Source organism: Orbicella franksi, chromosome 2 (genome assembly GCF_964199315.1).
Source record: "Orbicella franksi chromosome 2, jaOrbFran1.1, whole genome shotgun sequence".
Lineage (NCBI taxonomy): Eukaryota > Metazoa > Cnidaria > Anthozoa > Scleractinia > Merulinidae > Orbicella > Orbicella franksi.
The window spans coordinates 7,040,834-7,112,012 of NC_138146.1; the positions used below are offsets into that span (position 1 = coordinate 7,040,834).

At 38.9% G+C, this 71,179-nt stretch overlaps 7 protein-coding genes, 1 long non-coding RNA gene and 2 pseudogenes across 10 annotated transcripts in view; 4 read left to right on the forward strand and 6 right to left on the reverse strand.

The window, feature by feature from the left end:
- The window catches only part of LOC145479907 (E3 ubiquitin-protein transferase MAEA-like), an 11,608-nt gene extending 10,588 nt beyond the window's left edge, over window positions 1-1,020 (forward strand). The window contains exons 8-9 of the mRNA XM_081458383.1: window positions 1-8; window positions 889-1,020. The exon at window positions 1-8 is cut by the window's left edge and continues 182 nt beyond it. Coding sequence (XP_081314509.1) covers window positions 1-8; window positions 889-990 — 110 coding nt within the window. The 3' untranslated portion in view covers window positions 991-1,020. The remainder of the gene's footprint in view (window positions 9-888) is intronic.
- Window positions 1,021-3,113: 2,093 nt separating this feature from the next.
- On the reverse strand, window positions 3,114-16,074 carry LOC145467996 (QRFP-like peptide receptor). The gene is made up of 2 exons (XM_081451660.1): window positions 15,861-16,074; window positions 3,114-4,729 (listed from the first exon to the last, which is right to left on the reverse strand). The coding sequence occupies exon 2, from the start codon at window positions 4,703-4,705 to the stop codon at window positions 3,689-3,691; it is 1,017 nt and encodes a 338-aa protein (XP_081307786.1). The 5' UTR covers window positions 4,706-4,729; window positions 15,861-16,074; the 3' UTR covers window positions 3,114-3,688.
- Window positions 8,911-12,291, forward strand: LOC145477929 (uncharacterized; annotated as a pseudogene).
- Window positions 16,075-16,940: 866 nt separating the features above from the next.
- On the forward strand, window positions 16,941-19,706 carry LOC145479948 (uncharacterized). The gene is made up of 2 exons (XR_014048483.1): window positions 16,941-17,215; window positions 18,096-19,706. It is a non-coding gene; the product is annotated as an uncharacterized LOC145479948 (long non-coding RNA).
- Window positions 19,707-19,980: 274 nt separating this feature from the next.
- LOC145479915 (QRFP-like peptide receptor) lies at window positions 19,981-30,027 on the reverse strand. Its single transcript, XM_081458393.1, has 2 exons — window positions 28,374-30,027; window positions 19,981-22,012 (listed from the first exon to the last, which is right to left on the reverse strand). Exon 2 carries the CDS (start codon window positions 21,986-21,988, stop codon window positions 20,972-20,974), a length of 1,017 nt encoding a protein of 338 aa, XP_081314519.1. The 5' UTR covers window positions 21,989-22,012; window positions 28,374-30,027; the 3' UTR covers window positions 19,981-20,971.
- A 4,532-nt stretch (window positions 30,028-34,559) lies between these two features.
- LOC145477930 (melanocyte-stimulating hormone receptor-like) lies at window positions 34,560-36,961 on the reverse strand (annotated as a pseudogene). Its single transcript, XR_014048166.1, has 2 exons — window positions 35,760-36,961; window positions 34,560-35,654 (listed from the first exon to the last, which is right to left on the reverse strand). The product of XR_014048166.1 is annotated as a melanocyte-stimulating hormone receptor-like (transcript).
- Window positions 36,962-42,169: 5,208 nt separating this feature from the next.
- On the reverse strand, window positions 42,170-44,995 carry LOC145468005 (QRFP-like peptide receptor). The gene has a single exon (XM_081451673.1). It carries the CDS (start codon window positions 44,908-44,910, stop codon window positions 43,894-43,896), a length of 1,017 nt encoding a protein of 338 aa, XP_081307799.1. The 5' UTR covers window positions 44,911-44,995; the 3' UTR covers window positions 42,170-43,893.
- Window positions 44,996-49,467: 4,472 nt separating this feature from the next.
- Window positions 49,468-56,082, reverse strand: LOC145468015 (QRFP-like peptide receptor). Its single transcript, XM_081451684.1, has 2 exons — window positions 55,855-56,082; window positions 49,468-53,445 (listed from the first exon to the last, which is right to left on the reverse strand). Exon 2 carries the CDS (start codon window positions 53,419-53,421, stop codon window positions 52,411-52,413), a length of 1,011 nt encoding a protein of 336 aa, XP_081307810.1. The 5' UTR covers window positions 53,422-53,445; window positions 55,855-56,082; the 3' UTR covers window positions 49,468-52,410.
- A 7,859-nt stretch (window positions 56,083-63,941) lies between these two features.
- LOC145479926 (uncharacterized) lies at window positions 63,942-68,415 on the forward strand. The gene is made up of 2 exons (XM_081458404.1): window positions 63,942-64,118; window positions 66,903-68,415. Exon 2 carries the CDS (start codon window positions 66,928-66,930, stop codon window positions 67,675-67,677), a length of 750 nt encoding a protein of 249 aa, XP_081314530.1. The 5' UTR covers window positions 63,942-64,118; window positions 66,903-66,927; the 3' UTR covers window positions 67,678-68,415.
- A 123-nt stretch (window positions 68,416-68,538) lies between these two features.
- Window positions 68,539-71,179, reverse strand: part of LOC145479889 (AP-5 complex subunit beta-1-like) — a 30,285-nt gene continuing 27,644 nt past the window's right edge. The window contains exon 37 of one of the 2 annotated variants that reach the window (XM_081458365.1): window positions 68,539-69,634. In XM_081458365.1, the coding sequence (XP_081314491.1) occupies window positions 69,186-69,634 (449 nt within the window). In that variant the 3' untranslated portion in view covers window positions 68,539-69,185. Of the gene's footprint in view, window positions 69,635-69,681 lie in introns of those variants that run through there. The other variant, XM_081458366.1, reaches the window with a different exon arrangement.

The window sequence follows — 71,179 nt, forward strand, 5'->3', positions numbered from 1 at the left end:
GAGAAAATGTGAGTACAGTGGAACCCCGTTAATACGGTCACCAGCGGACCACAAAAATCTGGCCGTATTAACGGGGTGGCCGTATTAAAGGGGTTCTTGAAATAAGAATATGACTGAGTGAGCTTTTGTTCAGGCCTGAATAAAGTGGCCGTAATAAAGAGGTGGCCTTATTAACCGGGTGGTCGTAAGTCAGGTTCTACTGTATAGAGACAAATTCACCAATTGAAGCCTTTTCTTTTCATTCATAACTGCTGGCTTGTACACGTCGTGAAAGGTAATTAAAAATTGGCCAAATTCACGAAAAGTTCTTAACAAGAAAAATTTTAAAAGTTGAAAAAATCTGAGTAATTTTATTTTCACAAACATGCTATGAATTTATTGAAAACTCCTTGAACGCTCAAGACTACCTAAAAAAAAAGAAAGAAATATTTTGCCATCAGAAGATGGTGGGGACAGCAGTGGACACAGTTATTTCCTGTGGCTGAGAAAAAAAAATTAAGTCATTAGCAACCACAGTACCTTAGTAATTTTGCTCAATAGGAATTTGAGGATGATTTTCATGTCCCCCTAACCTTACCTAGACAAAGTATTTTAGATGTGATCTTGAGGAAAACAATTCCTCAAATTTTGTTTAACTGTGCTAGAGCAGTCCCTGAATGAAATGAAATGTGATCTTGAGGAAAGCAATCCCATAAGTATTGCGGAATTGTGTTCTAAACGGCCTGGGTAGAAAGAGGCTTGGACTAGGGTCTAAATTGTGAACTGTGCATTGTAAGATTCAGATTTACAAAGTCCTTTACAAAGAGAGTCGTCTCTCTACCTCTTTGTCAACCAGGATGTTTTTGTGCTATTATGTTGACCTCTGTTTTTGTTTATTTTCTATTTCAGGCGTTACGTGGTATGGCGAGTGAAAATGATGGCCATGTCACGTGCCCTAAGACTAAGGAGACTTTCCGCGTTGATCAAGCGGACAAAGTGTACGTCATGTAGGGATAAAGGAAGGATCCACTCCTGTCTTGGCTGAGGTACCTGCAGTGCCTCCAAATTGCAACTAAGTGATGTTGTTAACTTTGTTGTCTTGTGGATGGCTGGACTGCAACACTGAGAATAATTCAGCCTACATGTAGCCATCAAAATGAGGTTTAAGAGCTTTAAACAACCAAGCAAAAACATCTGGCAAACAATTACCTGTATTTCTGGTTGTACTTGTGAAAGTAGCCAGAGAGTTTCCATTTTTGAAAAATTGTTGTGTTGGCTTGCCGTGTCGCTTGGCAACCATCCCAGTGCGAAACCATGAGCACAGTCTGTTGCCCAAGACAAGTTATCTGTGAATTCTTAAAGAATTGGTTCGTGCTTAGCGTACGTATATCGAGTTACGGATGTACGTGGGTAGTTTGGAGAGCATGAAAGAAGCGTAAGAGTTGCTTGAGGCGATAGCCGAGTGCAACTCTAGCTTCTCGAGTGGTCCGGCACCAAACTTCCCAAGTTCATCCATAACTCGATATACGCACAGCTAAAAGCATGAACCAATTCTCTTATAACATGGCGACAACAACTTGGGCGCTAGAACATTTTCTGTTTGTGATTGACTACAAAATTCTCACAATGCTCGGTGAAGGAAGACAAAGGTCATTAGGATCCTAACACGCCACAATCAGTTGAGCAACGGTTCAACGAAAACGCTTCACCTGGTTTCTAAAATTGTCAACGAAAAATTCGCTTCTTCAAATAATTCTAATGAAAACGTAGGCAAACAAAGTCAAAATTCTTAATGAAAATGTAGACAGACAAAGTCAAAATACTCAGGTTTAAGTAAACATCTTAGCTTGCCGAAAAGTTAAAGGCTCAAAGTAGAGGTTGGATTGTTCATAATAATCTTCACTTTGCCGAAACTTCAACAAAAGGAAGTTGCACTAAACTCGACGTAAATTTTGTAGCTAAATTGAAACTGTACACGTCAACTTATATACTCACGGCCGTGCGTACATAGAGATTTCGTTCATGAGATCTCAATAAGAATTAGATAGGACTAGCGCGTGTGCTATCTTATATTATATAATAATTAAATGAATGCGCGCGCTATGATTGGTCAATCATCTATGGCCGTTTATTGTGCCAGTAAACTCATGGAAATTTCGCGTGTCTTCTGAATTATTATATAAAAGTAAACTGACCACAAGTTTTTAAGGTTTAGAGGCATGATAAACCATAAAAACTTGTGGTCTATTGCTTAAATAATAGTTATTTCCCAGAACACATGAAGTGAAAGACTTAGTTACGTGCTTCTGTTAACTCGAGAATATCCATTCTTGAAATACTGGGATTCCCAGAAGTAGAGTGGCCTTCTTGATAATTAAATACCCCGGTTTGAAGAAGACTGACATTGTGTGCGCAAGGTCTCGAACGTCTTGCCACTTTCTTTATTTTCATTAATGTGATTGTTAAAATTGTACAGAATAGATTTTGGTGCGAGGGTTGCAAATACAGTATGTCTTTTACATTTATATACAGTTATTACATCAACACAGGGTATTTCTTTTTTTGGTTGGAGGATTTGTCTTTGTTTTTGTTGAGAGAGAGTTGAGGGGGGGGGGGGGGGTGCAACTGAGGTACTTTCTTTGTATTTTGGTTCTCTCTCTGATCCGCCTTGTTCCGAGGTTTTTATTCCAAATTCTGTAGTAATATTTTGCTTCCTCCCTCATAAACCAGTAATCTCGACACACGGACACTCTGTAACGAGTTCATTAGAGTTTTTCTTTATCAAGAAATTACATATTTTTTTTTTTTCGTTTTCTTTACAATTAGTTTTTTTTTTTTTATATAAAAGTGTGTTATGTCCAATAAAGGACAAAAGCTTATGGCCCTTAACTGATACATCTGCGGAAATTCACTGACCATTACAAATTTAATTATCTCGTATTCAATGTGCAGAGTTAAATGTGATACGGTCTGTTATTTACCTTCAATTAAACTGCATTTACACGATTTGACAGTTCCAAATATCGCATATGTACATGAACAAGGTGTGAAAAGCCATTTAAAAGTAAAGGCTAGAAAAACTTTCTTTCTTTCCGTTTGCAGTGTTCAATAACAGAGAGAGAGAGAGAGCTAAATACTATAAAGATAACATTTGATTACACGACTAACTAAGCTCACAGGGCCAATAACTAAATTCAGCTAATCAGATTGCTCTTTTGCCAGTCCGATATTTTCTAACTATTGGACCAGGCAATATCCCGAATGATCCCATGCGACCACTCTTAAAGTTTTATGGCGTTACTCTTTTTAAAGAATGACGAGCTTTTTGTTCTTACAACTTTGTTTTCCTTTCCTTTCTTTTCTTTTTTTTTTTTTTTTTTTTTTTTGAAGACGTCAGAGGTGCGTCAACGCACAAACTGCTTTCAGTGCGCATAAGTAAACTAAAAAACTCGTTTCCTTGAAACAACCGAAAACATTTCTACAAAAGCAACCGATTACTTTCTACATCCTCGTTCATGTTTCCACTTCTTGGTAAATGAAATCCCCCGTAATGAAAATGAAAAATTCCCCAGACGTTTGACTGAGGTCAACGTTTTGAGTTGGACTGGCTGTAACCTCAAACTTGTACACGTTATAGATTTATGCCACCATGCTAATTTCCTCAAACCGAAGCAGTAAACTTAATTCGAGAGAAATTATGCGTTATTTATTAGGCCATGGGACCTCTACTCACGAACTGAATCGGCTCTGTACCGCCCGAAGTCTTGTTTGAATCTTGATCTGTAGATGTGACTTGTTTGGCGGAGCTGATTCTGCAACGCTGGTGCGTGCAAGAAAACGGTAGCAGCGCTAGCATGTGCTTCCGAAAACGCTCACTCTGCCAGCTGTATAACACAGGATTTATAGCAGAATTGAGAGTGACCAAGACGATGCTGGTCGTGTGCACGGCTGAGTAAAGCGGCTGCCTGCTGAATGAAGAGAAGACGTAGACAACGAGAACTGGGATCCAACAGATGCAGTAAATCACGCTGACCGTGACCACGAGTCGGGCGGATTTCTTGCAGTAGCGCAACTTGTTTTGTTGTGCCATGGTCGACGTAGTCGTGGGACGAAACCATAGCTTGTACACTAGCTTGGAATACAGGTAAATCATGATTGTGATCGGTAGAACGCCATAAACAATGGCACATAGGGGGCTGTGGAATTGAGCGAAATTAGCAGTGGGCCATTTGAACAGACAGAATTCGCTGACTGGATCATACCGCGCGTAAATGAAAAGAGGCATGTTCCATGAAACAGCTAGCACCCAGCCTAGAACAACAATACGCTTGAGCTTGGTAGTTGTTATCCTTTTGCGTACATCGTAAGGGAATTTAATGGCGAGGTAGCGTTCTAGCGCGATGCAGACGAGAGAGAAAGCAGAAGCCAGCGCGCCGACCCACACAAACGCCTCGCCGGTGATGAGCTGGCATACAACGTCGCCGGCTGTCCCTTTCGGTTGCGTAAATATCAGCGTGAAGATGTAGCGCGCCGCGATGAACACGGCTACAGTCATATCGGCAACGGCTAGATTCACTAGGAGGTAGTTCATGGGGGTACGCATTATCCTGTTACGAAGAACGACCGCACAGACCAGGCTGTTACCAACCAGGTCTGCGATTACCAGGAAGCAGAAAGCGGCGGTGATGCCTATCTGGGCCGCCTCAGAATACTTGTACAGTGACATCTTTGTATCTGGTTCCTTTGTCAGCTGTGGGATAATATTATAGCATGTAATAGCTGTAAGATATTATTACACTGTTAAGCTCAGCTGATATGGACCCTCCAGTGATTAAGCTACATGGATCTCGAGTAAATCGCAAGAACATTTCAAATTACACTTTTTCAATCATAATTGTAAATGAGGCGACAGTTGTTCATTTTGATGAGAGTGCTTCAAATTATACCAAAATGCGTCTGTTTTACCGGTTTTCAATTTTTTTTGTGTTTTTTTGGTCAAACAATGTATATTTTGTTTTGGTTAGGCACATTAAACTGAACATTTAAACTTTACTTACGTCATTGTTGTGAAAATTACGTGGTGTCCTTTAAGAGTGGATGCCTCTAAAAATCAAAGAAAAATAAAAAAATCGCGGACATGGTCAAAAATTCGTTTCGTCCCATTTTTTGTCTACAGGTAGCTATAGGTACAAGCTAAAGTGAAATGAGGTTAGTTTGTGTAAATATTCATTTTGACGGGAATAAACTGTTATGAATTGCATGATCGAAAATGAGTGCGTACGAGCTCGAAATTATGTAGTTTTCAGGCCGTCCTTAGATGAACTAAAATGCCACAGCAGGAATTCTCTAGTTATAAATATATACAGTTGGCCTTCCTTTACCAAGATATACTGATATTTTTTGTATCGTGTCCTTCCTGATGAAACCACGGGTTAATTACCAGAGGACGTCTTCGCCATTTTTAGTTCACGTCAAACCCGGCCTAATATATTGTGGCAAAAATGCATGTGGTAGTGTCTCAAAATTTCCAGCAATACTATCACGAGGGCTTATAAGGTAGGTCTTCAAATTTATCGTTTCATTTTTCTGGTATCTTCTACTGTTTCAATATACCAACCAACCAAACTTCGGTAAAATTGTAAATGGCGCCATATTGAAATGAACAACATCAACATTGCAGTGACACAAGCAAAGCATTGTTTGAGTCGCAGCCGCACTTAGCTTGTTATGTTTGCTTTGACATCAATAGTTCCTTACCTTAGAAATCTTTTATAGGCCCTTATTATGCCGCTTGGAAGATACTTTCGAACCACTGTCCTCTGCAAGTTGGTGTAAAGGGGGCCGACCGGCGCACTCATTGAAGCCACTGAGCCGGTGATGAGTAAACTTTAAAAGTTACTTGTTGTCGTCATTTTCTATAGCGTGTCGCAACCCAGTTTCGTTTAGTCTACTTTGATCCTAATTTTGGCTTTTTTGACGTCCCATACACAAAAGATCCTGTATAACACGGCAAGCACCGCTAGCGATTTGCACAGGTTCCTGTCTGCGTGTCGGACTGCGTGACATGTGATAATCTGTCACGTAACGGGATCAACTAACAATACATTCTGCCTCACGAATAAAATCTAAACAAATATACTGCCGTCATGAACAAAAAAGAAACAACAAAGAAACAGACTTTACAAAATGTCACAAATTTAAAACGTACAGTGAAAACTTTATGGAACGAAAATAACGATTCAATTTTCCCACGGGAAACAAATGTAACCAGTTAACGAAAGTAAACAAAAAGCAAAAGTGTAATAATCGTCGCTGAAAGTAATAAAGATAACGGTTGCTTAAACTCCAGCAGAAAAAAAATGTGTTGTGCTTTCCTTGATATTGTTGGTGGCGTTTGTAGTGCAGAGGAACGCACAAGGCATCCGTCCACTCAGACAGTATCGCTGTCATCGCGCAGCAAGGATATCAGAAGCCACAAGCGTTTTCTACAGTTTTCAGGTGTTGAGACAGAGATTGAACTTATCTTAGCAAGAAGCGGGATTTTCGTGAAGCCCGTCAATTTTTCGGAAATGACTGTTTGCCCGTTACATCGATCAAGCCTTCGAATCGGATGGAGAAGAGCTAGTAGATTATGTTCTGTGCCTCAGGATGTCTCCGGTCACAAAAAGGAATCTGAAAAAGTACCCGCAGCAGAAAGGGGAATTAGTTTGCAGCACTCAATACAAATTTTTGAGCTTACGAAAAACCTCGTACCCGTCGGATCAGGTAAGTGGTTACAATGTTTATTCTCACTTTATGCAAGGATAAACATCCGTATAGCTTCTCGTTTCACGCAGGGTACTTGGCGTGAATCACAGACTTCATATCCTTACTTCAAATCACTTCACAGCCGCGTAAAATAACGCCAAGTTTAACAGCAAAATTATTTTCATGTCTCACGAGTTTTCAGGATTTTTGCAAATACTTTTACTTCGGAATCTTGTTCAAACACTGGCATTTACTCAACATTTTCACCTTCTTCAAGACTTATTCAAAAGGGGAACACTCGAAATGAAATATTTTACAGATATTAGAATTCCTTCCAACAGTGCTCGGAAAAAAGGAAAGGAACGTAAAAGACTGACTTGTGACAAGGCAAAATACAGATTGCGTAATCAATTTGAGGTTTGTGGGGCTTTTTTCCTGGGCTAGGTTTGTTCTTTTGCCACATTCAGAGCTATTTGTTCAAGGGGGATGTGTAAAGTAGAAAAGAGTAAATTAATCCTTTCTCTCCAAATATTAAAGGAATTTGTGTACGATGTCGACAGTCCCTGGCAAAAACTAAAAATCGGTTAGAATCGCAGAACTTGGGTGCCACAGGAGGTGTGGAAAACATCACAGAAGGTCTATGTGGTCTAAGCTTGGTGAGTTTCTTCAAAGTGTTTATGGAAAATTTCCATCCAATATAGTTAATGAAAGTGAAAAACCTTAACGCATTCTCTGAATTCTTCCTTCTCCGCCCTTTTCAGGGGTTCAACCCACGCGGGAGAAGGGCGTGTCCAGGATAACTTGCATGCACATCCTCAAAACGCCGCCATTGCCGCCCGTCAACGACTGGGCAAGACCATACATGGCACAAGAATTGGAAAAACGTATCCTGCCCGGATAGCCAATCACATCCCAGAATATAGCCAAATAATAAAGGTTTTAAATTAATATATGACTTTTCAACTTTTTTTCTAAATGTTCCAAATGGAAAATAATACTGAGTAGTAACTGGATAAAGATATCAGGATAGGTTACCAGTCAATTAAATTAATTATCGAATATTGCTTTCCAGCTCGTATGCGACTTGCGCTTTTATACACGACACCCCGTGCTTGCACACGGTTGATCTCATTTCGAAGCCATCCAAAGCAATGTGTTCACTTTTTTGTCAGGTTGATGAACAAGCGAGTGACTTTGATATTCCTGCCATTACTTGTCCGGTAACTGTTGGTGATGAATCTCTGCCAGAAGGTTCCACATCCAGACGGCAAAGCCTTTTTTTCCGCAAGAAGATTTCGAAGAGAGTGATGAAGGCTCCAGTCTAGACAACGAGCCCCAGGTGCAGCTTAATCGCTTCTTACAGCTTCGAGACGTCAGTCTAGTACGTCACACGTTATCAGTGACGTGGAATACAGCACACGAGCGTACTAAACGCAGATACCTACGGAAAACTCAACAATGTATATCTGCAATGCTTGATGTCCTGGCACCTGAAAATTCGCAAGAACTGTGGACGGAGCTTTGTGATCGTCATGCTGTAAGCAGAGGGAGTCAGGTTGTGGTCGAAGGCAGAAGTGAAAAAGAGACGGAGCTTCTTAGTGCATTTGCTGAGAGCTACTTGAACGCGCAACATTGGAGCACCAGACAACAAATACTCTCTTTGATGGCAGATAAGTTACCCCTTAAGGACATGAGAGAGTTTATTCCAACCATTACTAGCTATCGCTACAACATTGCCCGACGCCACAGGCTGTTACACGGAAGAGCTGCTCCTCTTCCAAACCAGGAGAAAAAGAGAATGAGGATTGAACCTGTAAAATAAGAACATTTTGTTTCTTTCATAACGAGTCCACACGTAATTCAAGATGTTCCTTTTGGGGAAAAACTTCTGAAAATGTCAACTGGTGAGATCATAAAAACACTCAATGTGATCAGAACAATGATACCAGAGCGCATTGTCCAGCAGTATCAACAATACTGCTGTGAAACCAACTTTGAGCCTATGAGTAAGAGAACCATACAGAGAGTTTTGGCCGTGTGTTCTTCATCTGTTCGCAAGTCTCTGCAAGGACTTGATAACGTATCAGCACAACGGGCGGAAGCATTTGATCATTTAGAGAAACTCGTAGAGAAGCTTGTTGACTGTGGCAAGACTCTGCAGTGGGCGAGGGAAATCAAGCAGCAACTTCGTTTGTCGAAGCAATACCTAAAGGGCGACTACAAGGTGGGTGCATATTTTATAATTATGGGTTACCTTTGCGGAAGTGATGTAGTAGACTTCTTACTATGATACACGGCTACCTTTCTCTTTCTCTCCAACTCTTTTTTATGCCTAATTCATGAAACAAGAGGTTGCAATTCACTGTAATACGCTTACACACATGTATACAACGCTGAGAATCGGTTAAGTAATCTTTTTGAAATGTCGATGCGCATGCGTTGCTTTGCAAATATGCACTGAATCACGCGGTTGTCATTCTACTTTTTTTTAGGTACATGCAGTGGAGGCCTCAGAGGTTCCCGATCATTGTCGAATTTATGCGCTAAGTGATCCAAGCAATGCAGAATTTCGGGGCTCCTGCGACCACTTCCACAATGAGTCATGTGTGTAGTGTTATGAGTTAGAGTCATGCGTACCATAGAAGATGAGTGTTCAATTGCGCTCTCGTCAGCAGAAGATCAAGCTGACATGCTGCATACTATCAAACAGGCAAGGGATGATATCATTAGCTGGAAAGCCCATCAGCTACGTTCAGTCCACCAAGCTGAGGCAAAGCATTCAGTTTTAGCCAAACTCGACAGCCGATGGGTGCTGTTAGTCTAGGACTGGGCAATGAAATATATGCCCCGAAAATATCGAAAGGCACAGTCAGATTGGTTTGCGAAGCGAGGATTGCCATGGCACATTAGCGTTGCCATAAGACGGTCAGAGGGTTCTGAGCACTTTGAATCGCAAACACTTGTTCACGTATTTCAAAGCTGCGCCCAAGACAGTGTGACTGTGGCTTCGATAATGCTTGACTGCCTCACTACCCTGAAAAAGGAAATTCCAGACCTGGAAATAGCTTATTACAAGCAAGATAACGCTGGCTGTTATCACAGCGGAAATTCAATCATCTCAGTTAAGCTGGCCGGTGATGCCGTAGTAGTGGCTGTTCTAAGAAACGACTTCTCGGACCCTGAAGGTGGAAAGAGGGTATTTGATCGCAAAGCAGCAACAATCAAAGGAGACGTTGGAAGGTACGTAAACGAAGGCAATGATGTCATGAACGCTTTACAGCTCAAAACAGCCATTGAATCTGGCCAAATCTGAACCACAGGAGTGAACGTAAGCTATGTTGCTGCCAAGCCGTCAAGTACCTTTAATATCAAATGGGATGGCATAAGCTTACTCAACAATTTTGAGTACAATGAAACTGGCGTACGAGTGTGGAGAGCATTCAATGTGGGTTCCGGTAAAGTGGTGCCATGGGCAAAGTTCGAAGGAGTCATGAAGCAGCCCGAAAAATTGGAAATCCTAGAACCCCTATCGCTGAATGTAAGTGGCGCACCGCCGTTCAAGATTGTGAGACCGACATATCAAGAAAAGCTTTGTCAAAGCAAATTTCTCAACTGAAAACGAAAACCAAGATCGAAGCAGTATTGGTCAAAATAAGCCAGATGACATGCTTTTCCCGTGTCCAGAGGAAGGATGTGTAAAAGCATGCAGTCGCTTTGCAAACCTCCAGACACACCTAGATACTGGAAAACACCAAATGATGCTCGAACAGGAAACTCTCTATGATAGAGCTAAAAGAGAATATTCTTCCAAGCTGACGGAGGGATGCAGTCGAATTCCAAGCGTTCAAGTTACTGTCCAAGCAAAGAGTGACGCCTTGCCGCCTCTTCCAATGGGTTGGGCCCTGAAGACAATTAAGAAAAAGGTGCGTTTTACAAAGAAACAGACCGAATTCTTAACTGACCAATTTCAAAAAGGGGAGCAAAGTGGACGGAAAAGCGATCCACAGGAAGTCTCGAAAGCAATGAGCTTAGCAAGAGACCAAGCGGGGGAACGCCGATTTCAACCTGATGAAGTCCTTACGTCGCAGCAGATTAGTGGCTTCTTTAGCCTTCTTTCAGCAAAGAAGCGGTTAGAAGTTACAGCCGCTTGTAACGAAGCAAAAGCTAGTGAAGTCTCAGAAGTGGCCATGGAGAGTGCCGACGAGGACGAAATTTCCGCCGAAGCTGAGAGTCATCTATCTGCTGTGTGTGCGAATGTGATGAGAGATGTGGCTATTCAGCATCCGATTGTATCTTTCGATCTTAACGTCTCCGAACTTGTACAAAAACGTACACTCACAACTTTAAGAGTGGATAGGCTAAGAGACATGTGCATCGACCTTGGGCTGGATATTTCTGACATTTCACCTCAGAAGAGGAAAAAGCCATACATCGCACGACTCACACAATTAGTCCAGGAGTGTACCTGCACTTCCAAGTAACTGAGCACTGTACGTTTCACGAATAACTGATCCGCTGATTATAAAAGGCGGTGCGTATATAATTTTTAAGAGGGCGTTGCGTGACAGCAGAGTTCTACATATCGCATTTCAGTCACTCGAGCTCGCCACCGCTTGTGGCATCTCCTCCAATTTGTGTTGACGATTTTCAGTATAGTCGAAACTGGCGAGTGCAGAAGGCGCAGAAGGGATGCAAATGCTCGAATTCATGTTCACTGGATGCGAAGCAAACGTAAACTAACGGCTGTGTGGCAAATTTAACCTGTTGTGTGCAATTCAATTGTTCAACCTGTTGTGTGCAGAATTACGCAGAATTATGGCGCGATTCACAGGGTAGGAAAAGTCGAAATTTGTTTCTCCTGTCACAGTATATGAAAATCAAGTGTAGTTATAGACATTTTAATGTTTCTAGTCATTTCAACGGCCAGTGAAGATATAACTGACCAAAACAGTTATTTGTGTACAACGCGTTTAATTTTGTAATTATACATCTCATTATGGCGTCATAGTATTTAACCGAATTACGGCCGGTGGTCATCTTTTGATTGTCAAAGGTCCCAAAGAAATAAAACCCAAATCGTAAAGAACTATCTTTCAAGGCTTCTTCGTAGTGGTATTGAAAACTTTGAGACACTACCACATGTATTTTTTGCCAAGCTATTCTAGGCCACCTTTGCCTTAATTTCAAAAGGCCGAAGATGTCGTCTCTTAACAGAGACGTAGCTCCTCCAGGAATAACACGAGACAATAACTATCACTTTGTCTTCATAGAGCAAGTCCAACTCTATATTTCTATAGCTAGGAAAGTCCTTCTGTCACATTTTTGTTCGTATGACAACTGCCCGAAAAGTGCGTAATTTTAGGATCGCGCTTGGTGAAATTTGAGCAATTGACTCGTCGAAAGTTTTTATCGGTTTATTCCCGTTAAAGTGCATATTTCAAACATCTAACCCCATTTCCGTTTGTTTACTATATAAGGCTACCTACAGGCAAAAAATGAGCCAAATCGATTTTTGGCCGTGTCCGCGATTTTTTCGATAATCTTTGATTTTTACTGACATTTACTCTTAATTTGTAATTACGAAGCCGAGTCAAAAAATGATAATTTTTTTTTGTGTTTTGTTTTTTGTTTTTGTTTGTTTGTTTGTTTTTTTCACATTTTGATTTTCATTCAGGCTTACATCAATTTGTTGAAAAAATAAACATAGGCTAAAAATTAATAAATGGTTATTAAATTTACATCTGTAGCTTACGTTATACTACAGGTGACAAAAAAGAAAACTACACAAGAAAAAACAAAAACAAAAACAAAACAAATAAACAAATAAACAAATAAACGACTTCGTAATTACAGAGAGCGAACAATCTAAATTATTTCTTTGGTTACTGTATTACGTATTTAATCTATCAACATATTGATTTGATTTCTGGCCAGGGCTTAATATCCATTTTTTTTTTTTTCAAAATAATCCTTATTTATTTTACGTTCAGTTTCGTATTTTTTTTCTTCTTTGTTTTGATAACCTTTAATTTTAGGATGTATCTGGTTTCTTCTGCAGTCCCACAAAAACAGCTTTCCAACAATAATAAACTAATTTAGTAATTTCGTTGAAGGTCATTGCCTTTTTGTTGCTTAGACATTATACTATTATTCCAAATATAACATTCTGCAATGAAAAACGAACCTGTTGATTTGATAAAAGGCACCAATAAGATTCAAAATCGTTCCAAAATCGCCTTGAGTAAGAGCATTGGTAAAGGATATCAGGGTACAAAGTTTCTGGCTCGGCCTCACAAAAAGTGCAAACATCGTCTGTTCTGTAACCAATTTTGAATAATTTTTATTTGTGTAGAGTATGTTGTTAAGCACTTTATACTGGAAAGCCTTAGCATAAGATTCGAGCGCAACAGAATGAGGTAACAGAAAAAATTCTCTCAAATGATCATCCGAAAGGTTAAAATCTCTTTTCCATTTATGGATAATGTTAAGAGGCTGTGTCTTTTCCGTTACAAGTAGCGAATAATAATCTTTCGATTTCTTTTCCGTCACATCAAAGATGTTGTCATGAATTGGAAATGAAGGAGAGGTCAATTGTGGAGGTGTGTGACCGCCCTATGAAAAGTCAGCTATAGAGTGTCGAAGACCTGCCCATTGAAGAATGTTGATTTTACTAAATTTTTTTTTTTGCAAAATAGCCCAAAGAGACGTTACTGCTTAGGTTAAATAAGAGATCATTTACATAGATAATTCCAGATTCATAATAATTTTTAATATATAGCGGTTTTTTTTTATCTATTCGTATTTCTTTATTATTCCAAATGATTCTTTGCCAATCGATTCCGATGAAAAATTTTAGGTCGTTTGCCTAATTTGGTTTTTGTTTCGTCGGGTAAGCGATACCAGTGAATATAGACAATCTAAAATGTTGCTTCAATGCTCTGGAATCATAGCACATTTCCTGTACTCAGGGTGCAATTAAAGTTTAATAGTGGAATATTTCATTTAAAATCACACTAGGTGACACTCATCTCAAGTTTTACAATTCTCTCAGATCGTAATTACTGCATGTTTAAGCGCAAAACAGAAAACCTTAAAAAGTCTGGAGAGTTGTGAAACTTCTCGTTTATTGGACACTAGAGTATGAAATGAACATCTTTCGAGGAAATCGTCAACTATTCATGAACATTGCCAGCTCACATCCAGTGTCAACTCAATGGATTCCAACAAAACAAACGTTGTTGTCACCAAAAGCCACACGTTCAAACGTCGCACTAAGGGAGGCAATTGACATCCGGTTACGAAAGCACTCTTCAGATTAAGATGAGGGTTTCGAATTAACCAACAACTATGGCCCTACCGTATTTTAGCCCCCTCGAGACGCTAAATAAACCTGGCATAACACCTTTTAACATTCACATTTTTATTGTGGCTGATGAAGCTCGGTTGAATGGAACGAAATATTCCACTTTTTAACTTTTAGTAAGTTCTGAGTACAGGAAATTCTTTTATGTTTGAAATGAATATACGTTTCTGACTTCAGTCCCGGTTTAGATGCCGTACTTCACATGGCCATAGAGTTAAACAAACGAAAAAATAGCGAGCAACTTTTAGAAACTGCTTCACATTTAAGTCTAACTGTAATATTTGTTTGGAAGATAATTTTTCCGCCGTCGTTTTCGCAGCTATATGTGAAAGTAAACAGACAGAATCATTAAACTTGTACTTGGCAGTTTAAGCCGGCGTTGTCAATCCATGAGTTTCCGCTTTCAGACTGCCGTAGCCGTTAATTTATATAACGCTTTCTCACACAGGAAAAGTATAGGCTATGACTATGGTGTAATTTTTTTTTATTCAAATCAGAAAAAAAAAGCTTTATTCTAAAATTAAATTTGAAGAATTAATTCCGTTTGTCAATATCTAGTCTCATTCCAGTCTGGCAAGTTGAAAGGGTTAATCAAACAAAAACTGGGTTGACAGTAAAAAAACTAAATTGAAGATAGATCCCAAAAATCTGTCGATCATTTTGTCCTGTAACAGCCATTGACAGATCAATTAAATTTTGTCTACGTTCGACATTTTATTTTATTTTTTTTTTGTTTGTTTCCTTGCCCATCCTTTTCCTCTCTTTTTTGACATTTAAACTAGGGATCGTCATTGGAAAAGAGAAGTTCGATAGAAGGAAAACTATATCTAAAGCAAAAAGGTTTACTGCTCGTGGACTCGAGGGCACTCGAACTTTATTTTCCGCGACTTAAATGTTATGATATGTTAAATATCGTTTCAACATTTCATATGCAATCGTGAGAATACTTTTCTTACGATTAACACTAAAATAAATTGGAAGGGTTTAACCATTTGGGTTTTTGATGTAGCCAATCTCTCAATGAAGTAAATCAATAGGAAAGTTAAAGATTTGATATAGCAATATTGCTCGACATTTCATGAGCCAAATCTCTAACCTTCCCAAATAAACAGTTTTTCTTTGTTGAAATTAATACACTCCATGTGGTTTCAAACTTTTCGTTCAATCCATTCCCCATAGTAGCATCTCAACTGATTTCACTCGATTGTCTTTTCGGATACCCTTCTCTATTTTATGGCGAATAGGTGAGGGTTGGAAAAAAGTAACGATTTGGTTTTGGCAGAAATATTAAGATAACTTGTCGGTGGAGATGCCTTTTGTAATTCCTTTTTTTTTCTTTTTCAAACCAAAATCGACGAAGACAATGACCTTATCAGCTCAGCTCAGCTCAGATCAGACGAACATGACATTGAAAAGATTAGTGTAAACATCGGGTTATGCTGTAAAATATTGAAATATTGCCCGTCGAATCCATCAAATAACCTCAGCGAAAATCCAGAAATAAATAGAGAGGATTTTCTTCTGTTCTTGTACAGCTCAAAATAAAATAGATTATGGAAAAGAAACCATGAAAAATGGGTCACCAATCTTACGTTTTAGGCTGCAGAAATGATTTCCAAAGAGATCAAGATATGCCAAGGAGAAATGCGTATGGATTTCGAAGTTTGAATACGTTGAGTGATTTGGAACCTTGTGTTGGTCAAACTAAATCCATTTGGGCTGACAAACATGAATGACAAACATAATTTTAACTTAGAACCGACTTTCTTACCTCAAATCCCGGAGTACCAAGTCTAAATTACAAAGTTGAAACCGAAACAAATGATAGACTGTCCTTTAGCCGAACCAAAGGAACCTGGTAAAATTGTTTACTCAATTCTGGCAAGCCGCATAAAATACCGTCTCGTCAGGCAAATAGATGATATCAGGACTTATAATCTATCAAATATTTTTGCTCGCACACAATTGGTCTAAATGACCGTCAATATGCCCCGGCTAAAACTAGAGAATATCCGAGTGCCCCAAAATGCGCTTGTTGGCAAAAATATATCAAGAATAATAAACAATATAGGCTTCATTTGGCGCGAAAATATGCTCGGATATTTGCCCTTGGACATTATCGAGGCCCCGTTTGGGGGGGTACCCATGTCCCCTGTCTGAAATTCGCCACCAGCCATGTCGGCATTTCGCAAGATTCCTATGTCGCCTGTCGGAATTTCGTCTCAGAGGAGTTGTGTCGGAAAATTTGACCTTGTTCGATTAAAACGAAGCTACACGTATAACACATATAAATAAGTATCTCCAGGAGCCATAATCGGGGACTCCGTCCCCGATTATGGCTCCTGGTATCTCTGGATATAATTAACTCCTTGTATGCTTTGCACTTGCTTCGAACACTTTTCAGCAGTAGGAATTCTTATGCAGAGCCAGCATTTCTCCGGTCAGTGGGTTTAATGATTACTTAATGGTTACTTTTAAAGCATCACATTTCGACTCAGAATGAAGGAAAAGAATTCTTAGCTACTTCAATTTTTAAAAATTTTCTAAGGGGCAGGGGGCATGTTGGTTAGATGATGATAATGATAATGATAATGATAATGATAATGATAATAATAACAAGAATAATTATAATTATGATTATAATAGGGTTTTCTCCACAGCTGCTACACAACAATTACAATAACTTGTGTCTTATCCAGTTATAGATCGCAAAAAGAGTGCTGAGCAATTTTGCTGTATCAGCATACATAAAAGATGCAGTCATTGGAGGCCACTTATTAAGAACTACCAACACTTGCCTATGGATTGTGTTTCCTAAATTTATTTTGCCTTTTTGAATGCCTGTTGTGTTTTTGTGAAAGTAAAATGCAGGGCTTGGCCATTATTTGAGAAAAAAAGGAAAGCCTTATACATGTACAATTCTTAACTGTTGACAGTCATTGCTACCAAGCAGGGCACAAGAGTTCCGAGTGTCCTGTATGCAGCCACCCGCTGAACATTTTAGGTCGCCCTCTGCCCTATGCACACTGTGCGCAATCCAGACTGGTCTGTCCTATGTCAGGACATATCATGAATGAGAACAACCCTCCTATGGTGTTACCTAACGGATACGTATATGGAGAAAATGTGAGTACAGTGGAACCCCGTTAATACGGTCACCAGCGGACCACAAAAATCTGGCCGTATTAACGGGGTGGCCGTATTAAAGGGGTTCTTGAAATAAGAATATGACTGAGTGAGCTTTTGTTCAGGCCTGAATAAAGTGGCCGTAATAAAGAGGTGGCCTTATTAACCGGGTGGTCGTAAGTCAGGTTCTACTGTATAGAGACAAATTCACCAATTGAAGCCTTTTCTTTTCATTCATAACTGCTGGCTTGTACACGTCGTGAAAGGTAATTAAAAATTGGCCAAATTCACGAAAAGTTCTTAACAAGAAAAATTTTAAAAGTTGAAAAAATCTGAGTAATTTTATTTTCACAAACATGCTATGAATTTATTGAAAATTCCTTGAACGCTCAAGACTACCTAAAAAAAAAGAAAGAAATATTTTGCCATCAGAAGATGGTGGGGACAGCAGTGGACACAGTTATTTCCTGTGGCTGAGAAAAAAAAATTAAGTCATTAGCAACCACAGTACCTTAGTAATTTTGCTCAATAGGAATTTGAGGATTATTTTCATGTCCCCCTAACCTTACCTAGACAAAGTATTTTAGATGTGATCTTGAGGAAAACAATTCCTCAAATTTTGTTTAACTGTGCTAGAGCAGTCCCTGAATGAAGTGAAATGTGATCTTGAGGAAAGCAATCCCATAAGTATTGCGGAATTGTGTTCTAAACGGCCTGGGTAGAAAGAGGCTTGGACTAGGGTCTAAATTGTGAACTGTGCGTTGTAAGATTCAGATTTACAAAGTCCTTTACAAAGAGAGTCGTCTCTCTACTTCTTTGTCAACCAGGATGTTTTTGTGCTATTATGTTGACCTCTGTTTTTGTTTATTTTCTATTTCAGGCGTTACGTGGTATGGCGAGTGAAAATGATGGCCATGTCACGTGCCCTAAGACTAAGGAGACTTTCCGCGTTGATCAAGCGGACAAAGTGTACGTCATGTAGGGACAAAGGAAGGATCCACTCCTGTCTTGGCTGAGGTACCTGCAGTGCCTCCAAATTGCAACTGAGTGATGTTGTTAACTTTGTTGTCTTGTGGATGGCTGGACTGCAACACTGAGAATAATTCAGCCTACATGTAGCCATCAAAATGAGGTTTAAGAGCTTTGAACAACCAAGCAAAAACATCTGGCAAACAATTACCTGTATTTCTGGTTGTACTTGTGAAAGTAGCCAGAGAGTTTCCATTTTTGAAAAATTGTTGTGTTGGCTTGCCGTGTCGCTTGGCAACCATCCCAGTGCGAAACCATGAGCACAGTCTGTTGCCCAAGACAAGTTATCTGTGAATTCTTAAAGAATTGGTTCGTGCTTAGTGTACGTATATCGAGTTACGGATGCACGTGGGTAGTTTGGAGAGCATGAAAGAAGCGTAAGAGTTGCTTGAGGCGATAGCCGAGTGCAACTCTACCTTCTCGAGTGTTCCGGCACCAAACTTCCCAAGTTCATCCATAACTCGATATACGCACAGCTAAAAGCATGAACCAATTCTCTTATAACATGGCGACAACAACTTGGGCGCTAGAACATTTTCTGTTTGTGATTGACTACAAAATTCTCACAATGCTCGGTGAAGGAAAACAAAGGTCATTAGGATCCTAACACGCCACAATCAGTTGAGCAACGGTTCAACGAAAACGCTTCACCTGGTTTCTAAAATTGTCAACGAAAAATTCGCTTCTTCAAATAATTCTAATGAAAACGTAGGCAAACAAAGTCAAAATTCTTAATGAAAATGTAGACAGACAAAGTCAAAATACTCAGGTTTAAGTAAACATCTTAGCTTGCCGGAAAGTTAAAGGCTCAAAGTAGAGGTTGGATTGTTCATAATAATCTTCACTTTGCCGAAACTTCAACAAAAGGAAGTTGCACTAAACTCGACGTAAATTTTGTAGCTAAATTGAAACTGTACACGTCAACTTATATAAGCACGGCCGCGCGTACATAGAGATTTCGTTCATGAGATCTCAATAAGAATTAGATAGGACTAGCGCGTGTGCTATCTTATATTATATAATAATTAAATGAATGCGCGCGCTATGATTGGTCAATCATCTATGGCCGTTTATTGTGCCAGTAAACTCATGGAAATTTCGCGTGTCTTCTGAATTATTATATAAAAGTAACTGACCACAAGTTTTTAAGGTTTAGAGGCATGATAAACCATAAAAACTTGTGGTCTATTGCTTAAATAATAGTTATTTCCCAGAACACATGAAGTGAAAGACTTAGTTACGTGCTTCTGTTAACTCGAGAATATCCATTCTTGAAATACTGGGATTCCCAGAAGTAGAGTGGCCTTCTTGATAATTAAATACCCCGGTTTGAAGAAGACTGACATTGTGTGCGCAAGGTCTCGAACGTCTTGCCACTTTCTTTATTTTCATTAATGTGATTGTTAAAATTGTACAGAATAGATTTTGGTGCGAGGGTTGCAAATACAGTATGTCTTTTACATTTATGTACAGTTATTACATCAACACAGGGTATTTTTTTTTTTTTTGGTTGGAGGATTTGTCTTTGTTTTTGTTGAGAGAGAGTTGAGGGGGGGGGGGTGCAACTGAGTTACTTTCTTTGTATTTTGGTTCTCTCTCTGATCCGCCTTGTTCCGAGGTTTTTATTCCAAATTCTGTAGTAATATTTTGCTTCCTCCCTCATAAACCAGTAATCTCGACACACGGACACTCTGTAACGAGTTCATTAGAGTTTTTCTTTATCAAGAAATTACATCTTTTTTTTTTCGTTTTCTTTACAATTAGTTTTTTTTTTTTTTTTATAAAAGTGTGTTATGTCCAATAAAGGACAAAAGCTTATGGCCCTTAACTGATACATCTGCGGAAATTCACTGACCATTACAAATTTAATTATCTCGTATTCAATGTGCAGAGTTAAATGTGATACGGTCTGTTATTTACCTTCAATTAAACTGCATTTACACGATTTGACAGTTCCAAATATCGCATATGTACATGAACAAGGTGTGAAAAGCCATTTAAAAGTAAAGGCTAGAAAAACTTTCTTTCTTTCCGTTTGCAGTGTTCAATAACAGAGAGAGAGAGAGAGAAAAAAAAATAATCTGGACCACAGTAAATAACCTACATCACTTTTTCCTCACTTAATAGATGGGCTATTAGCTAAATACTATTAAGATAACATTTGATTACACGACTAACTAAGCTCACAGGGCCAATAACTTAATTCAGCTAATCAGATTGCTCTTTTGCCAGTCCGATATTTTCTAACTATTGGACCAGGCAATATCCCGAATGATCCGATGCGACCACTCTTAAAGTTTTATGGCGTTACTCTTTTTAAAGAATGACGAGCTTTTTGTTCTTACAACTTTGTTTTCCTTTCCTTTCTTTTCTTTTCTTTTCTTTTTTTTTTTTTTTTTTTTTTGAAGACGTCAGAGGTGCATCAACGCTCAAACTGCTTTCAGTGCGCATAAGTAAACTAAAAAACTCGTTTCCTTGAAACAACCAAAAACATTTCTACAAAAGCAACCGATTACTTTCTACATCCTCGTTCATGTTTCCACTTCTTGGTAAATGAAATCCCCCGTAATGAAAATGAAAAATTCCCCAGACGTTTGACTGAGGTCAACGTTTTGAGTTGGACTGGCTGTAACCTCAAACTTGTACACGTTATAGATTTATGCCACCATGCTAATTTCCTCAAACCGAAGCAGTAAACTTAATTCGAGAGAAATTATGCGTTATTTATTAGGCCATGGGACCTCTACTCACGAACTGAATCGGCTCTGTACCGCCCGAAGTCTTGTTTGAATCTTGATCTGTAGATGTGACTTGTTTGGCGGAGCTGATTCTGCAACGCTGGTGCGTGCAAGAAAACGGTAGCAGCGCTAGCATGTGCTTCCGAAAACGCTGACTCTGCCAGCTGTATAACACAGGATTTATAGCAGAATTGAGAGTGACCAAGACGATGCTGGTCGTGTGCACGGCTGAGTAAAGCGGCTGCCTGCTGAATGAAGAGAAGACGTAGACAACGAGAACTGGGATCCAACAGATGCAGTAAATCACGCTGACCGTGACCACGAGCCGGGCGGATTTCTTGCAGTAGCGCAACTTGTTTTGTTGTGCCATGGTCGACGTAGTCGTGGGACGAAACCATAGCTTGTACACTAGCTTGGAATACAGGTAAATCATGATTGTGATCGGTAGAACGCCATAAACAATGGCACATAGGGGGCTGTGGAATTGAGCGAAATTAGCAGTGGGCCATTTGAACAGACAGAATTCGCTGACTGGATCATACCGCGCGTAAATGAAAAGAGGCATGTTCCATGAAACAGCTAGCACCCAGCCTAGAACAACAATACGCTTGAGCTTGGTAGTTGTTATCCTTTTGCGTACATCGTAAGGGAATTTAATGGCGAGGTAGCGTTCTAGCGCGATGCAGACGAGGGAGAAAGCAGAAGCCAGCGCGCCGACCCACACAAACGCCTCGCCGGTGATGAGCTGGCATACAACGTCGCCGGCTGTCCCTTTCGGTTGCGTAAATATCAGCGTGAAGATGTAGCGCGCCGCGATGAACACGGCTACAGTCATATCGGCAACGGCTAGATTCACTAGGAGGTAGTTCATGGGGGTACGCATTATCCTGTTACGAAGAACGACCGCACAGACCAGGCTGTTACCAACCAGGTCTGCGATTACCAGGAAGCAGAAAGCGGCGGTGATGCCTATCTGGGCTGCCTCAGAATACTTGTACAGTGACATATTTGTATCTGGTTCCTTTGTCAGCTGTGGGATAATATTATAGCATGTAATAGCTGTAAGATATTATTAAACTGTTAAGCTCAGCTGATATGGACCCTCCAGTGATTAAGCTACATGGATCTCGAGTAAATCGCAAGAACATTTCAAATTGCACTTTTTCAATCATAATTGTAAATGAGGCGACAGTTCATTTTGATGAGAGTGCTTCAAATTATACCAAAATGCGTCTGTTTTACCGGTTTTCAATTTTTTTTTTGTTGGTCAAACAATGTATATTTTGTTTTGGTTAGGCACATTAAACTGAACATTTAAACTTTACTTACGTCATTGTTGTGAAAATTACGTGGTGTCCTTTAATTTGTAATTACGAAGCCGAGTCAAAAAATGATAATTTTTTTTTGTATTTTGTATTTTGTTTTTGTTTGTTTGTTTGTTTTTTTCACATTTTGATTTTCATTCAGGCTTACATCAATTTGTTGAAAAAATAAACATAGGCTAAAAATTAATAAATGGTTATTAAATTTACATCTGTAGCTTACGTTATACTACAGGTGACAAAAAAGAAAACTACACAAGAAAAAACAAAAACAAAAACAAAACAAATAAACAAATAAACAAATAAACGACTTCGTAATTACAGAGAGCGAACAATCTAAATTATTTCTTTGGTTACTGTATTACGTATTTAATCTATCAACATATTGATTTGATTTCTGGCCAGGGCTTAATATCCATTTTTTTTTTCTCAAAATAATCCTTATTTATTTTACGTTCAGTTTCGTATTTTTTTCTTCTTTGTTTTGATAACCTTTAATTTTAGGATGTATCTGGTTTCTTCTGCAGTCCCACAAAAACAGCTTTCCAACAATAATAAACTAATTTAGTAATTTCGTTGAAGGTCATTGCCTTTTTGTTGCTTAGACATTATACTATTATTCCAAATATAACATTCTGCAATGAAAAACGAACCTGTTGATTTGATAAAAGGCACCAATAAGATTCAAAATCGTTCCAAAATCGCCTTGAGTAAGAGCATTGGTAAAGGATATCAGGGTACAAAGTTTCTGGCTCGGCCTCACAAAAAGTGCAAACATCGTCTGTTCTGTAACCAATTTTGAATAATTTTTATTTGTGTAGAGTATGTTGTTAAGCACTTTATACTGGAAAGCCTTAGCATAAGATTCGAGCGCAACAGAATGAGGTAACAGAAAAAATTCTCTCAAATGATCATCCGAAAGGTTAAAATCTCTTTTCCATTTATGGATAATGTTAAGAGGCTGTGTCTTTTCCGTTACAAGTAGCGAATAATAATCTTTCGATTTCTTTTCCGTCACATCAAAGATGTTGTCATGAATTGGAAATGAAGGAGAGGTCAATTGTGGGGGTGTGTGACCGCCCTATAAGAAGTCAGCTATAGAGTGTCGAAGACCTGCCCATTGAAGAATGTTGATTTTACTAAATTTTTTTTTTGCAAAATAGCCCAAAGAGACGTTACTGCTTAGGTTAAATAAGAGATCATTTACATAGATAATTCCAGATTCATAATAATTTTTAAAATATAGCGGGTTTTTTTATCTATCCGTATTTCTTTATTATTCCAAATGATTCTTTGCCAATCGATTCCGATGAAAAATTTTAGGTCGTTTGCCTAATTTGGTTTTCGTTTCGTCGGGTAAGCGATACCAGTGAATATATACAATCTAAAATATTGCTTCAATGCTCTGGAATCATAGCACATTTCCTGTACTCAGGGTGCAATTAAAGTTTAATAGTGGAATATTTCATTTAAACTCACACTAGGTGACACTCATCTCAAGTTTTACAATTCTCTCAGATCGTAATTACTGCATGTTAAGCAGAAAACAGAAAACCTTAAAAAGTCTGGAGAGTTGTGAAACTTCTCGTTTATTGGACACTAGAGTATGAAAGGAACATCTTTCGAGGAAATCGTCAACTATTCATGAACATTGCCAGCTCACATCCAGTGTCAACTCAATGGATTCCAGCAAAACAAACGTTGTTGTCACCAAAAGCCACACGTTCAAACGTCGCACTAAGGGAGGCAATTGACATCCGGTTACGAAAACACTCTTCAGATTAAGATGAGGGTTTCGAATTAACCAACAACTATGGCCCTACCGTATTTTAGCCCCCTCGCGACGCTAAATAAACCTGGCATAACACCTTTTAACATTCACATTTTTATCGTGGCTGATGAAGCTTGGTTGAATGGAACGAAATATTCCACTTTTAAACTTTTATAATGCTCTGAGTACAGGAAATTATTTTATGATTGAAATGAATATACGTTTCTGACTTTAGTCCCGGTTCAGATGTCGTACTTCACATGGCCATAGAGTTCAACAAACGAAAAAATAGCGAGCAACTTTTAGAAACTGCTACACATTTAAGTCTAACTGTATTATTTGTTTGGAAGATAATTTTTCCGCCGTCGATTTCGCAGCTATATGTGAAAGTAAACAGACAGAATCATTAAACTTGTACTTGGCAGTTTAAGCCGGCGTTGTCAATCCCTGAGTTTCCGCTTTCAGACTGCCGTAGCCGTTAATTTATGTAACGCTTTCTCACACAGGAAAAGTATAGGCTATGACCATGATGTAATTTTTTTTATTCAAATCAGAAAAAAAAAGCTTTGTTCTAAAATTAAATTTGAAGAATTAATTCCGTTTGTCAATATCTAGTCTCATTCCAGTCTGGCAAGTTGAAAGGGTTAATCAAACAAAAACTGGGTTGACAGTAAAAAAACTAAATTGAAGATAGATCCCAAAATCCGTCGATCATTTTGTCCTGTAACAGCCATTGACAGATCAATTAAATTTTGTCTACGTTCGACATTTTATTTTATTTTTTTTTCTTTGTTTCCTTGCCCTTCCTTTTGCTCTCTTTTTAACCGCGCGGTCATGGGCCGAGCGCGGTTCTAGGTTTACCCGTGGTTTATTGTTAATCGCGCGGCCATGGGCGAGCGCGGTTCATGGTTTACCCGTGGTTTTTTTTTTTCGCAGTTTTGTCTGCGACCAGACCCAAACTTCCACTCGGCCAAGTTTTTAGTCACGCAACCTGTCATGTTTAGTCGCTAAAAGCTGTTGAAACATTAATAAATCTCATCTCCGATACTGACTTTCGCGGGAAAAAATTAAAAACCCAGCGTTCGTCAAAAATTATATTTTTTCAGCAGAAATTTAGCTCGGAACATATACATATTTATATTTCTTTGAATCGTCGATGAAATGACCTTTTCCGGATATTTTTTCCTTCGGGGTCAACAAAAGCCTCCGATTATAAAATCACGCCGAACCCAGACGTTGCAAAAAAATCTCTTCAAAACCCTGACTTTGAAGCGATATAACACTTCAGCGTTAATAGCTACCACACATCGGCAGGCGGTAAATCTATTCGTTAACAATCCAGCCTTATCGTGTTAAAATTTCAGCGAAATCGAACAAAACCAGAAATGATTAGAATTTTTTTGTGACCTCACTCCCCAGACTTGACCTAACAAAGGAAGCAACGGTCGCCCATAGCAACCGAAAAACACGAACATAACAAAGCCGAACGTTTCGACCAAAAATCTCCAGAAATATCGCCTGAGAGCTTAAACTTGAATGGGAACATCTTTTTCGAACTTTTTTCAACTGATTTAGACGAAAGACTGGCCTCGGCTGGCTACAAGAAAGACCAAGAGAAAAACAGAACAAGACAGCAGAACAAGCCGATAACATTTCATCGCACGGCTTTCGGCACGAAAACGAAAATACAGCTTACTTCTGGATAAATTCAACCTTAGAAGCTAGCAACCGGCCCCAAATTACTTTCTGTATCCTTACAAATATCCTGATTTCCATCTCCGAAAGATTTTGCCCCAATTTTGAGCAAATAAACATTTCGTCGACGGTGGCCGCCATTACGGTGGCTTGCACACTAAATTAGCTAACTTGACAAAATTCTCCCGTGGGGGGGATATGACGAAAAGAGCTGATAGATGGCCTATAATTGGCTAATGATGAGATCATCGAAAGTAACGCCAATTTTCTGTCACGTTTTCAATCTCTGGTCACTGGAGTGACCAAAATCGATACATCGGTCGGGATAGAGTTTTATTATGAAATTATATGACTTGTGTGACTACTTTGCTAGCCCTTTACTCGTGGAAAACACCAATTAAATTTAATCATGACTTTTAAGAAAGAAAGTTGTTGTTAATAGTGTTATTATCGTGTCATTCATATCGCTCATGCCCATACATATCCCGAAGAAAGTTCTTCAAAGATTAAGACCATTACGTCATCGGAGATTTGTCAATGGCTACCACTGATGGTGCAATAATACAGTTTGTGTTGATCAAGTGATGTGATGTCTACAGTAAGAAAAGAATCATCAATAACTGCTTTGGAATGTGCACTGCGTTCCGACGGTAGTGCTAAGCAAACTGTTAAATTTTAAAAGCGCGGTTATAAGATCTAACAGGTCTTCTTGTTATTTTTTTTTTTGTCGGTGACCAGACGCAGACCTCCGCTCGGCCAAACTTTGAGTCACGCAACGTGTGATTTTTTTCCGCCAGAAGCTGTTAAAACATAAATACACGGACAATTTTACCGATATTGTTTTCTTTTTTGTGGGTAAAATATATTTTCTTTTCGTTTTATCAAAGCGTTGAATTTAAAGGGAAAAATAAATACGCTGAAAAAAGGTATTACGTCAGCCATGGAATGCGCTGACGTTGCAGCTTTCACTTTCGCTACGTGACAAATACGATCGTGTTTACTTTGCAAGTTTATTTCGGCAGAAGCGACGGTCATTAATTTATTTGTAATTTTGTGAGTATTTCTTGTGGTTTTACGCAAATGAAGTAAATCCTTTGACTGTTTCATCACAGCCAGTTCATAGATCGGAAGGAAAATTAAATATTTGCAAGCCAAACAAAGAACGTGTCAGAACGTGCGAAGATTACGTCATTGGTAGGGAAAAAACCACCGTACTAAAGATAGCCGTAGATAACGCAATTCTTGAATTATGTGACTCGTGTGACTTCTTTGCTAACCCTTAACTCAAGGGAAAAAACAATTAAATTTAATGGTGACTTTAAAGAAAGAAAGCGGTTTGTAATAGTGTTCGTATCTTCATGCCCATACATATCCCGAAGAAATTTCCAGATTAAGACTACTACGTCATCGGAGATGTCACAACGGCTACGACTGATGGTGCGATAATAGAGTTTGTGTTGATCAAGTGCTGTGATGTCTACAGTAATCAATGAATCATCAAAGATTGCTTTGGAATATGCACTGCGTTGCGACTGTAGTACTAAGAAAACAGTTAAATTTTAAACGCGCGGTTATAAGATCTAACAGATCTTCTTGTTTGACATTTAAACTAGGGATTGTCATTGGAAAAGAGAAGTTCGATAGAAGGAAAACTATATCTAAAGCAAAAAGGTTTACTGCTCGTGGACTCGAGGGCACTCGAACTTTATTTTCCGCGACTTAAATGTTATGATATGTTAAATATCGTTTCAACATTTCATATGCAATCGTGGGAATACTTTTCTTACGATCAACACTAAAATAAATTGGAAGGGTTTAACTATTTGGGTTTTTGATGTAGCCAATCTCTCAGTGAAGTAAATCAATAGGAAAGTCAAAGATTTGATATAGCAATATTGCTCGACATTTCATGAGCCAAATCTCTAACCTTCCCAAATAAACAGTTTTTTTTAGTTGAAATTAATACACTCCATGTGGTTTCAAAATTTTCGTTCAATCCATTCCCCATAGTAGCATCTCAACTGATTTCACTCGATTGTCTTTTCGGATACCCTTCTCTATTTTATGGCGAATAGGTGAGGGTTGGAAAAAAGTAACGATTTGGTTTTGGCAGAAATATTAAGATAACTTGTCGGTGGAGATGCCTTTTGTAATTCCTTTTTTTTTTCTTTTTCAGACCAAAATCGACGAAAACAATGACCTTATCAGCTCAGCTCAGCTCAGATCAGACGAACATGACATGGAAAAGATTAGTGTAAACATCGGGTTATGCTGTAAAATATTGAAATATTGCCCGTCGAATCCATCAAATAACCTGAGCCAAAATCCAGAAATAAATAGAGAGGATTTTCTTCTGTTCTTGTACAGCTCAAAATAAAATAGATTATGAAAAAGAAACCATGAAAAATGGGTCACCAATCTTACGTTTTAGGCTGCAGAAATGATTTCCAAAGAGATCAAGATATACCAAGGAGCAATGCATATGGATTTCGAAGTTTGAATACGTTGAGTGATTTGGAACCTTGTGTTGGTCAAACTAAATCCATTTGGGCTGACAAACATGAATGACAAACATAATTTTAACTTAGAACCGACTTTCTTACCTCAAATCCCGGAATACCAAGTATAAATTACAAAGGTGAAACCGAAACAAATGATAGACTGTCCTTTAGCCGAACCAAAGGAACCTGGTAAAATTGTTTACTCAATTCTGGCAAGCCGCATAAAATACCGTCTCGTCAGGCAAATAGATGATATCAGGACTTATAATCTATCAAATATTTTTGCTCGCACACGATTGGTCTAAATGACCGTCAATATGCCCCGGCTAAAACTAGAGAATATCCGAGTGCCCAAAAATGCGCTTGTTGCCAAAAATATATCAAGGATAATAAACAATATAGGCTTCATTTGGCGCGAAAATATGCTCGGATATTTGCCCTTGGACATTATCGAGGCCCTGTTTGGGGGGGTACCCATGTCCCCTGTCTGAAATTCGCCACCAGCCATGTCGGCATTTCGCAAGATTCCTATGTCGCCTGTCGGAATCTCGTCTCAGAGGAGTTGTGTCGGAAAATTTGACCTTGTTCGATTAAAACGAAGCTACACGTATAACACATATAATTAAGTATCTCCAGGAGCCATAATCGGGGACTCCGTCCCCGATTATGGCTCCTGGTATCTCTGGATATAATTAACTCCTTGTATGCTTTGCACTTGCTTCGAACACTTTTCAGCAGTAGGAATTCTTATGCAGAGCCAGCATTTCTCCGGTCAGTGGGTTTAATGATTACTTAATGGTTACTTTTAAAGCATCACATTTCGACTCAGAATGAAGGAAAAGAATTCTTAGCTACTTCAATTTTTAAAAATTTTCTAAGGGGCAGGGGGCATGTTGGGGGGCATATTAGAGGCATGCTTTCTAAGGGCTTGGGCATGCTTTCGAGCGTTGAAGTTGCTAACCTCCTAGGGGATGTGGGAGCATGCTCCCCCCGGGAAATTTTGAAATTCAGCCGCTTGGAATTGCTATTTTCAGCCATATTCTACTCAGTATTTGGACCTAAAGTACAATCGAACCTATGACTATTTTTGCCATGTTTATGTTTAACAACCGTTCTTTAACTCAAAATCTCAACGGCCTCAATCAGATAATCTCTCCTATCTATAATCTTCCTTTACATTTAGCGTAACCCTTATCTTCTGCTGAAGACGAGAAGACCTTGGCAGCTTTCCCCTGTCTCTCTTTTCCTTCCATAATGCCATTTGTTGATAATACAGCTTTATATTCTTTTACTGGTGACCCACTAATAAAAATATGAAGCGGACGGTCAAAGATCTCTTTCCTTTTTCCTTAAGCGTGTTTTTAGGGGTTTTAGGGCACTGCTCACTCAGCTGAGACTGAGAAAAATTACTCAGCAATGACGGACTCGATTTATTCGACGTGGACGTGTTAGCATATACAAGAAAGCCTGGGTTTCACGACCCGTCGACATCGCGCGTGAGAGAGGAAAACACATTTAAAACTCTGGAAGTGCGTCCCACTTCGACTCAGACGTTTAAAACAATCATTGCATTCTCAGTTCCGAAATTTGTTGTCAGTCTATCTTGCCATTGGTGTCGCTTTCCCTATTTCGCTGGAGTAGTCTGTCGTTCGTCGCCAATTCATAGCTCTCATGTCGCCGTTTCAAGGCCATGTCGCTTGTCGGAATTTACCCCCAACAGGGTCTCATTATCTCTTCCTGAATGCTCACAGCTTTCCTCAAGCTACGCTCTCGGAAAACTGTTCGCTTTTCAGAACAGATCAGTTTCCGCGGACAAATCTACAAGGATATCTTCGCGCCAAATGGACGCTATTTTTTATAAATCTTTTTAGAATTTCGAGGAAGTAAACGCTTTGCTTAGGACAGCAGCGGACTTAAAGCCGGTTTGGAAATTTCCGAAAGCTATATTAAAGCCTTACCTTTTGTTGATTTTTAGCAAAAGTAATTTATCTTCGGCGAGAGTAAAAGAAGTGCAAGTTGCCTTCTAGTGTCTAACTCACAAAATGACATGAGATCGATGTGTCAAAACTTGAAGTACAGTCATCACAAACTAAAAATTATTTGAATGTATAATTACACTGTTTCTTCACCTGCGGCAAATCCTTAACCAATTTAAACTTTCGATAAAAGACGAGACAAATGAAAGAACTTTTTTTTTTCGCTGTAAAGGTGTAAATTATAAAAGCATATTAGCATAGTGTTAGTTCGGCCAGCTAGCACTATCAAAGTAGAAGAAAAAACTAACTTTACTTGAGAGTGAATTATGGAAACAATTTTTTTAACAAATTCAGTTCAAGATGAGAGTGCAATTGCAATTTTACTAAAGAGATCCGAATGAATCAATATCAGCGGCTGCGCAAAGTCCCTCAAATAAAAACGCGTCTAAAGGGCGCACGTTAACTCTAAATAAGTACTTTTAAGTTTCGTAAGGTGAACACTACGTTTCTTAAAGTACGCACTTTACTTTTCTAAAAATTCCAGTATTAAGAAATTTAAAGTACGCGGTCTAAGTTTGCGAATATATGATCCGAGTTAGAACGGACAATTTCATGCAGTTTAAAGCTACATGAACTCCTACAAATAAATTAAATAAATAGGGTAATTTTACTGAACGTTAAGATTTTAAGTGACTTTGCCCACCTGCTGATATTGATCTAGAAACACCGCCTCATAGGGTGGGTGAGAGGTTGTTGCTGTTGTTGTTGTTTTTTTTTATTTTAGCCATTAAGCTCAGTTCGGCATTATACTAAATAATTATTGTATGAGGTTTTTGTGATATCCGGAATAATCAAGGTCGAGGTAAGTGTTTTCAGCCGAAGCCGATGGCTGAGGCTGATAACATTAACGGAGGCCTTGATTATTTCGGATATCACAAAAACCGAACCTCATAACTGTTTTATTATACTTTGTTTTAAAGCAAATAACGACAAACGCATTATCGCACTAAACTCAGCTTATTTTCGACAAGCCATTTTCTTACGTGAACTTGACATTGCTCTTGGAAATCATGCACTGCGCGCGAAACCTACGGATTAATCACTAATCTGCTAGCGGATTGGTGATTAATCTGTAGGCTGCGCTGTTTCCCAGAATTAACTGTAGGCGTCTAGCCAATGAGAAGACAGATGGTGACCACAATATATTGTAAATTTAATTACTGGTCCCGTGGGAAATAGCTGGAGTTTATTGTAGAGTAATAATAATAAGAAGTTGAAGTAGCCTCTGCGGGTTAGCGGGAAGGTAGGTAAAGTCTGCATGCAAGCCTAGTGGCTGATCAGGCCGGGTCTTATCCCGGTGTTAGTAGCATGAAGCGACTAGAAATACTTCTACACCCCCTGGATGGGATGCTAGTCCATCGCCGGGTTAACCCCCAGCCTTAGATTCGCCGGCACCCATTTATACACCTGGGTGGTGAGAGGCACCGTGAGAGTAAAGTGTCTTGTCCAAGAACACAACACAATGTCCCCGGCCAGGGCTCGAACCCAGACCGGTCGATCCGGAGTCAAGCGCACTAACCATGAGGCCACCGCGCCTCCCACCGTCACTAAACAAGGTAGCGACAAGAAACAAACAAACAAACAAAAAAACCGAGAAGTAAAAGGACATAATATTAGAGAGATTTCTATTTGTTCTTGAATTCCTTCTCCTTACTAGAAGTGACTGCGGGGTATTTATCAAGATTTTTTTCACGCACAAGTGAGACGAAACCATCCGAATTGGTATGTTATAGTATTTAACTCGAGGTTAGTAATGAGCTGAGATGGAGCTTTTTCAATCAAATATTGAAACAACGCCTTTCCTTGAAAATCGGTCACCATTGGCACACATTTTCTGCATTACAAGACACAGGAAGAACGTCTTTGGGCGAGGAAAACGGTAAACTACTTTAATATGAACTTGAAGAGATCGTAATGCTGACATTAGTAGCATCTCGTGACCGAGTTCACGCTACATGTGCCATCTTTGTGTGATTGTATCAGAAGCATAATTATGGCTCCTGTTTGTACTACAAAATAAAACTACGCCAATGGTTTTCCAGCTTATGTATGTAATGTTTGTAATGTTTAAGCGTAAGGTTAAGAACACTGGAAAAAACCAACTTATTACAGGAATTTGACATTTCGAAACATGAACGACATTCCAAAACGACCGGCAACACAGTTACACTATCCGACAGTTTTGGAGATTGAACTAGAATCACAGAGAGCCCTCACATCCGTTTAGAATATGAAAAAAAGATTAACCTATCCCGGCCTTTGTCGCGCGTGTTTTGTGTTTTATGGTGGTCATTTTGAATTTTTAATACGCGCGGTCTGCTAGTGCGAGATCTGGAACCGAAATTACGAAAATCGCTCGGAGCCTGCTCGGAGCTCTAAGAAAATGACAAGTGTCACTTTATTATCCTCGGTGAGCGATCGGATCCTCCGAGAATTTGCGAATTTTCCCGCCCGTCCCAGACTTCCGTAATTTCGGTTCCGCGTATAAAAATTCAAAATGGCCACCACCAGGAGCCATAATCGGGGACGGAGACCGCAAGCGCGTGCTATTTCTAGTATTGGGGCTGTACCTATGATATAAATTTTCTATTTTTAGAACAAATTGCGCCATCGTGTGCAGTACACGCGCGTACACGCTGCGAGGATTTTTGCGGATGAGCGGGGAAATGGCGTCCGAAATTCCCGAAATGTTTGATGCTTATGGCCCACAATTCAATACGTTCATGTCTGTTGGATTTTCGTCGTAAGCTGCTCCAGTTTGAGTAATTTTAGTTATGTCCCGCTTCATATCACTGACCAAGTTGTGTTCCGCTGCTTCTTTTACAAGAGCTCCACATTACTCCACTCTAAGTTTCACATGTGTTGAAGATTAACAGCTTTTCCATAACACAGCAAAAAAACTAGTTGGGTATATTTGGATATAGCGTGTTTTAGAACTTCAAAGTTTCCCTCCTCTTACGAGACTCTTGCGGGGATTTCGCCAAAGTCTATCGCGACCGCAATTAAAAGTGAAACAAAATATCAAGTTTGAGTTTCGCCTGAATTGTAAGCAAGGCTTAATGTTTCATCGTGGCCCAATTTTACGTCTATAGATACTGCTCAGTGTTTTTTGTGTGTAAAATTCCAATAAATTGTCTGTTGTCCATGAATAAGAGCGCCCGCCGATGTGTGTTTTGTAAAGTCAGTAAAACATGCAAATTTGACTCCCACACTTTCGTGTGAAAACGTACATCGAATTCAGATAATATCTCTAGTTTTTAAATATGTTTAAGGTTGATAAATGTTTGAGAGCATATTAAAGGCTTAGCTGAAAATATGTCAATACAGCAGAAATAATCGGCAAAGTTACGATGACGCTTTCTTTAATATAATCAACTCGAACAACGATTTCGATTTTGTTGGTTGAGTTATCAAAACTCCTTGTCTATTTTATTTTCGCAGTGTAAAATTTCAAAACTTTAAAGAAACACACATGATGTTATTAGCTTTTTGGCGTTGGTGAAAATTGTTGCAGCATCTCAGCATAATTGACAACGAAAAAAATCTTTGTCAAGATTTGTTGACAATTGAAAACTCCGACTCGGACTTGAAAGTGCACGCGCTGCACTATGCAAATGAACTACTCAAAAGCTTTTGCAAACTCGCCAAACAAACAGAAACAATAAGAAACTATCAAAAACAGGTTTTGGTTATGATTAAGCATTGTTTGGGAAACTCTCAAATTAATTCGGTACCAGAGTAAAGAGTTTTCTTTCAAAATGTTTCTTGGCAGAACAAACGCAAAAGCTTACGCGTTCAACTAGCGCGAGCAGATATTATTCATTCACAGCGCGAAATTGAAGTCTTGCTTTCGACCTTGAAAAACTCACCTTTTCCATCAGCTCAGAGCATAAAACTACATATAAGAGCCCTGGATCTTATACTTGCCTTATTTCCTTCCATCGCTGGGAAAAAACTGCAAGAGAATCTCGCAACTCTCACCATTTGATCACGCAACGTGACAACATCCACGTGAGAGCCCCCGACATGTGCGTGGATCCGCACGGATATATGTCGTCATGGCGGCGCAATTTGTTCTAAAAATAGAAAAAATCGTCCCATATCATAGGTGCGCGCGGATTCCAAGACTTACGGTCTCCGTCCCCGATTATGGCTCCCGCCACCACAAAAAACAAAACATGCGCGATGAAGTTAGGTTAATCTTTTATTCATATTCTGAACGGATGTGAGGGCTTCCTGTGCTAGAATACGTTACCCTGGCCGGTTTTTTATTTAATATTCCTAACCTACTTACTGGTCATTATTCGATATTTATTATATGGCTTTGGCTTGTGGCCGATATAACGCGCGCTCTGATTGGTTAATTGTCACTGAATTGTAGGGCATTATTCTCCCGTAATGCCCACGGGCCGATTACGGATTATGCAAATTAGGAAGAGCCCGGTTCTGAAAATTCAAGCGCATTGAAGCGATGAAAGCCGATTAAAATCAGTACGAGAATATCAGTAGCTAAAAGTTTAGAGATATTTCTTTAATAAAATTTATATAGATGACTTACCAGTCGGTAACCTTGGCGGGCACTAGTGAAAAACAATCAAAGTTTGCCTAGTCTTAAATAAAGCGAAAATCGCTAAGTAAAAAACACCATCGGCAGATCTGCCATGCATCCTGAGCAGAACACCACAAAGAAACTTATAAGTTATCATCTTAGTCACAGCAATTACCGAAGTATTGAACTCCGTCAAAGTTCTCGTCATATAGATTCCCTCGCTTTGACACAAGCAAGTGTAAATCAGCTTCCAGGATCATCAGATGTAAACAATCGGGCGGTTTCTGTCAGTAGCAGTGTTTCTGATAACTGCAGACGTTCACAAGGCTTGAAATGTTCATCCATAAATCCCAGAATGAAGAAGACGAAGATATGTTGTCGAAAGCGAATGCGAAGATCGAGTTAAGCTTATTTTGAGCAGTGCATTCTGAAGCATTAGTATCTTCTTTCACCGAAAGACGGTTGGTTTGGACAATTTTGAAGCACTTGCTGTCTTTTCTATATCCGTTGACGTTTCGTCCCAAAAGTCGGAAAAACTTCCCCATCAACTTGTGGTACCACGATACTAAAATACGTTTTTGAGGCTGTGACAGTGACTTTTCCGTAAAGAAATGAGTGTTTTTAACGGAATACGTAATACAGTGGTGAAATTCACTGACTGTGTAGTTTTGCCCTAGGTTTGAGACGATGAATGAATCGGTAAACGCGCGCATCGCCGGATGTAAATTGACGACTTCCGCTCGAATGATTTTTCTCTTTATTGATGAGCCATATAATAAACAACTTAATAACCTCGACCTTTCGGTCGTTACGGGAAAATCTCAAACCTCGGCCTACCGTATTGACCTCGCTATCGCTCGGTCAATACGGCAAGGCCTCAGTTTGAGATTTTCCCGTAACGACCTCACTCTCGGTTATTAAGTAGTTATTACCTTTGCTGTGACAAGCTGAAACATTCAATATACGTCAGTTAAGAGACTCAACAAGACTCATCAATATTCGTCGGCTTCTGTTTCAGGGACTGTCAACCCTTGAGACAGTTTTCTGTTAGTATTTTAAATTAATTTTTTTTTTTTAGCCTAATTTTTATATCTCTATTATTTTGAAAATAACTTCAAATGTATTAGTCGGACCGGTACTGCACAGGTGTTCTCTCCTCTCACCCGATTCGGATGCAACGTTGTTCTTTTTCTAGCAAGGCAAGTTTTTAACCCTCGACGATACTTCGGCTCTCTCCAAGCATAGACAAAGGGATTCACGGCTAAGGTCAAGAGAAGGAACCAGAAAAAAATTATCTCTAACTTCTTGAACGTCAAAGATTGTTCACAAGATTTGCAGAAGTACCGGAGATGTAATGAAATAAACGCAGGAAAAACAGTCCCGCAAAACAAGGTCAATACTATTAGAATTGTCGCTACCCTCTTTCTCTGCCGATCCCAAGCTGCTTTATTTATGATCCCGACGGCTGTTAACTCCTGTTTTCTTTTTGTCAAAGCTCAGAAAAGTTTGAAGTAAATGACTGTTAACAGCATTATGGGCACTGAGGCGTGCGTATGAGCGTAGGTAAGCGAAATTATCTTCTCCGGAATGCTTGCAAGCTGGAGAAGGCAGAGGACTGAAGAAACCACCCACATCAACGCAATGAAAATCTTATATCTTGGCTTTGTGATCGTCAATCTGTATTGGAAAGGGTGTGCCACGGCGATGTAGCGATCGTACGATAGCGCCACAATTGTTCCACTTCTAACAAACAGCGTCAAACCAAGAACAACACGAACAACTACATCCAGTTTGTCAGGAACGGGCCGTTGCTGATATTGGTAAAGAGCTTGTGCAGCGCCGAGGTTGCTGGCAATCAACCCAACCACGAGATCGGAAACGCACAGATTAGTAATGAGCAGAGATGGAGGCTTTTCAAGGAGACGTCTGCTTTCCCTGAAAATCGTCACCAACAAAACAGAGCTGCTCATAGCAATGAGTAGGGCCAGCGTAAAGCCGGCAACGGTGAAACACAGGAAAAAGGTGGAATCACTGAGAATCAAGGAAGAGTCGTCTGGCGGGTGAAAGTCATTGGCTTTTACTTAAGGAGATAAGGTCTGCGACATTTTAGGTCTTTTAGGAGAAGTCATCCCTGACGCAAAATAAATTGAGGTACCTTGTTAGCAGAGTTGCTTCGATGTGTTTATCTTCCGGTCATTCAGGTGTGTTTACAAAGTAACGAGGACACAAAAAGAATCAGCGGCGAATACAGTGACGTATGCTTTCCATGGATCCAGTTTTAACGGGTTTGCAAATCAAAGAAATCAAGGGCTGAAAGAATCGCCTTATCTAAGAAAGACTACTGAGGCCACTCTGCTTGCAGGCTACAAAATAAAGTGACTGTACATTGAAGCTTAACGTCAGAGGATGGGAATGCGAAACCTTAGGTACGTTGTGCTAACCACAGTGACGTCTCTGCAAGTTGCGCAACCTCGTTCCCAGGGTCTCTCATCTTATCGCCCCCTGGAGCGAGGGGGCGGTAAGATGAGAGAACCTGGAAACGAGGTTGCAAGTTGAGAACTTGGGCATAGGAGTATCTCTTTCATATACATATTTGATAAATATTAATGTGAATGACAATCAAGCATTACCCATTGAGCACTACTGAAACCTCGGCACCTACAAAAATGACAGTTTTCAGTCTCCCATCACAAATGCATAATCTTTTTGCATCTACTGAATAGATATATAGATGTTGTCGTATTGCATTGTGGGAACGTGCGAACAGTTGGCGAAGGGTAGTATAATAAAGGTAATTCATTCATATACCTAGAAGGGCCTGAATAGCAGAACGGGAAGACAATGAAGGTGGTGCATCTATACTGGGTAGCAGGGGGGCTGGCAGCGAGGCCTGGAATTGAGTTTCTATGATCGCCCCAGTTAAGCCCTAGTTATAGCACGTTTTATAGTAAGTACTGTAGGTACGGCGCTTTTCAGTTACGTTAAGGTTGAGGATTTGGTTTTTCACCTAATAACTTGTTACTACAAGAGGTCTGCTTCAGTTTCAGACAAAGCATCTGGCATTATTTATAAAGTGAATACTGAATAGGTCTTGGCACTATTGAGAATCATGACCATCTCTTTGGTGCATATTTGAAACTAGTAATTTATGTTTTTCTTTCTTCATAATCAGCCTCAGACTTTTGCTTTGATCTTCTAGACTAAACGGCTTAAATAAAGAACCCAATCAAGTAATTGTGATGGATACTGTGCAGGAAATTTGACTTTAATATCTTATTTTGTTGCCCTTTTTGTAGTCCCTGGTAGTAATTTTTCTGCCGTCTCCTCTCTTGTACCGAGAATTGCCATTTGAGACAAGGGGGAGGGGACGAAGGAGAGGGGGGGGGGGGAGGGGGTCATTGAACTTGCCGATAGTAACCAGGGAAAAGAAGAATTACAAATCGATTTACTGATCGGAGCCGATTTCATGTGGTCATTTTCCACTGGCGTGACAAAACGACCGGAGAATGACGAAGGCCTGGTGGCGAGTTGTACGATTTTAGGATGGGTCCCGTCTGGTCCAGTTTCCAGGGAAAGAAAGAATCCCCGACTTTCAAGTGCTAATTTTGTCTCGACCCACGTCCTTAAAGTTGCCACCCAAACACAACACGAAGGTTCAGGAACAGAAGAACTGCTGCATCGTCTCTGGGACTTAGACTCCGTTGGAATTATAGATAAAGAGACTGTACATGACACACTTGTCGAGAACATGTCGTTTACAAACGGCCGATATTACGTGACACTACCTTTGAAAGAGGAAAGAGACCCCCTACCCGACAACTATGAATCAAGCCTCGTTAGCTAGGTTGAAATCTCTGGTTCGACGTCTACGAAAGGAGCCTTCAATCCTAAAGGAATACAACCAGGTATTCGAAGACCAGCTTTGTGAAAGAATCATCGAACGAGTGGATGAAAGGGAAGAACAGCCTCCAGAGAACACGCATTGTTTGCGTCATCAAGCTATAATTAGAAGCGACGCCTTAACGACCAAATTAGAGTTGTTTTCAACCTAAGTGCAAGGTTCAGGGGTGGGGGGGGGGGGGAGGGAGGCGCAGTGGGAGGGGTTAGCGGGAAAGTGGTCAACAATTGCGTATTTGTTGCCCGCCTGGGCAACATTGGGATTTAGCCATTGCTACGTGACCATAAATCAACCAATAAGAGGGCGCGATAGATTCAACTAAACTCCAGCTATATAACAATCCCTGAATATTATGTTGATAAGTCGAAACGATTTTAGTTGGAAAACATAGAAGTTACAGAAACCACTAAGTTACCCAACATTAACTCATGTTGTGACTGTTGTGAACTCCGTTAGCGAACAGAGTCTCTTTTTCTAATTAAAGCCACTAACACAGCGCCTTTCTCAAGGCACACAAAAATTAGTACTGCAAACATTCTGTTCTTTCCAGCAGCAGATTTGTTTACATACCTCACAAAAGAAAGAAAGGAGCGTAGAGTGAAACTCAAGTAGTTGTTTACTCTTTTGGCTTTTATCGCCGATTTTCATAAGAGTTCTTTATCAAGAAAGGAGTATTAAGTTTCAAAGAGTGTTTAACGCACGAGAACACCTCGAATATACAGCTTGACTACCCCACGCTAGTAATCGATTAAACTTGTGTTTTGTAAGTCAGTTTTAAGACGAAACGAAAAGTTGAAATTTGAATTTGTTAATTAACCAGTACCACTCCACGATTCTTTTCTTTAAATTGCAGTTTTCTAATTAGCTAACCGTTTATGTCTCAATTAGATGAAGTTTTCTATTGTGCAAGAACCCAACACAGCATCAAACCTCAATTGCATGAAAAAATTCCAGCTTTCGACAGCAAAACATATTTGTTCTCGGTTAAAAGTGAAAACTGCCCACGACCACATAAAGCCTCTCGTTTGGATTTCAAGATAATTCTACTTGCAACTGGAATCACGCATTTTGGAAGACTGCCAACTTTTGGCATGTTCATTTAGATAACACTGACTATGACTGGTTCTGTTTCGTTCTGCCATGCTGCCATGTGTAGGTCTATTGGTTTATAACTAGAGGAAAAGATGAGGAGGACTTCACATCTTCCAAAAACATTAAGCCATCAAGTTTGTAAGATATGAACAATGTACGCAAAAAGAATAGAAAAGAAAACCAAAAAAGTAATAATAATGATAAAGGAAAAAATAATTAACAAAAGAAATAAAAAGAGACAAAACATTAACGACAACCAGAAGCAATCAAACAAATATGCAATTAATTTTCCTAAACGAGATGTAAACCTTTTCAAGAAATCTCGATGCTTTCCCAGTACAATTGAAGCGAACCGAGACTCGAAAGGAGAAGCAAGCCACTCATTTGTTTTCCTTCAAGATCGGCATTGAATGAGCCGACAAAAAAAGCTAAAAAGCGTACATTTGACTTAACAAAGCGAACCTTATCTTCCGCGGAGCTCCAGCACACGAAGGGCGAAAGCGGAGCACCGTGGGTCACTTTCTTGGTTAAACCATTAAGCCGAGAAGATTTGGTTAAGACGTCTCCGTACCAGCGAAGGAGCGTCCGTCCTTACAGATTCTGGGAGACGGATAGGGGGTCACATGATTCATCAGGTGATCAACATGAAAAATCAAAGGTGTTTCGTATGTTTAGAGAAATTACAAAACAGTAAACACAGCGGAAAAAAAGTGGTTGATTCGGTGATTTATCTAAAAGATTAGCTCAGTTCAGTCTTCACAACTTTTCCTGGAATTTTCTGCCTAGAAGATTTACACTGAAGTGACTTGTCAAATCGCGGTAAGTAACTCTTTGTTTTAGGACCTTTCGTCGCGTTTTCTATAAAAATTGCCAAGTTGCCTCGGCGAGACATCTTCAATAGGAGTTACAAGGGCTAAAGAAGGATCGCGGGATAAAAGAGCTCTTCTACAAATGGACGACTGCCCCTTCTTCTCTTTTTTTTTAAAGCTTCTTCCTTATTCCCTCTAGAGCAACGCTACCTCTTATAGCTGTTACACTTCTTACACTTCTCAACGGCTTACACCTCTAAACCTAAGACCATCTTGCTAGCTCTGATGTTGATCTCCGCTTACCCTATGATTTTAGTTCAGTACTATAATTCTAATGAATTTCATGATAATCATTATACAAAATGAATATATTTTCTGACAAATACTTCTCTGCTTTGCACTGCAATATTAGGAGCTTGTCAGCCAACTTTGATAATTTGCAACATATACTGTCTGAATTATATTTGCTTTTCTCAATAATTGGTCACACTGAGATTAAGCTTAAAGTTAACCAAAGTTTTCTTACCCAATATCGAAATGCCAGGTTATTCATTCACTTTTCAACCCAGTCTTTGAAATGCTGGAGGAGTTGGTTTTTATATTAAGGAGGATCATTTATTTACAGCTAGACCTGATCTTACATTATCCACAAATGACTTTAAGGCATTATGGGTAGAAATGCAAAATGGATATTAACGTAACATGATCTGTGGTGTGATTTACCAGCACGCACATGGTAATATGCAAAACTTTACGGATTTTCTCAACTCTACCATTGATAAGATTGCTAGGGAGACTAAATTCTGCATCATCTAAGGAGATTTTAATTTTGACCTTCTTAAACTGGATTCTCACCCAGATACAGATAGCTTTTTAAATACTTTGGTGTCTTTTTGCTTTCAACGTCATATTGACAACCTAATCGATTTACCAACCACTCACAAACGTTAATTGACAACAATTTGTTTTTTAATTCTTTGGAACACCTCACCTTAAGTAGGAATATTATTTATGATCTTGTCGTTTATCCACCTAATTTCCTTATTATCAAAAAAAATTCTCTTCTTTACCTAACAATGTCAAGATCTACAAAAGATGTTATTCTAATTTTGATGAATCTGCTCCTATTTTTATTAAGTGTCTTGCATGCCGATCCTGATCCTAATGTAAAGTTTGATGCTTTTCACACCAGAATCTCTGACATAGTTGATGTTCATATCCCTCTAATACAACTCTCTATATGTGGATTAAGAATGAAATGTAAACCATGGATAACCACCGCTTTAAGGGTCTCAATCAAAATAAAAAACAAACTTCTCAAGAAATATATTAAAACCAGCTTGGTATATGAAAGAATGAAAGACGCGAATGCAGCCATAACACTAGTGTTATGGCTGCATTTGCATCATTTATTCTTTCATTATTTAATTTCTACTGTTGGACATATATTACCATGTAACTCTGAATATTATTACACTAAACTCAAACTTTATATAAATAAAATTAACCACCTATCAAAGTAAGTAAAAACAATTAGGGTAATAAGTATTTCCATATAAATATGTCTGATTCTAGGAAAGTCTGGAAGGGGGTAAGACAACTTGTTAACCTTAAATCCAGATCTGGCTCTTCTCCCATTAAATTAATTGTTGAGGATGGTGAAATAGGTGATCCTAAGTCAATGGCAGATGTTTTTAACAATGTCTTTGCAAGCATTGGAAATGATTTGACAAAGAACATTCCTAGAGTATCCCCCCTTCAGTATCTCACAGTTCCATCCATTCTTTCTATTTCCCACAACAACAGTTGAAATTGAAAATGAAATTATTGGGCTAAATGCTAATAAGTCTACTGGACCTTAAAGCATATCAGTTGCTATTTTAAAACCTATCAAAAATGTCATATCTGCATCTCTAAAAATTATATTCAATGCCTCCTTTTCTACTGGAATTGATTTCTTTAAAATAGCTAAAGTAAAATAGGCTCTATGTAACTAGCTTTTGTAAAGAATTTTGTTGTCGTTGCCATTGCTGTTGTTTGTCAATAAGCTTGCTGTTGTTATAGTTTGCACATAGTACGTCCCGGTGACAAAGAGTCGAGGTGGCACCTTCATGATACCCACCGTGTAGTTTCTGCGCGATCAGGGATTTTTTCTAAACGAGCTAGGGTAACCAATCCTTTGGGAGTGCCCGATCACGCAGAGATTGCAGGGTTTAATGCTCTTCCTCTTAGGAGAAGGGGACTGGGAGGCCCAACTGTAAGTAATTTAATTCAATTTATTTCTCTGATTGGATAACGTTGATATCATCGTCCCATGATGCTTTGGGATAACCTCCCTATAGTCATACTTCGAATCCAAGTCACTCAGTTTTCAAGATGGTGGCAGACCGTGTGGACTATGTTGTCTGAGGACAGGACACTGTAAGTATCTGTTTATCGATTTTTGTATTGATTTTTAAACAATCAATTAAAAAAAGATGGTTGTCACGATTTTCGGCGTGAGAAGGATCGCGCCACTCACAACCATAGGCTTGGGTGCCTGGCGTTATTCGCCCTCCCTGCCATCTTGGATTACGGTAAGCACCGCCATCTTGCTTCATGGGCGCCTGACTACATTAAATCCTTTATTCGACTCTTGATTGGCTCTTGGACACTTCAAAATCAACTACGTCACAAATTTAGTCACGTGGATGAAGTCTGGTCCTGTGATTGGTCGACAGCCATTTTAATAAGATGTTTATGATATGTACTGCGTTCTGATTGGTTAGGGAGTAAAGGAGCTACTTATACTACTATTGATCGATTGATTGATCGATTCGATCGCCCTATTGCTGGTCCAATATTTTCTAACTATTGGACCGAGAAATATGCTGAATGATCCCTAGCGGCCACTCTTAAAGTTTTATGGCTTTACATTTTTGAAAGAATGACCTACACGTGAAAGAGCTTTTTGTTCTTAGAACTTTGTTTTCCTTTCTAAAGTCCGCATAATTAAACTGAAAAACCCGTTTACTTGAAAGAACCGAAAATATTAATACAAAAGCAACCGACTATTACACTGATAAATAAAATCCCACGTAATAAAAAGGAAACTTTTCACAAAAGTTCGACTGAGGTCGACGTTTTCAGTTGCATTGGCTGTAACCTCAAACTTGTACACGCTGTAGACTTCTACGAAAATGCAAATTTCCTCCAACCGGAGAAGTAAACTTAATTCGAGAGTCATTATGTGTAATTTTTAGGTCATGGGAACTCTACTAGCGAACTGAATCAAATCTGTACGACCCGACTCCTTGTTTGTATCTTTATCTGTAGATGTGACTTGTTTGGCGGGGCTGATTCTGCAACGCTTGCGCGTGCAAGGAAACGGTAGCAGCGCTAGTATGTGCTTCCGAAAACGGTCACTCTGCCAGCTGTATAACACAGGATTTATAGCAGAATTGAGAGTGACCAAGACGATGCTGGTTGTGTGTACGGCTGAGTAAAGCGGCTTCCTGCTGAACGAAGAGAAGACGTAGACGACGATATTTGGAATCCAACAGATAGAGTAAATCACGCTGACCGTGACCACGAGCCGGGCGGTTTTCTTGCAGTAGCGCAACTTATTTTGTTGTGCCATGGTCGACGTAGTCGTGGGACGAAACCATAGCTTGTACACTAGCTTGGAATACAGGTAAACCATGACTGTGATCGGCAGAACGCCATAAACAGTGGCACCGAGGGGGCTGTGGAATTTAACGAAATTAGCAGTGGGCCATTTGAACAGACAAAATTCGTTGGCGGAATCATACCGCGCGTACATGAAGAGAGGCATGTTCCATAAAAAAGCTAGCACCCAGCCTAGTACAACAATTCGCTTGAGCTTGGTAGTTGTTATCCTTTTGTGTTCATCGTAAGGGAATTTAATGGCGAGGTAGCGCTCTAGTGCGATGCAGACGAGGGAGAAAGTAGAAGCCAGCGCGCCGACCCACACAAACGGCTCGCCGGTGATGAGCTGGCATACAACGTCGCCGGCTGTCCCTTTTGGGTGCGTAAATATCAGCTTGAAGATGTAGCGCGCCGCGATGAACACGGCTACAGTCATATCGGCAACGGCTAGATTCACCAGGAGGTAGTTCATGGGGGTACGCATTACCCTGTTACGAAGAACGACCGCACAGACCAGACTGTTACCAATCAGGTCTGCGATTACCAGGAAGCAGAAAGCGGCGGTGATGCCTATCTGGGCTGCCTCAGAATACTTGTACAGTGACATCTTTGTATCTGGTTCCTTTGTCAGCTTTGGGATAATATTATAGCATGTAATAGCTGTAAGATATTATTAAACTGTTAAGCTCAGCTGATATGGTCCCTCCAGTTATTAAGCTAGATGGATCTCAAGTAAAATCAAGAAAATTTGAAATTATACTTTTTCAATCATAATAGTAAATGAAGCGACAGTTGTTGATTTTGATGAAAGTGCTTCAATTATACCAAAATGCGTCTGTTTCACCGATTTTCAATTTATTTTGGTCAAACAGTATATCAGATATTTTTGTTTTAGTTTAGGCACATTAAACTGAACATTTAAACTTTACTTACATCATTGTTGTGAAAATAATTACGTGATGTCCTTTAATTTGCGATTACGAAGCCGAGTCAGAATAATGATAAACTATAGGTCGTTTGCCTAACTTGGTGTTCTCTTCGTCGGGTAAGCGATACCAATGAATATATGCAATCAAAAATATTGCTTCACTGCTCTGGAATCATAACACATTTCCTGTACTCAGGGTGCAATAAAAGTTTAAAAGTGGAATATTTCATTTGAATCACACGAGGTGACACTCGTCTACAAGCTTTGCAGTTCTCTCAGATCGCAACTACTGCACGTTATGCACAGAACAGGAAACATTAAAAAGTCTGGAACAGTGTAACAAAGAAAAAATTATGTCGATGAAACTTAGCTTGTTTACTGGACACTGGAGTATGAAAGGAACATGTAAATTTCGAGGAAATCGTCGGCTGTTCATGAACGTTGCCAGCTCACACTCATTGTCGACTCGATGGATTCCAGCAAAACAAATGTTCTCAGAACGATTTCCTTGAAATATGTTCCTTTCATACTCTAGTGTCCAGTAAACGAGCTAAGTTCCATCGACATAATTTATTCTTTGTTACACTGTCACAGAAAGCGACACGTTCAAACGTCATAATTGAGATCCGGTCACGAAAGCACTCTTTAAATAAAGACTAGTAGTAATCAAAGATTATGAGAGTGCGTTCGACGCCGTCACTTTAATATATATACCTTAAATGATTTCACTAGCTGACTTTCAACCTCTGTCTATTGCTAAAATCAACGTTTTTCATTGGCAACCGAGGTTTTACAGACAGATAATCATGTGCATGCCATTTTAGGAAGGCCCCCTGTTCAAACTACGATTTGTTGATACGTTGCGTGACAGGGCCAGTTTCCGTAGACTCACAAATTTAATAGAACTAAAATTTTTACATTCATAGCCTTTAAATTTCATGTTCAATATTCTCAAATTAACTGGTAATGTTTAAGCGTAAAAGCTAATTGGCAACAGTATATTTTACATAGTAAATGAATGGTTTGAACCCAGGAGTATCAGTAGTTCGCATAGTGTGATCGTCCGGGTGAGTGTAGTTCTGAAAAGAACTGTTGTTGGTGACTGACGTTTCGACAACCTGAGCGGAAGTCATCTTCAGAGTCAAGTGAATAGTGTTTGTCAGTCGATGATGTTATAAGTCTGGTCCGTTGAATGTGATTGGTCAGTATAGGCATGATGGTATTGGCTGAAAGACTTGTGTAAAGTTTGTCATCAGTCATTGGCGGGTTTCGATCCGTCTATTGTTAGTCAAATAGGTCGGTTTTTGGTCCGTGTATTTTTAAGTCGATCTGTTAGAAGTCCGTTTGTCGGTTTGCAATCGCGTGCTCTTTTATCGTCAGCGTAAACAAACTCCGTGTGACTGATTCGAGTATCTCCTCTGATGAATTTAGTAGACAGTGTTTACATAATTTGCCGTTCCTTGGTTCAGACTCACTCTTAGCTTATGGATCTTGCCTTCAGAGTACTTTTCCGCCGATTCCAAACAATATTCAATCAGACAAAGACTGAGCTACATGGCGATTCAATATCGTGTTCGTTACGACACAAAATAAACAAGGGCAATTCCTTCAGATTTCGATAAATGCTGCCGTCGAAGCGTTTAAATTCACCAAAATCCAACGCTGAGAGCACAAGATAGTGAAGCCTACGGCGACTGAATGAAAAGAAGTCATAGAAAGATCCAGCGCAAAGACGAGCTCGAATGGCCTGCTTACATGCTCACATGTTCGCCACATGTCTTGCCACATGTCTTAGCAAAGATACCAGTTTACTGGCCATGACATGCCCCTGCAAAAAATCAAGCGGGGTGGCCATTTTGGTGTCCTTACAGGACTGTGGATTTTTTCTGCATATAACCGTGCACAGGTAAACCAACTTAAGAAAGCGACAGGTCAAAATCAGGCTTGCGTTCTCCGAACGCAATAAGGGCTATAAGGGCTTAGAATTAACATCTATGGCACTACCGCATATTTAATCCCCCTCGAGACTCTAATGAACCTGGCATAACCTCTTTTAACATTCACATCTTTATCGTGGCTGATGAAGTTTGGTCGAATGGAACGAAATATTCCACTTTTAAACATTTATTACGCTCTGAGTACAGATCAGTAATTCTTTAATGTTTTAAATGAATAAACGTTTTACAATTTAGACACGGTTTACGTTCGCCGTACTTCAAATGGCTATAGATCTAGAGTAAAACAAAGGCAAAAATAGAGAGCAACTTAGAGACTGCTGCACATCAAGTCTAACTTTATCGATTTTTGAAGATAATTTTTCCGCCGTCGATTTCGCAACTCAATAAGAAAGAAAACAGACACAACAAACTTATACTTGGCAGTTACCAGGCGTTATCAGTGCATAACTTTCCTTTTAAGACTGCCGTAGCCGTTGATTTATTTATCCGTTTCTTACCCACGAAGAGTGTAGGGTGATTTTTTATTCAAATCAGAGAAAAATTTTTATTATAAAAGTAAACTTGGCGAATTCATTGCGTTTGTCACTCATCCTGAAAACAATCCTGGCAAGCTAAGTTGAAAGGATTACTCAAATACAAACTGGGTTTAATAACTAACTTGAAGATAGATTCAAAACTCTGTCTACCATTTTCTCCTTGTGACAGCTATTGGCAGATCGACATTATATTTTACTTTTTTTGTTTTGTTTCCTTGTCGTTCCTTTTTCTTTCTTTCTTTTTGACATTTTACGAGGGGACCATCATTGAAAGATGTTCAATAGAAGGAAACTATATCCAAAGCGAAATAAATTGGAATGGCTTTACCATGTGGGTTTTTGACGTAACCAATCCTCAATAGAATAAATGAAAAGGAGAGTTAAAGATTTAACATAGGAATATTGTTCGAGAATCAGTTAGCCAAATCCCTAACTTGCATAAATAGACAGTTTTTATGTGTTGAATTAAATAAAAGAATCAAAATCTTCGTTCAATCCATTCCCCTCGTTTGTATTTCAGGTGATTTCAACCGATCAGTTCTTTCCTGGATTATTACGCTTTATTTATTTTATAGCGAAGAGGTAGGTAAGGGTTGGAAAGACAACATGACGGTTTAGGTTTGGCAGAAATATTGGATAAGTTGTGGGTGGAGATGCCTTTTGTAATTCTTGTTTCTGTTTCAAACCAAAATCGACGAAAACAATGACTTTACCAGCTCAGCTCAGAAGAACATGACATGGGAAAGACACGTGCAAACATCGGGTGATGTTGTTGATATATTGCCTGTCGAATCCATCAGATAACGTGAGTCAAAATCCACAAGTAAGTAGAGAGGGGTGTTCGTCTGTTCTTGTACAGTTCAAAATAGAAAAGATTATGGAAAAGAAACCATGAAAAATGCTTAACCAATCTTACGTAGAAATGATTACAAAAAAGATAAAGATATGCCAAGGACAAATGCGAATGGATTACGTTGAATGGTTTGAAACGTTGAGTCGGTCAAACTAAATCCATTTGGGCTGACAAACAAAAATATACAAACATAGTATCAACTTAGAACCGACTTTCTTACCTCAAATAACAGAACACTACTTCTAAATTTTATAACGGTGGAACCGAAAAAGAATGATAGACTATTCTTTGCCGGACCAAAGGAACCTGTAAAAATTGTTTAATCTGGCAAGCCGTATAAATACAACCTCGTCTGGCAAATTTATGATATCAGCAGATATATACCTTTTAAGAATTTCGAGAAAGTAAACGCTTTGCTTTATTTCTCGAGATCAACGGAAAAGGACAGCAGTGGACTTAAAGTTTGGAAATTACCGAAAGCTACATAGAAACCTTACCTTGCGTTGCTTCCTGAGAAAGGTAATTTATCTTCTGCGAGGGTGAAAAGAAGTGCAAGTTGCTTTCTAGTGTCTAACTCACAAAATGACATGAGATCGATGCGTCAAAACTTGAAGTACAGTCATCATAAACTAAAAATTATTTGAATTTATAATTACACCGTTTCTTCACCTGCGACAAATCCTTAGCCAAATAAAACTTTCGATAAAAGACGAGACAAATGAAAGAACATTTTTTTCGCTTCAAAAGTGTCAGTTATAAAAACATATTGACGTAAGTGTTCTTTCGGCCACCTAGCACTATCAAAGTAGAAAAAAGACTAACTTTACTTGACAGTGAATTATGGAAAACACATTTTTGTAAAAAATTCAGTTCAAGGTGTGAGCGCAATTGCAATTTTATTAAAGAGACACGAATAAATATTAGCGGCTGCGTAAAGTCCCTCCAATAAAAACGCGTCTAAAGTGCGTACTTAAACTTTCTCTAAATAAGCACTCTTAAGTTTTGTAAGGTGGACACTAAGTTTCGTAATGTGCATATTTTATTTTTCTAAAATTGCAAACTTTAGGAAACTTAACGTACGCGAAAGTTTGCAAATATATGATCCTAGTTACAAAAGGAAATGTTTGCAATTTAAAGCTACCTGAACTGCTACAACTAAATTAAATGAATAGGGTGATTTTATTTAATTTTAAGATTTTAGGTGACTTTGCCCACCTGCTGATATTGATCCAGAGACAACACCTCATAGAGTGGGTGCGAGGTGTTTTTGTTTTAGCCATTAAGCTCAGTTCGGCATTATACACTTAATTACTGGTCCCCTGGGAAATAGCTGGAGTTTAGAGCCCAAAGTCTCTTTTTCAAATTAAAGCCACTAAAACAACGCCTTTCTCAAGGCACACAAAAATTAGCACATCAAACATTCTGTTAACTCTTTTGGCTTTTATTGCTGACTGTCATCAGAGTTCTTTATCAAGAATGAAGCGTTAAGTTTCAAAGAGTGTTTAACGCGCGAGAACACCTTGAATATACAGCTTGACTACCCCACGCCAGTTATCGACTAAACTTATGCTTTACAAGTAAGTCTTAAGACGAAACAAAAAGTTGAAATTTGAATTTATTAATTAAGCAGTACCACTCTACGATTCCTTTCTTTAAATTGCAATTTTCTAATTAATTAACCTTTTATGTCTCAATTAGATGAAGTTATCTATTGTGCAAGAACCCAACACAGCGTCAAACCTCAATTGCATGAAAAAATTCTAGCTTTCGACAGCAAAACATGTTTGTTTTCGGTTAAAAGTGAAAACTGCCCACGACCACATAAAGCCTCTCGTTTGGATTTCAAGATAATTCTACTTGCAACTGGAATCACGCATTTTGGAAGATTGCCAACTTTTGGCATGTTCATTTCGATAACCCTGACTATGACTGGTTATGTTTCGTTCTGCCATGCTGCCATGTGTAGGTCTTTTGGTTTATAACTAGAGGAAAAGATGAGGAGGACTTCACATCTTCCAAAAACATTAAGCGAATGTTCGTAAAAAGAATAGAAAAGAAAACTCCAAAAAATACTACTAATAATAGAATAACGAAAAAACAAAATTGAAAAAAAAAAAAAAAACTAAAACAAAAAACAAACAAAAAAAAAGACAAAGACAAAACATTAACGACAACCAGAACCAATCAAACAAAGATGCAATTAATTTTCCTAAACAAGGGGAAAATACCTTTCAAGAAATTTTGATGCTTTCCCAGTAAAATTGAAGCAGAAATTGCATTCAATGCCCCCTTCTCTACAGGAATTGTCCCAGATTTATTTAAAATAGCTAAAGTTACCCCTGTTTTTAAAAAGGGCGACCAAAGAGGTCTAAAACGCATCAAAGTGAGCCCTCGTACTTTAAGTATCGCCTTATTTTCGACAAGCGTGTGGTGGACCCTAACACATTAATGTCATATCCTTACGGCTACACCCAAACATTGGACGAGGTGGACATGGAGAATGTGGACACTCTGATGGTTTTATGTAACTAGCTTTTGTAAAGAATTTTGTTGTCGTTGCCGTTGCTGTTGTTTGTCAATAAGCTTGCTGTTGTTATAGTTTGCACATAGTACGTCCCGGTGACAAAGAGTCGAGGTGGCACCTTAATGATACCCACCGTGTAGTTTCTGCGCGATCAGGGATTTTTCCTAAACGAGTTAGGGTAACCAATCCCTTGGGAGTGCCCGATCACGCAGAGATTGCAGGATTTAATGCTCTTCTTAAGAGAAGGGGACTGGGGAAGCCCAACTGTAGGTACTTTAATTCATTTCTTTCCTCTGATTGGATAACGTTGATGTCATCGTACCATGATGCTTCGGGATAGCCTCCCTATAGTCATACTTCGAATCCAAGTCACTTAGTCAAGATGGTGGCAGACCGTGTAGACTATGTTGTTTGGGGACAGGACACTGTAAGTATCTGTTTATCGATTTTTGTATTGATTTTTTGACATTCAACAAAAAAAGATGGTTGTCACGGTTTTCGGCGTGAGAAGGATCACGCCACTCACAACCATAGGCTTGGGTGCCTGGCGTTATTCTCTCTCCCTGCCATCTTGGATTACGGTAAGCACCGCCATCTTGTTTCATGGACGCTTCTATCTTGAATCCTTAATTCGACTCTTGATTGGCTCTTGGACACTTCAAAATCAACTCCGTAACAAATTTAGTCACGTGGATGAAGTCTGGCCCTGTGATTGGTCGACAGCCATTTTAATAAGATGCTTATGATATTTACTGCGCTGTGATTGGTTAGGGAGCAAAGGAGCTACCTATACAACTATCGGTCAATTGATTGATCGATTCGATTGCCATATTGCCGGTGCAATATTTTCTAACTATTGGACCGGGAAATATGCTGAATGATCCCCAGCGACCACTCTTAAAGTTTATGGCTTTACATTTTTGAAAGAATGAACTACACGTAAAAGAGCTTTTTGTTCTTAGAACTTTGTTTTCCTTTCTCTTTCTATTTTACTTTTTTTTTTTTTTTTTTGAAAACGTCAGAGGTGCGTCAACGCTCAATCGGCTCTTAGTCCGTATAAGTAAACTGAGAAACTCGTTTATTTGAAAGAACCGAAAGTATTTACACAAAAGCAACCGACTATTGTCTGATAAGTAAAATCCCCCGTAATAAAAAGGAAATTTTTTTACAGAAGTTCGACCGAGGTCGACGTTTTTAGTCGTATTGGCTGTAACTTCAAACTTTTCTACGCTGTAGACTTCTACGAAAATGCAAATTTCCTCCAACCGGAGAAGTAAACTTAATTCGGGAGTCATTATGTGTAATTTTTTAGGCCATGGGACCTCTACTCACGAACTGAATCAACTCTGTAAGACCCGAAGTCTTGTTTGAATCTTTATCTGTACATGTGACTTGTTTGGCGGGGCTGATTCTGCAACGCTGGCGTATGCAAGGAAACAGCGCTAGTATGTGCTTCCGAAAACGGTCACTCTGCCAGCTGTATAACACAGGATTTATAGCAGAATTGAGAGTGACCAAGACGATGCTGGTTGTATGTACGGCTGAGTAAAGCGGCTGCCTGCTGAACGAAGAGAAGACGTAGACGACGAGATTTGGGATCCAACAGATGGAGTAAATAACGCTGACCGTGACCACGAGCCGGGCGGTTTTCTTGCAATAGTTCAACTTCTTTTGCTGTGCCATGGTCGACGTAGTTGTAGGGCGAAACCACAGCTTGTACACTAGCTTGGAATACAGGTAAATCATGACTGTGATCGGTAGAACGACATAAACAATGGCACCGAGGGGGCTGTGGAATTTAACGAAATTAGCAGTGGGCCATTTGAACAGACAAAATTCGCTGACGGGATCATAACGCGCGTACATGAAGAGAGGCATGTTCCATAAAAGAGCTAGCACCCAGCCTAGTACAACAATTCGCTTGAGCTTGGTAGTTGTTATCCTTTTGCGTTCATCGTAAGGGAATTTAATGGCGAGGTAGCGCTCTAGTGCGATGCAGACGAGGGAGAAAGTAGAAGCCAGCGCGCCGACCCACACAAACGGCTCGCCGGTGATGAGCTGGCATACAACGTCGCCGGCTGTCCCTTTTGGGTGCGTAAACATCAGCGTGAAGATGTAGCGCGCCGCGATGAACACGGCTACAGTCATATCTGCAACGGCTAAATTCACCAGGAGGTAGTTCATGGGGGTACGCATTACCCTGTTACGAAGAACGACCGCACAGACCAGGCTGTTGCCAACCAGGTCTGCGATCACCAGGAAGCAGAAAGCGGCGGTGATACCTATCTGGGCTGCCTCTGAGTACTTGTACAGTGACATCTTTGTATCTGGTTTCTCGGTAAGCTGTGGGATAATATTAGTAATAGCTGTAGGATATTGTTAAATTATTAAGCTCAGCTGATATGGTCCCTCCAGTTATTAAGCTACATGGATCTCAAGTAAATAGCAAGAACCGTTTCAAATTATACTTTTCCAATCATAATAGTAAATGAAGCCACAGTTGTTCATTTTGATGAAAGTGCTTCAAATTATGCCAAAATGCGTCTGTTTTACCGATTTTCAATTTGTTTTGGTCGAAAAATATATCATGTTTTTTTTGTTTATGCACATTGAGCTGAACATTTAAACTTTATTTACGTCACTGTTGTGAAAATTACGTGATGTCCTTTAATTTGTGATTACGAAGCCGTGTCAGAATAATGATAAAGTGTAGGTCGTTTGCCTAATTTGACTTTGTTTTCGTCGGGTAAGCGATCACTCACTCACTTATCCTCATCGGGCCAACGAGGACTCTTGAGGCCGGTCGGGTAAGCGATACCAATGAATGTATACAATCAAAAATATTGCTTCCCTGCTCAGGAATCATATCACATTTCCTGTACTCAGGGTGCAATAAAAGTTTAAAAGTGGAATATTTCATTTGAATCACATGAGGTGACACTCGTCTATAAGCTTAACAATTCTCTCAGATGGCAATTACTGCACGTTAAGCACAGGACAGAAGACTTTAAAAAGTCTGGAACATTGTAACAACGAATAAATTATGTCGATGAAACTTCTCGTTTACTGGACACTAGGGTATGAAAGGAACACATTTCGAGGTCGACTCAATGGATTCCAGCAAAACAAATGTTCTTGTCACAGAAAAGCGACATTTTCAAACGTCATAATTGAGATCAGGTAACGAAAGCACTCTTGAAATAAACATAAGGGCTTGGAATTAACATCTATGGCACTACCGGATATTTAAGCTCCCTCGAGGCCCTAAGGAACCTGGAACAATATCTTTTGACATTCACATCTTTATCGTGGCTGACGAAGTTTGGTTCCCTGAATGGAACGAAATATTCCACTTTTAAACTTTTATTACGCTCTGAGTACAGAAGTTCTTTATGTCTTAAATGAATATATGTTTTACAATTTAGGTCACGTTCAGACGTCGTACTTTAAGGCCATAAAGTAAAACAAACGAAAAAATAGCGAGCAACTTAAAAACTGCTACACATTGAGTCGAACTGTATAAAGTTCTGAAGATAATTTTTCCGCCGTCGATTTCGCAGTTGATTCCGTTTGCCAATATCTAGTCTCATTCCAGTCTTGCAAGTTGAAAGGGTTAATCGAATCAAAACTGGGTTAACAGTAAAAAAACTGAATTGAAGATCGATCTCAAAATTTGTCTGTCACTTCCACCCCTATGACAGCTCTTATCAGATCAATCAAGTTTTGTGTACGTTCGACGTTTTATTTGACATTTTCTGGTTTTGTTTCACTATCGTTCCTTTTCCTTCCTTTTTTTGACATTTAAATAAGGAGATCGTCCGCATTGAAAAAGAGAAGTTCAATAGAAGGAAAACTATATCTAAATCAAAAAGGTTTACTGCTCGTGGACTCGAGGGCAATCGAACCTTATATTCCGCAACTTAAATGTTATGCTATGTTAAACATCGTTTCAACATTTCATATGCAATCGTGAAAATACTTTTCTTAAAATCAACACTAAAATAAATTTGAACGGTTTTACCTTTTGGGTAGCCAATCTCTCAATAAAATAAGTCAATAGGAAAGTTAAAGATTTGATAGAGCAATATTGCTCGACATTTCATATCCCATATAAACCGTTTTTCTGTGTTGAAGGTAATAAACTTGATGTGGTATCAAAATTTTCGTGCAATCCATTCCTCTTGGTAGCTTCTCAACTGATTTCCATCGATTGTCTTTTCTGATACACCTACTCTATTTTATGGCGAATAGGTCATGAGGTTTGGGAAAAAAGCTAATGATTTTGTTTTGGCAGAAATACTGGATAACTTCTCGGCGGAGATGCCTTTTGTAAATCGTTTTTTTTTTTTTTTTTCAAACCAAAATCGACGAAAACAATGACCTTACCAGCTCAGTTCAGGGGAACATGACAGGGGAAAGATCAGTGTAAACATCGGGTTATGTTGTCAGAAAATGAAATATTGCCCGTCGAATCCATGAAATAACCCGAACCAAAATCCAGGAGTAAATAAAAGAGTTTTCGACCGCACTTGTACAATTCAAAATAGAAAGGATTATGGAAAAGGAAGCATGAAGAATGCGTTACCGACCTTAAGTTTTGGGCTGTAGAAATGGTTACAAGAGAGATCAAAATGCGCATGAATTTCAAGGTTTGAATATGAATGATTTGAAATCTTGCGTTGGCCTGACTAAATCCATTTGGGGTGAGAAACATAAAGGACAAACATAAATTTTAACTTAGATCTTTCTTACCTCAAATCCCGGAACACCAAGTATAAATTGGAAAGATGAAACCGAAAAAAATGATAGGCTGTCCTTTAGCGGAACCAAAGGAACCTGCTAAAAGTGTTTACTAAATTCTGGCAGGCCGTGTAAATACGGTTTCGGAAGGCAAATAGATGATATCCGCACATATCTTTTTTAGAATTTCCAGAAAGTAAACTTTTTGCTTACAAGAGAGATTATCTGAAGAAGACAGGAATGGACTTTAAATTTGGAAATTACCGAAAGCTTCATAAAAACCCTACCTTGTGTGACTTTTTTGCAAAGGTAATTTATCTTCTGCGAGGGTAAAAGAAGTGCAAGTTGCCTTCTAGTGTCTAACTCACAAAATGACATGAGATCCATGTGTCAAATATTGAAATACAGTCATCATAAACTAAGAATTATTTGCATTTACTGTTTCTTCACCTGCGGTAAATCCTTAGCGAATTCAAATAAAACGTTCGATGAAAGACGAGACAGATGAAAGAACTTTTTTCATATATATCATCTGGAAGGAAAGCATATTGACACAAGTGCTCGTTCAGCCAGCTAGCACTCTCAAAGTAGAAAAGAAAATAAGACCAACTTTACTCGGGAGTGAATTATGGAAAACATACTTTTTTTTAATAATTCAGTTCGAGATGTGAGTGCAATTGCAATTTTACTTAAGAGACTAAAGAGACATGAATTAATCAAGATCAGCAGCTGGGTAAAGTACCTCATTGAAAAACCCACCTCAAAGTGCACAGTTTCAGTTTCTTCAAATGCGCACTTTTAAGTTTCGTAGGGTGGTCACTTAATTTTTTAATGTGCGTTCTTTACTTTTCTAAAAATTAAAATTTTAAGAAACTTAAGTGAGCAATTAAGTCTGTGAATGATCCGAGTTACAAAAGACAATTTCATGCAATTTAAAGCTGCATGAACCTCTACAAATAAATAGGTAATTTTATTTAATTTTAAGATTTTAAGTGACTTTGCACACCTGCTGATATTGAACCACAAAACCACTTCGTAGAGTAGGTGTTTTTCGATTTAACCATTAAGCTCAGTTAGGCATTGTACACCCTTAATTACTGGTCCAAAGGAAAACAAATAGTTTTGTTTTCCCGAGAATCTCGATGTTTCCAGAGACGAAGTCGAAAGGAGTATCGAGGTTCTAGGGGAAGCAAAACTACCCGTTTCCCAAGAGACCAGAAATTTAGTGTTTTATTATATGGCTGCAGTTTAGAGTAAATTAATAAGGTCAAAAGACGTCAAAATAGCCTCGGTTGGTCGAGGGGACATTTCAAGTTAGTCATTGCCACGTGACCATGAATCAACCTATAAGGGCTTGCGTTAATTATATTGAACTTTACTCCAGCTATTTAATAGGATAGGAATAGGATAGGAAGCCTTCATTTCAACACGATGAGTTTTAAAGCTAAAAGCTTGTGGGGTCGTGTATAAAATAAAAGAAAGACCTAATAACAATGCAATAATAAGTAAAAATTTTAAAACTACTAACCTTATAAGAACCTGATCTATATGGTGATTCTCAAAAAATTCCAAAAAGAACAAAATAATATTCATCCCTGTTATTTCGTTAATAAACTACGATTTTTCATAAGCTGGTTTTAGTTGGAGGAAATGGAAGTTACAGAAACCACCGAGTCACCCAATATAAACTTCCGACTATTGTGAACTTCGTAAGCGCACAATCTCATTTTCAAAGCAATTAAAAAACCTCTTCCTCAAGGCACACAAATTAGTAATTCTAACATTCTGTTCTTTCCAGGACAAGATCTGTTTACACATCTCATAAAAGAAATAAGAGCATAAAATGAAACTTGATTAGTTTACGTTTTTGGCTTTTGTCATCGATTGTCAAAAGAAAGGAGTGTTAACTCTATCTAATATACTAATTCCAAATTCTATAAAATAGGTTATAGCCAACATGACCTATGTACTTTTTGCAAATCGCATCCAGAAAAGTTGAATCATTTCCTATGTAGTTATCGTTGTTCTAAAGCTTTCTGGGGTGATTTTGAATTGTTTTGGTTTTCTGGTACTCAAAAGACAATTAATCCTACTCAGCAAGACATTATAGTTGGTGTGCTATCAAGATAGTGCCCTTTACCTAACTATTTTCTTCGTATTGCTACAATTTACTTATGGGATTGTGGAAGAAACCATATACTCATCCAAATATCAACGGTTTTAAAGTTAAAATTTCAATCAAATATGAAACAGAAAATTATATTGGACGTATCAATAAAAAGATGGACTTTTTGAGGGCGAAATGGACGAACTTACAATTTAGTTTGTTTCAGCTTCTCCGTTAACAATGTAATGTTAATAAGCAATATTGTAATGTAAAATGGAATGTTAGTGATAGTTAGGAACTAACATATTGTTATATTTTGTCTTTCGCTTCTATGTATTGTAATTTAGTGGTGTAGGTAGGAAATAAGATATGTAATTGTGTGTTCTGCAATTGAATAAATAAATATAAATTTAAGGTAAACAAAAAGAAAAAAAAGTTATGCAAATTGTATTACTGTAAGTAGCACCTGTAATTGCGTTGTATTGTAAGTAGTGTAAGTAGTGCATAAGTAATCTTCACAAATTTTCCTGAAGTTTCTGCCTGAAAGATTTACACTGAAGTAAATTGCCAAATTGTTGCAAGCGACTCTTTGTTGTAGAAACTTTCGTCGCATTCTCTATAAAAAAAGCTGTCGAATTGTTTCTGCTAGATTTCTCAAACTCATTAATAATTCATAAGGTCAACTACCAACCACAAGATGTATACCACATCACGTGCATGTGTTTGGATACCCAATGAAAAACAGTATACCACTCTCCAGTGAGAGTGGTATATACCACTAAAATATGCACAATGACAACTTGCACAAAATCAATGAATATTTATTACTCAGAAGTAAGCTTTTACAATGTGTCTCCTTTTGTTTTCAAAGTCACACCCATTCACGTTGCTTCTTTCATTTCTGCATCCAAAACACGCCGAAATGTCACAAACCTAAGAAAGCGAAAGAAAAAAAGTAGTATTAAAAACAATGCACACAAGTAGTTTACGCGAACCAAATTTTATCCCCAAAAAATGTAACTTACCTTCGGTCGGACATGTCCAAAGGGTTCAATGCAGCACTGCCATTTACATCAGAAAGGTGGCGCTTCAGTCCGCAAATAATCGAGTACAACTAACGGGAAGGATAACGTTCCCCAGAAGAATTGTTTACTTCTTGAACGAACTTCGACAGCCAGTAGTTGAGACTGCATGCCGGCATATCTGTAATGGCCGTTTCCAAAGTTTGCACTCTTTCTTCAAAGTCTTTCATGGTAAAAAGACCGCCGGGTTCCAAAGTACAGGACTTCACTAATCAATGCGGTTTCCACTCCTCGAAAACCTTACACGACCATTTGGCTTTATAAGCTGTTGATTTCGGTACTGCATTATCAACACTTTTCTTCTCATCCTCCACACTTTTCGGCTACCGAAATCTCTCGAACGACTTTCTTGCGATATACATCCTGACTGAAGGACAACTTGTAAATGCTGGCAACCCCAGCAACTTTCACATCTCAGAATAAATTAAATCGCACCATAAATGCAAATTAATTACGCCGGTAAAAAATATCATTAATATTGAAATTATCGAGGAAGGAATGTTAGACAGCAAACAATTCTAATTGGAAGTTTTTGTTTATTATTTCTTTAAGAGTGATCATGAGAAGTTATTTCCAAAACTCGTGCTTCGTGTTTCATCGGGGTATCCAAACACCTCGAAACAATAAAAGCACGAGGCCGTGGGCCGAGTGCTTTCATTTGTTTCTCGGTGTTTGGATACCCCGATGAAACACTCGCTCTCGTTTTGGAAATAGTACATCTTTAATAGGAGCCATAAACTTTTCTTGATTTGAAACCATGCTGTGAAAAATTCTATAAATTTCGTTGTTTTAATTTCGCTTATCTCTAGAAAACACCGACAATATCACTTGAGCTGCTTTTTCAAAGTTGTTGTGAGTTGTATATTTTAAACAAATGGTTTTCTGTCGGTTTTCGCCAATATAACACTTATGTTGTCTAAAAACAATTAAAACTGTATTTGAAAATACTTTATGTTAGTAGAGACATCCGCTTCGCAGACTGGTAAAATTTCTTTTTCTGTTACGGTTGGAAACCAAGAAAAGTCAAGAAACCATTTAATGCTTTTAAAGCGAACGGAATTTGATATATTTGACACTTGCACGTAGTAATTTGCACGCGGGTCAAAAAGGAAGAGGTGGGGCTGGGGGGTGGGGAGCTGAAGCCCTGGACCCTGGATTTTTCGCTCTGGAGCCCTGAGCCCGATCGTTTCACTGTCTGGATTCCTGAAGTTTTTAGGTAAGCAGCACCGATGCTCTGAAAGTTTTGTTTTGGAGCCCGGAGCCCAAAGTAATTAAAAGTCAATCGTTTTTAGTGCCCAGTCTTCCTTGCCTTTGCCTTGTCAGTTTGTATAGGCACGCTGTTACGTCAAGCAAATTTTCTCATAGTTCTTCCTGTGTGCCCGGAGAGGAAGACATAGCAGGATTTTCGAAACGCAGTTATTAACTCCCTCGGCTCCTTGGATATTATCTGTTCCTCAGAGGTAATAGATAATGTCCGCGGAAAAATATCCGAGAGAGAGCATACTTTCTCGCCAAATTGAGGCTATTGTTTTTATATTCATAGCTCTTTTTTCTTAGCCCTGTGTTCTCCTCGCTATTTACTTGAAACACTACCCAGTACTACGCCAGAAACAATCCAGTTTAGCGGTTTCCCACCCGAAAAAATGTATTCCATATCACTAGAGGGGCTAAAGCAGCAGTTTTCCAAAATGGCGGTTGCTGGTAACGTGGAAGTGCCTGAATCTTCTTCCTCAACACTTACTACTGCAAGAAAATTTTGAAAATTTTGGCTAAGTGACTCAAAATCTGTGTTTCTACAACAAAAATAAGAGATATTTAGAGGGTTTTTCGGAATATCTGGAAACATTTTGGTGATATTTAGAAGATTTTTTTGAATTTATGAAAAGATATTTAGGCGATTTTACGTAATATTTGTGGAAAGGCCTATGGAATAGCCACGTGACCATTATTTTCCCGCCATTTATTACGTTTTCTCTTTAGCCTTTACTTGAACAAAGATGGTAAAACGCTTAATTTGGAATTTCGCTTATTCCCTGATTGCATTTTAGATGAAAATTGAAACTGTAGACTATTAGATAACAGTCTGAAAAGTGGAGCTCGGAGGTGCCGTGGAGCCCTAGAGCCCCACGTTTTTGCCTTGGAACCCTGGAGCTCCGCCTTTTTAGGCCCGACGCCAGGCAGCCCTTAACCCCTTTTCGACCCTGTCCATATTGCTTGCACAAAACATGGATATTTCCTCGTTTTGTTTGTTTAATTTATTCGGTTTGGTGAAATGCTTGGGTGAATTTCTTTAAAAGTCCGGCAAAGCCACGACCGTTACAATGACTACAAAGCCGTCGGCAAAAATAATTTTAAGATTATGCTTTAGCACGAACAATGTTGAACTTGAATTATTTTAGTTCATCTCATTCAGTTTGGTGAAATGCCTATTGGTGAATTTATTTATAGGCTGTTGTGTCTAGCAGATGATTAGTATTTTATAGGAGCTCCGTTTCTTAACTTGACTAAAACTTTGTAGTCCAGCGCGTTCCAATGATAAAGCCATTTCAACGTGACTAAGAGACAGCTAATGAGAGCACGCGTTTGATTCATTGAAATTGCAGCAATGAGACCAGTTTGATCATTCGGCCATACTGGTGCCCTCGGACAAAGAAATGGTTCTAGGACTTGAAAACGCTGAATGTAACTAAATTTATAACCCTAAGTAGATACATGTAGGTGAGGGCATATTGAGAGATAGCTTTACCTGAGAAATCAGTACACGTTCGTGCGGAGTATTTCAAAAGCTTGGAAAATTCTAGGGGTAGGTTGAAAGAAAACTTCCACGCATACAATTAAATCATTTCTCTCATTTCTGTCATTTCTTTTCATATTCAACGAAAATTTTCGGCTTCAGATTAAGCTCTTACTTCATTAGGTTTCATTATATATCTTAATTTTTCGCTGACAAATGTTTTCATGTGCCTCTCCTTAGCAAAATTCTTTGGACTTCTAGAATTGCCTTTTCCCTCCTCTTTTCTTTCTTCTTGATTATGTAACAAAACGAAGGAAGTTGTTCACCTCCCACACACCAGATGCAAAATTAGCAGCGACGTTTTGCAGTTTGTATGGTTATTGCCAAAGTTCTAAAATACTAATATGTCTCAGTGTCGAAAAGTTTGACAACTTCAGTAAATATTTTCTAATTATCTGGAGATTTTGCTTATCTTTTGTCGAATTACTAAAAAAAAATATCGTAGATCAAACTAAATTCTGGTCACTCTAATTAAAGATAAAAAAAAAAATGTCATAGGGGAGAGCACTCACGTAGTATTTTTTTCTTTTCGCGGAACAAAAACAAACGGGATCCTTTTGGCAGGTAAAATAGGTTTGGCACCTCGCTTGATGCAACTGCTTGCCTCAAATTCGGCATTAATACTCATTTTTAAATTAAATTTAACGTGGTTAAACGTTTGCTGACGCATCACTGATAAAATGTACAGTTTAAAGAATTTGATAAGAAGATGACAATATTATACTATGGTTGAAATTAATCGCATGGAGCCCATTTATTTTCTCCTCCTTGCAAACTGTTTCAGTAAATGAAAAGGTTAGTTTTTTTTCTCTAATTTTTTTTTTTAGCACCTTTATCCAGATAAGCGGGAAAGCCTAGCGTTCTAGCTGCAACATTTTGTATGACACATTAACATGCAAATAGCAAACTGGGTCAAACTACAATGAGAGAGAGTCCTGTAATTTTGCTTCAGACCCGTGTAGATATTTCAGCAAGGCTTGACAATTATTTTCACGTTTCCACGTATTTACAAACCTGTAGAAATAATGAAAAGCAAAATGGCAGGCAACTGCAAAAGTACAAGGTAATGTATTCAAGTTTTTCGGCCAAGTTCATGTTTACGGTAACATGAATAGACCGGAAGGTCTGTATGGGAAGTTACTGACCGAGCTGCCAAGTAGAATTTTCTTGTACAGGTTAATGACGCATGTTCAGTTAATACGACGCCTATTATATTCTAAAACCTCAAATTTGAGTTTGACTAAGAATCTCACAAAGTTAAATTTGTTGTTAAGCAGGAAGAGGGAGTTTACTTGAGACAAAACGCTTGCTTCCAAAACTGATCATGACCTGTATTATCTTTTGGGTCTACTGACAATGGTTCCCCAGCAATACCCGTGTCATTGTTTTAATGTTTTTCTTCGTTCTAAAAGATTTTAAATGTAACGAAATCCGATTATAGAAATGGACTACGTAAAATACTTCTTAGAGATCGCCGAAACGTCCCAAAGCGACCAAAAAAAATGTTAGAGCCTTTGCTATAATGTGTTTCTCTGGGAAAAGTTATGTAACAAGAATAAAGATATATATTAAATTCAATGGAAATTGAGTCCTCAACAACAGAAAGTAAATGCGAATAGCACCTTAGAACCTGCGGGAGAAATCTGAAATCTTCACTGCGGCAGACATAACCAGGTTGGACACGATTCATAACAAAGAACTCCGCCACTGTGTTGAAACAATGCTATGACGCATTTGAGGAGTTTTCGCCTTGGAGAATATATAAACAACGCACGTATTCGTCGAAAACTCACGAAACAAGTTGCTAAAAAAACACGGAAGCCTTGATAAAAGGATCTTTGTGTTCTCGAAACAACCATTGCAGGTGTAATGCCAAGCCGCTTTGCCATTGATTTTAACACCATGTTCGGATCTGTTTTGTCGTGCACGTAAGTAATGTTTTCTATTTTAATCCATTTGCAATTTTAGAGGCTCGGCAAATTGCCAATGACATTATGGACTAAATAAATGATTTGAACCTTAATGAACCGCCTCCGCTGTGACGCAGAGGAACTGACAAATGAGTTGGAATGGCTTAAAAACCAGCAGTGTTGTAAACAGCTTTTTGTAGCGGGGAGGTTCTTGAGAAAATCGACAAAAATTGGCGAGTTCTTGAGTCCGTTTCTTTCAGAATTTACTAACAAGGAAGATATAACGACTGGAAAACGGAATACGTGAAAAGAATTCATCTTACAGAAACCTGCAACAGCAAACAACGTGGGATTCTTCATCGTGACAGAACTTACCTCGAACGGTAAGAAAAACTGACAAGTCATTGTCTTTGTTTGAATCTTCAGTCATTAATACACACACGCGAAAAAAAAAAAAAAAAAAAGAATCGAACTGTTAAGAGAAACCATGTTCCCCTATTTAAACGCAAAAAAACAAAAAAAAATCCAACAAATTGACCACAACTATATTTTTAATATTACCATGCTCAACCGCGGGGTAGGTTGAAAGTATAATGAAAGGTTATCGTTTTCTTGTGGACAGTAAATCAGTGAAAATTAGCCTGTCGAAGTAGCAAGATTTGAGGTAACATCAGTACACGAAATTGCACTCAGATTCGAATCATGGATGTCACATCATAAATTTAATGGAAAAAAAAACAGCGCAGGCGGCATTTGTGTTTACCTGAACTGGCAGGGTGCAAGTAAAATATATCTTAAATTACTGCTAAAATAATATTCTTGTAGGAAAAAGCTGTGGTATCCGCTAATTGGAAAGTTTTAAGCTCACAACACAGTTGAAGGATTTACGTATTGACTTTCATTTTGTAATGCAATATACTTTAACAACTAAAGATACCTTACAGATCCAAAAAGAACACATTTACATTGGATGTCATTTCCTTACAGTAAGCCGAAGTGGATTAGGCTCAGTTAATTTCATAGACGTTCTCGCAAGCATTAGATATGAGGAGATTAAATTTATGCAAACGAGGAAATGGTTAGTTTAATTATTTTACCGCGGAAAAACATCGCTCCATGCCATCTCAAATTATTTTACAGTATATTTAATGCATAAATGTAAATACAGCAAAACTGCAAAAATTTGAAAAGAAAAAAAATATATATATATTTTGGTCTAGCTTCGGACTTTTTTTCTTGACTTTATCGCCAACCTATTTCTCGGCGTAATTTAAATAGATCACAAGTGAATTAAAACAACTTATTTTTTTTTAATTAATTATGAAGTAAACAGCGGCTACAAGCCACCTTTTAAGGACATGTTAAGTTGACTAAATGGAATATATGAGATTTTGGAAATTCATTAAGGTTTGTTTAAGAACTGCTGTTGCTTCATTGATTTATTTTTCATTGATGTGTTTCTTTTTGGTAAAGCGCTACACAAATTGGGAAGCTCTACTAATGTCCCGGGAGGCTTATCACAACGCTAAGCTTCCATCAGTAGGTAGAGTGGAACAGGGTCTCAATAGGGTTAACCATTAGCTGTAAAACGGGCCAAAAGTTTAGCCGCTGAGCGTAAACTTTTGAAAATTTTAACCGTTGGCCGTAAAATTGTTGAACGTAAAACAGTTTTTGCCGCGAAAGTGAGAGTCTCAAGATCTCTTGCAGGACCTTTTTTTTTTATTTTTTTTTGCTTTGTCGTACTGAAGTGGTAAGCTGTATTGGTCTAAAATTCTTTTCATAGTTTTTTTCCCTTCCCGGAGTGGTCCGAAGACCTTTGTTTTACAGTAGTCAAAATATTTTTTTGTGAACATTGAAAATTAAATTTAAACTTTTGAAAATAATGGTAATTGTTTTCTTAGATTCTCTTAACCGTAGAAAAAAATTAATAAACCGCTAGCCGTAAAAAATTCAAAATGTAATTGTTAGCCTTAGAAGCCGGATGTTCTTTCCAAAAGGCGAGCCGCGCCTTACTACGCCTTTCAATAACAAGCAGACTCTAAAATTCAAAGCTCAACCAACAAATGTTTTTCGCTACCGTCAATCAAATGTTCGGCGGCTCCTCCCAGCTTCCGACTACTGCGGAGCGAGCGGTAATCAAATCATCGAGCATAGTTCAGACAACATGGCGGATGTGTTAGAAGATTCACAGTGCACGGCAGTAGTCGGAAGCTGGGAGGAGCCGCCGAACATTTGATTAAATTTTAGAGTCCGCATGTTATTGAAAGGCGCAGTAATATACTTTCACTTTCAAGGTGCAGTTCCCAATTTGGCGACATGAACGCGGACCTGTCACGACTTTCGTGCAGTCTGTTGGTAAACAGTCGACCGAAGGACAATGATAATTTCCCTCTGACAGAGCAGTAAAATTAAAAAGTGAAGCCGGAACTTGTACAAACCGCCAATATTACTGATAGCAACTTGCTCGAGGCAGAATTTGAATCCTTCGTAAGAAAAGATTGTGGCTTTACGTTAACCACAATTCCTTGCGAACCCACAGTGCAACATCGCCCATTAGGCTCAAGGAAAGCCTTTTTTTTTAAAAAAAATATTTGTACCTGTACTATAACGACATTGAGTAAGCTAAGTTTGAAGGTTTTAGAACTTTTCTGTACGTGGTTATGAGTGTTGTCAAGAAGAACTGTGGGTAAATATACCAGTCGTCATAAATTTTCCTTCAGAAGACTGAATTTGCAGGTTGAAATTGCTCCAGCAAACTGCTAATCAGAATTGGGACGACTATTGGAACATTGCGTTTTAAAATTGCAAGGCTACGCAGAAAATAACATCCGGATTGATTGTAACGCCATAAACTGTAGTCGTCAGTTATTCCATAAGAGTCTACTGGTCCAGGTTCGAGCCCCGTGTTTTTAGTCTTGCACAAGACACAGGCCAGCATAACCCTCACAATGCCCCTCTCCGCCCGCAAATAGAAACTGGTTGCTGCAAATAAAACTACCAGGCACCCTGAAATAAATGTTGGAGAAAACCTGTGCCGGATTAGCCTTCCAGGCGGGGACAATAGCGTTAACTTGCTTTTGTAATTCTCTAACTAAAAATCAAGTTTAAACCTCTTTGGTCTTTAGATTTGTTAAAAGCTTTGCTCACTATATACGTTTCTATTTCAGTCAAAAGCGCACAGCTCAGCTGACGATGACAACTTCAAGAGAGTTTCTAACAATGCCACTCACAAGAAAATTTGGCAGCATGCCTTCCCTGGCTCAGAAATCCATAATATCACTCGATTATAAAGATGAAGGTTTTACACCTCGGAAAGTTTCAGACCCACCAAAGAGTGGGACTAGACAAAGTGGAACGCATGAAAGTTTGGAATTACCACAAGTCAGGTGGTCGTTGGTCATTCCCGCCAAAAATGTCCATAGTCCCAATTCTCGGCAAAAGATCGCCTGGCGTAGTCCGCTGCTTGAACAACGGCAAAATGCAGGGGTGGACCAACAGAGCGTAGGGGAAACTATAACGCCAAATAAGGAGAAAACGGCCGCAGGCAGTCCTGGTAAGCGACGGCTGAACGAAAATGCCACGTTTCTGCTGAAACAACATTCTGAGTGGCTGGGCAGAGTTTTACCATTCAATGAAAGGCTCAATGGAGTTAAAAAGGCCGATAGCAGTTTGAAGACAAGAGCACAGATTACAGGGCAAGGAAAAGTTACTAACACAGGGCAAAACACAAAGCTTAAGGGTATCCAAGTTAGAAAGTCGCAAATTCGAAGAAAAATAGAGGTACCCAAGAAAGCACCTTTGACGACAAACAAAGATGCCGGGAAATATTCTCGAGCAATTTCTGTGGAGAGAGAATTCTACTTCCAGGACTACAGACAAAAATGCATTCAGTGGCTGAAATCCCTACCGGATAGTGGAACACACCCGATGAACTTACGCTAAAGACAAATGGAAACATTATGAACAAAGTTCACAGCCTATTTTTAGTTCACATTCGAATTTTTAGAATCCACGCATTAATTACGTTAATTTATTTATATTATATTATAAATTTATGTATATATTGATTTAATTTATTCTCGGCACCTGTCTACCCTTACAAGGCATTGACATTATAGGAATAAAAAAGTACGTCATTCAGAATATTAAGGTGGCTGAACACAGTTTTTGATACCTGTGTTTCATTCACCTTTTTCTCTAAAACCCTATGGCGTTCCATCCCCGCCAAAATTCAATGTTCCATTTTACGTTCTACTTTTCGCATTTTATCCTACCTTTGTTGTTTGACATCTGAGTTTGCACTTTCGTCATTCAACTTTCCTCGTGCAACATTCAAGTTTTTGCCTTCTACATTCAACTTTTCGTATTCGCCGTATTCAAGTTCACGTTCAAGTTCAGCGGGTTGTACATTCAAGTTTTCGCATTCAACATTGAGCATTTGCCATTCAAGTTTTTGCTTTGAACATTTGATTTTACGTATTTCACTTGCAAGTCTGCATTGCACATTCAACTTTTTAAATTGTACTTTCATCCGCTGGTCATCCAGCTATGAACATCGTGGGCTCAACTGACCCAGCCCACCCCCGCTAAGGTTACGATCGAAAGACTTCCCACAGGAGTCGGGTCGGGAGAACTTCTCCTCTCCCGACAGTATTCGTGGCACTTCTTGTCAAACATGGCGGATCACCAATCGACTTCGATTTCTGCACAGCCCGCGGCGCCCGCGGCTAGTTTGAGGGAGGTGAACATAATTACTTTAAAGTTAGAAACGTGCTTAACATAGTCCTGAATGGCAGTGGCTTTTTATTAAAGCCTTTTTAGCGAGTAAATGTCAACTTGGTTACGACGCGACGGTATTAAGCTTAAACTAACCTTTAGACCTAGCTATGCATGCAATATTGGTGTGTTTCTTGTTGACCATTCAAGTACTTTGTTTCATCTTAATTGTTGAGGTTGATTATGTATTAAATGAATTTATTCAACAGATGTCAGATGACATACCTTACTTGCGTGATCAGTGCTATTGATAGATTGATAGGATCTCGAGATCCCTCAATAGATTTTCAACTAATAGTTTTCAAGCTTGATTTTTTGCAAAGAATAACTGTTAGCCTTGATGTAGATGACGTAGTAACAGAACTAGTTGGACTTGCTCACAGTATGTTGGTTGAGATGGATCAAAGAAACCATGTTCACAGTGCATATCAAGCTCCACTAAACAGTAGCGGTAAACGAGGGAGACCTTCCTATGAAATCACCGAGGAACAGCTACTTTTTTTACTTGAGCAAGGTTTCCAAGTGTGTGATATAAGTAACATTCTTGGGGTGAGTGCCAGGACTGTTGAGAGGAGGATGTCAAAGTTTGGATTGAGTGTCTCAGCTATAACATTATATGTAGCTTTATTTTAATAAGAAAATGATATGTAAACAATAGATATGAGAAATAATAACTACCTGAAGAAGCTAAGGGTATAAAAAGTAGTTGTCCCTGCAATATTCTTGCTGTATGCACAGGCTACGTGCAATGAATAAAACAAAATGGCAACATGACAATTCATAACAAACTGTCTCGAGGGTCCAATGTGGGATGGGTCAACCTCACTCAATTGAAGAAATCTTTCTATGATTCCATTATAGACAGAGCTCTTGTTTAGGCCAGCATTTGCAAGTGCAGTTTTTTCTTTCACTGACATTGAAGGACGGTCTGCCTCTTCCTTAGAAGCCAAACACACAAACTTCAGGGTACATGTTGCACCTCGCTTGGATTTTGAAAGAGATTTGGATGGACGTGGTCGTTTTGCATGGCTAAGATGACCAAACAGCCTTCGCAGCTCTGCAGCTACAGAAACAGAAAGATGACCAGCAGAATTTGACTGATGTTGCAACTGTCTGGTGCTGTCTAAAAAAACAAAACAAAAAGCAGATATCTGTAAAGTTGGAATTACAAAAATGTAACCTCCAAGGGCTTTTAATTAAGTCTCTTCACTTTTCATAAACAGATGGAATAAATATGTTACATTTAATTTTTTTTCTATTTCAGTTAATATTAATATATTTTTTAAACCAGTTAAATTTAATTTCAACCTAGGATATTTTCTATTCAGCTAGATAGTCCACGTGACCACGCAAGCAATCGTTGCCAAAGTCTCCCTATTTCTATTTCTCTATGAGAGTCTCTGAGGATGTCAATTATCAAACTGTTTGGTCATATGCCACGTAAAAAGCGTAACTTTTCAGCGACTGTCTTAACGCAGGGCTTGAAAGGGAAAAATTTCGTAAATTTAGACTTCATTAAGGGAACGTTTTGCCGGGAACTGAGCACGTGCCCCACCGTTTGCCAACTGTGTGTACTGAGTGGGGTTTTCTGTCATTTTTCAAGCTTATTTTAACATATTACCCATCATCAAAGTCCTGCTCCAAAAAATAACAAAATACACTAAGAAGAGATAATTAAAAGCAAAAGCATACTGAACTTGACTATATTATTGTATGATCGATAGTACGCCGTGCAAAAAGTGTCAAGGTGCGCTTGCTAATCTGTGCAAGAGTTCTATTATAAAAACACATTCATGTGTTTACTTGAAGATCGAAGTTCTTCTAAAGAGGAAAGGCGATCAGGCACTCTCAACAGAGTGGCTCTAACGTCACTCAAACCAGCCGCGGGCGCCGCCACCGCCGCGGGCTGTGCAGAAATCGAAGTCGGCTGGTGATCCGCCATGTTTGACAAGAAGTGCCACGAATACTGTCGGGAGAGGGGAAGGTCTCCCGACCCGACTCCTGTGGGAAGTCTTTCGATCGTAACCTTAGCGGGGATGGGCTGGGTCAGTTTAGCCCACGATGTCCATAGGTGGATGACCAGCGGATGAAAGTACAATTTAAAAAGTTGAATGTGCAATGCAGACTTGCAAGTGAAATACGTAAAGTCAAATGTTCAAAGCAAAAACTTGAATGGCAAATGCTCAATGTTGAATGCGAAAACTTGAATGTGCAATCCGCTGAACTTGAACGTGAACTTGAATACCGCGAATACGAATAGTTGAATGTAGAAGGCAAAAACTTGAATGTTGCACGAGGAAAGTTGAATGACGAAAGTGCAAACTCAGATGTCAAACAACAAATGTAGGATAAAATGCGGAAAGTAGAACGTAAAATGGAACATTGAATTTTGGCGGCGATGGAACGCCATAAAACCCTTCATCTCTCGGTCACCAAAAATGGCAGCAAGCAAGTTAACAACACAAACTTTGTTTTTTTGATGGTTAAGCTGACGTATGTGCCGTTGCCGTGGCAACATGAATAAAAATAAACAGGCCTATAAAATCGGTTTTCTTTGTAGAAAATCTAGTCGTTAGATTTTCTTTATAATTTGCATGCAACAAGCTTATAACGATTCTCACAAGTTAACACCATTTTGCTAATAAATTAACAGAGAGATCTTTAATTA

Bases quoted from the DNA above. Each gene is read 5' to 3' on its own strand.
- LOC145467996 (XM_081451660.1), bottom strand. From the start codon at position 4,705: ATGTCACTGTACAAGTATTCTGAGGCGGCCCAGATAGGCATCACCGCC.
- LOC145479915 (XM_081458393.1), bottom strand. From the start codon at position 21,988: ATGTCACTGTACAAGTATTCTGAGGCAGCCCAGATAGGCATCACCGCC.
- LOC145468005 (XM_081451673.1), bottom strand. From the start codon at position 44,910: ATGTCACTGTACAAGTATTCTGAGGCAGCCCAGATAGGCATCACCGCC.
- LOC145468015 (XM_081451684.1), bottom strand. From the start codon at position 53,421: ATGTCACTGTACAAGTACTCAGAGGCAGCCCAGATAGGTATCACCGCC.
- LOC145479926 (XM_081458404.1), top strand. From the start codon at position 66,928: ATGACAACTTCAAGAGAGTTTCTAACAATGCCACTCACAAGAAAATTT.